The sequence below is a fragment of the Neophocaena asiaeorientalis genome, unplaced genomic scaffold (assembly GCF_003031525.2).
Source record: "Neophocaena asiaeorientalis asiaeorientalis breed wild unplaced genomic scaffold, Neophocaena_asiaeorientalis_V1.1 scaffold171, whole genome shotgun sequence".
NCBI classification, from domain to species: Eukaryota; Metazoa; Chordata; class Mammalia; order Artiodactyla; family Phocoenidae; genus Neophocaena; species Neophocaena asiaeorientalis.
Genome location: NW_020174013.1, coordinates 557839 through 612824, shown reverse-complemented (window position 1 = coordinate 612824; position 54986 = coordinate 557839). Strand labels below are relative to the sequence as shown.

The 54986-nt window shown below is 38.9% G+C and overlaps 2 pseudogenes; both read left to right on the top strand.

Annotated features, from left to right (window-relative positions):
• The first annotated feature begins 22628 nt into the window (after positions 1-22628).
• On the top strand, positions 22629-22722 carry LOC112405284 (uncharacterized; annotated as a pseudogene).
• Positions 22723-35028: 12306 nt separating this feature from the next.
• Positions 35029-35690, top strand: LOC112405223 (40S ribosomal protein S3 pseudogene; annotated as a pseudogene).
• The last annotated feature ends 19296 nt before the right edge of the window (positions 35691-54986 follow it).

Sequence of the window (54986 nt, the reverse complement as noted above, 5' to 3'; positions counted from 1 at the left end):
GGCAGGATATACTTAAAGTGATGAAAGAGAAGAAACTACAACCAAGATTACTCTACCCAGCAAGGATCTCATTCAGATTCAATGGAGAAGTCAAAAGCTCTTCAGACAAGCAAAAGCTAAGAGAATTCAGCACCACAAAACCAGGTTTACAACAAACGCTAAGGGAACTTCTCTAGGCAGAAAACACAAGAGAAGGAGAAGACCTACAATAACAAACACAAAACAATTAAGAAAATGGTAATAGGAACATACATATAGATAATTACCTTAAATGTAAATGGATTAAAGGCTCCAACCAAAAGACATAGACTGGCTGAATGGATACAAAAACAAGACCCGTATATACGCTGTCTACAAGAGACCCACTTCAGACCTAGGGACACATACAAACTGAAAGTGAGGCGATGGAAAAAGATATTCCATGCAAATGGAAATCAGAAGAAAGCTTGAGTAGCAGTTCTCATATCAGACACAATAGACTTTAAAGACTATTATAAGAGACAAACAAAGACACTATATATAATGATCAAGGGATCAATCCAAGAAGAAGATACAACAATTGTAAATATTTATGCACCCAACATAGGAGCACCTCAATACATAAGACAAATGCTAACAGCCATAAAAGGAGAAATTGGCAGTAACACAATCATAGTAGGGAACTTTAATACCTCACTTTCACCAATGGACAGATCATGCAAAATGAAAATAAATAAGGAAACACAAGCTTTAACTGATACCTTAAAAAAGATGGACTTAATTGATATTTAAAGAACATTTCATCCAAACCCAACAGAATAAACTTTCTTCTCAAGGGCTCATGGAACATTCTTCAGGATAGATCATATCTTGGGTCACAAGTCAAGCCTTGGCCAATTGAAGAAAATTGAAATTGTATCTAGTATCTTTTTTGTGTGGAGAAAAGGGAACCCTCTTGCACTGTTGGTGGGAATGTAAATTGATACAGCCACTATGGAGAAGAGTATGGAGGTTCATTAAAAAACTAAAAATAGAACTACCATATGACCTAGTAATCCCACTACTGGGCATATACCCTGAGAAAACCAGAACTAAAAAAGAGTCATGTACCACAATGTTCATTGCAGCTGTATTTACAATGGCCAGGACATGGAAGTAACCTAAGTGTCCATGGACAGATGAAAGGATAAAGAAGATTTGGCTCATATATACAATGGAATATTACTCAGCCATAAAAAGAAACGAAATTGAGGTGTTTGTAGTGAGTTGGATGGACCTAGAATCTGTCATACTAAGTGAAGTAACTCAAAAGAGAAAAACAGATACTATATGCTAACACATTTATATGGAATTAAAAAAATGGTTTTGATGAACCTAGGGGCAGGGCAGTAATAAAGACTCAGACATAGTGAATGGACTTAAGGATGGGGGAGGGGGAAGAGTAAGTTGGGTCAGCTCAGTGCTTTGTGACCACCTAGAGGGGTGGGATGGGGAGGGTGGGAGGGAGGGAGATGGGCGAGGGAGGGGATATGGGGATATAAGTATAGGTAGAGCTGATTCACTTTGTTATACAGCAGAAACTAACAACAATGTAAAGCGATTATACTCCAATAAAGATGTTTTAAAAAGCACATTTATTTTAGTCATTAAAAGTAATGTATCTCTGTTAGTAAAGAATACAGAATATTTCTCATTTTTTAAATCAGTTTCTTCCTGCGATTGCTCTGCCCTCAAGGTTTATTTCATTTAGGAATTGATTAAAACTGAGTTAGTGACCTTCATTTAGCTTATTGGCTTCTAGCCTTTCTCTAGACCACTCTTTAATGTGGTCTTCCCTCTCTGTATCTTCTTCCCTTGGAGACAATTACCTATTGGTAGAGAAATTCTAGAATTTGTGTTAATGTTCATTCCCACAGTGTTTGGCTACTGAGCCTCCTTACTGCAAACAGATTCCAAATAGATTGTCTTCAGTATTCTCCTGCAGCATATTCATTTTGTGTGTCAGTTGGTAAATATTATTATGGAATAAGCATGGCATTGCTAATTAAATGTAATTGATAGTTTGGTCATTTTCCCCTCAAAAGTTAGAAGGAAGAAAAATACATTCTTATATTTTTGTTGATCTGTTACAATAAGGCTAATCATATGGAAACCAAGCACTTAACATTTAATTTTAGAAACCACTAATTCTTGCCTTCCTATTATTGAGTTGTTTCATGAGGTTAAGTCAACAGTGCTACATGAAACAAAAGTGTTGCCTCCAAAAGGAAAGGGTTTTTGGATTCGCCTCATAGGCGGCTAGTAGTTGACCTTGAGCACTTTTTAAGATAGGGAAGAATTGAGCTCACGATGACCTCCATATTTTGAGTCAAATCCAGCAATATTTAACAAAAGTTTGAACTTAGTATGCACTCAATAAATGATAGCTATGTAAGAAAGGGGATGTTGCTTTTTTTGCTCATTCAAGAAAGATTATTTTTCGTCTCCACTGAGTAGAGAGTGAGGGGATGTGGTTAGGTTAAATGACAGAAAGAGTCTCCTTCTGGCTAGGATTTCTTTTGTGGTTATAAGCTCTCTTTTCCACAAGGGAAGTGGTTTTCAGAGTATAGAGCCACCAGCACTCTTTCTTTAGGTGACTGTTTTATCTATAATATGAAAATGTCTGTATTCTGGATTCTACTATGGATAAATAATTTACTTGCAATTTAAAAATTTTAGAACTGTGGTAAAATTTGGGGAACTAACAAGTGAGAACAGATCGGGTAGATGACCTATAAGTTCTTTGAGACCTTTGATGAGAATGATGACATGGTCCAACATATGAATAAAAATATTCTCTTAAAAGACTTCAATTTCTGTCTTAAAGTGAAGTTAGAAGATTTTAAAAGGCTGATTTATTTGTAAAAAATTCAGTAAACAATAAAACTATGCATAATATACTAAAGAATCAGAATCCTTTATATCAGATATCACATGGGGACCCAGGACTGGAGTTCACTGGAAACTCAGTTTCTTCAAGTACTATGTGTCCCCCTCTTGCTGGAAAAGACTGGTGGATGGGGACCTAAGTATTGTCCATATCTGCTTTGGCTATTATCACATGGCTTGGAACAAAAACACAAACCAATACAATTCTCTCACTTGTTTATTTGAATTAAGAAACATAAAGAGAAGTTGCCAGTTAGTGGTGGAATCTGAGGTCAAATGGTCATGATCCTGAGAATTGGAGCAAACTTATGAATCAGTATAAACCATGGGGGCTTCTCTTCAGTGAAGAGCCGAGAGTGGAACAAGCATCCATAGAGAAATTGAGATGCCCTAAGGGAGAGATTATAGGTCTTCTCTGCTTCTAGTTTCTAGAAACCTCTTAAAAATACACCATCAGTCCTGAGATTCAAGATACTTACTGTATTTTTAAAATACATTTCACTTTACTTGCAATTTTATTTCTTCTCTTTGCAGCTAAACTAACCATACTAGAGTAATCAGTTTTACTTAAACACAAATAGTTTTTGCAGGGATGTTTTCAAGAAGTGATGGTTTTTCACATTCTTTATTTCATTGCTTCATTTTACTTCTACAGCAAATACATTTTTTTCCCTGATATACAACATTTATTATTAGTGTGAATAATTTAAAAGAATATGTTAGTGACATAAAATTTTGGAAAACTGAATATAAAATACATTTGTATATTTTCATCCAAACCAATTTTCTATGATCAATTTTTATTTTTAGTAATTCCAATATATGCTATGTGCTCTTTTCTGAGTTACAAGTCGTATTCAGTGGTTAATGAGGATGGTAATGAACAATTTAATGAGGGGAAAAAATACCAGCTTTGTAAATGTATAGAAGTAACTAGATATTTGATGCAACTTTTAAGTTTCTATGTGTATAGATATTACCTCATTGACCTATACAAGAACTTGTTTTATTTTATTGAATAACGGCTTCCAGTTGGAGACTTATATGTGTCTACTTTAAAGCTTTTCTCTTACTCTTGATGGGATGTCATCTTCTCCCCAGCTGTGGCCATGGCAGCTGGATGTGGAGGAGGTGCAGGCTGACACCTGGCTCTGAGTCTTCCCTCCCCACCAAACCAATTTCTCTTGTGTTGTGGACAAGAAGGAAGCATATGGGAGGCATAAGTCTTTTGTCATGACTGCCCATGTATCAGAGGTGGATCAGTGTCTTCCCTTAGGCTTAGTCTGGTTTTAGCTGATGCTGGTAGTATCCGCTGGTATAAAGGTTTCTACCCAGATGGTGTACTTGGTTTTCTTTGAGTGGCATTTACCTTTACCTCAGCTCTCTCTGTCACCGAAGCATCCCTTAGAGGAGCAGATGTGTCTCCCCTGCTTTTCCCCAGCAGAACCTACTTCAACTCCTTTGGACTGCACATCCCATCAACTGGTCCAGCAACTGTCCAGACATTCTCAGCCCATCTCTGTGCTCTTTTCTGTGTAGCTGAGACATTTATCTTTATGCTCTGAGGGTTGTGGGGAGTTGGGACGAGGTGTCTAGGAACATCAAACCTTAAGCTCCACTGGCATGGGCTGCTTCAGTGGTCTCCATCGTTCAGAAATCTCTAAGCCAGAAAGAGGCATCATTCTTTATGTTCAAGATTGAGCTTTAAACTTTAAATCTGTGAAGCACTCACTTCCTTCCCTCCACAGTAGGGGAAATGGAACAAAAGTGATAGTATAACAAACCTTTAGAGTTCTCCAAAGAACTCTCTCCCAAGAATTCCTTAGCATACTCCTTCCCAGAGTATTGTCAGCAAAGGCCTGAGGGCTCTGCAGCTCAGCTTCCCTCCAGCCAGAGAACTAGATGTTTTTAACTTTTTCTTTCTGGAAACTTCAGTCCTCAGAAATGGTAACCTTGACTTTTCAGAGGGGAAACATCCCTGATTTCAATATCTTTTCTTCACAAACACTGTAGTACCCATCTCATATGGCTTCCTGGTCTTCTTTTTGGATGTGAGGATTAGTAGGGGATCAACCACTTGGTGAAAACTCTGCACTGTGCCTCTGAAGTCCTGCAGGGAGCTTGCTGGCTCCAGCTTCAGCTGAGGACAGCTCCTTGTCAGTGGGGATAACTTTGCTTTTTGTTCAGAATAACACAGAAAATCCCACTTTACCTATAAATTAGAGAAAATACTTGTCCCCATCTCAACATTTTATTCAGTGCTTTTCTTTCTTTTTCTTTTATTTTTTTTTTCAGTGCTTTTCAAATAATTGGAACTCAGTAAACATTTGTTAAAAATAAAGACAGAACAGTTTGGATAAGTTCAACTTTAATTTCAAGAAAAAAATTTAAGAAGCTTCTAAGAGAGATGGAAAATGTTTGATAGAATGAAAGGCTATATAGAGGTTAGAATGGATTTATGAGAAGATATCAGGTCCAAGTAATCTGACATAATTCCCTGCTGACATTCTCTGATGAAAATTAATGATTGGAAGATGATGTATTAAGATACTATATACAATTTAACTCAGGCAAAGTTGTGCATTTTATAAAATAGTAGTGAAAAGGGATTTGGGAATCAGTATTAAAACAAAAAGCCAACGAATAGAAATAAATATCAAGTTTTAGGCTATGCCTATACAGGATGAAGATATCAACTATTCCAGTTTGTGTCTTTTTTAAAAAACTCATTTGACCTTTATTTGACTGACTTGACCAAATTGACTTGCTGTTTTGGAGCCATGGAAACAGAGTTGTAATGTGCTATTGGATGAGACAGAATAAATGCAGATGGACTTGGCTATTTATGGAATTTAAAAAAATGTTTATATTGTTATTTGTGGGATTGACTTGTGTAATATGATTACTCGTTCACATTTCCTTTGAAGTTTCCCCATTTTTTTTTTTCAAATGGAGAATTATATTCAGAGTAGGGTAGATTTAAGGAAGATTTGGAAATAAGGAGTTGTCAGTTTCTGCTTATTGTAGGTACCCTGGCCTTTTGGAATTCTGTAAGGCCCTCATTCCTCTTCAGAAGCACCCCCTACTGAAATCATAGTGCGTTGGCTCTTCACTGTCTCTCCCACTAGCCATAGTAAACTACTTAGAGACTATACCCTATTTATGTTTGCATTACCAGCAATTATCACAGAACCTAGAAGATAGTAGGCACACAATAATGGCTTAATGTATGAATGAATAATTATTAGAAACCCCCATACTAGTCTTACAACCTAACCCAGTTGCCCAGCGTTCCTTGAAATGTTGGTTTCTCTCTAACCTCTGATATGGTTACTCAGTTCCTGATTCATGGATGAGTTCATGATTGGTATTAGGATTTTCTCCTGAAATTTATCTTGTTTGCTGGGACATTGCTAACTTCCCAGGCCTTGCCAGCCCACTAGTCAGCATGGAACCCCACCACCAGCCCTCAATTGCAGAGCTATTTCAAACTGATCATGTCTCTGGGAACCATTACAAAACCTTTTGTGTGGCCATGATCATTGTCTGAGGGAGGCTCCTGCTTCCATGTTTGTGACTGGAGTCTCAACCAGCTCAGAATTTTTGAATATTGATATCAGTAAAAAATGAGATCCAACTTCCCTGCTGCTTTGGATACTGGAATTTTTACTGCTGGGACCATTTCAGCTCATAGGAGGCTAGTTCTTAGTTTGAGTTTGTCCTGTGGCTCCAGAACAATTTGTCCCTGTGTGCTTCCCTTGTCCCACAAGCAGACAGGCAGATGAGATAACGTTCAAGCTGCTTCAAGCTAAGGTCATCCTGGAATGTAATAGCCTTTTGCATCCCTCTATTCTTATTTCAGCCACCCCTTCTGTCCACAAGAACTTGCTATCCATGCTGCTCTCAGAGACTGAGGGTCTTCCAATGTACACTAATGTTATTGCTCTATTGACTAGAGTTTTCCCCTTGGACCAGTCACTTGCCTCTATTTCATCCCCTCAGGACCATGGTCTCTACATCTACCTCTTGGATTGATCAGGGAAATTGGGCAATAAATATTTAATACATACTGAAAATTTTGTAGGTCTCATGTATTGTATTGAAACACCCCAAGATAAATAAAAGCATCCCCAGAAGTTATTGAACTATGTGGGGTTCTTCTGAATAAAATATGTAGGAACAAGAACAAATGAAAAAAAATGTTGGGCATTGTATAAGCTATTAAACCTATTGATGCATCTGAGTAACATGGTTGATGACTTGTGATAAAACACATTTTTGTGGAAAATATTTCAAAGAATAGAAGCAGCCCTTTTTCTCCACGGCATGTGGGATCTTCCCGGACCGAGGCACGAACCCACGTCCCCTGCATCGGCAGGCGGACTCTCAACCACTGCGCCACCAGGGAAGCCCCGAAAAAAAATTTTTTAATTAATTTATTTTTGGCTGCGTTGGGTCCTCGTTGTTGTGCGTGGGCTTTCTCTACTTGCAGCGAGTGGGTGCTACTCTTTGTTGTGGTACGCCGGCTTCTTATTGCGGAGCACCGGCTCTAGGTGCGCAGGCTTCAGTAGTTGTGGTGCATGGGCTTAGTTGCTTCGTGCCATGTGGGATCTTCCCGGACCAGGGCTCAAACCCGTGTCCCTTCCGTTGGCAGGTGGATTCTTAACCACTGCGCCACCAGGGAAGTCCCTTTTTTTTTTTTTTTTTTAATTGAGAAGCAGCCTTTTCATTTGAAAAGGAAAATATAATATTTGTGAGATTTGGGCAACTTTAAAAAAGATGTATTCATCACCTGTTGAGGACTTTCTGATAATTGATAATTTGAACTTTTTAAAGAAAGGCAATGCCAGTCAATTAAATTCACATTTATTGCATCCAAACTCTCTTATCCCTGTCCATTCATCTATGTGATACTCACCTTAAGATTTTGGAGGCTACCAAAAAAACCAACCTCTGATAATTTGTTTTCTTTTGTGATTGTGTTTCCAGTGACAGTTATCCCCAACTTGCCCCATTTCCTGCACTATCTCAAACACATTTTACTTCCTTTTCCGTTAGCAGATATCATTAAGCATTATATTACTTAAGCGATTAAAACCATCTGATAAACTATCTCTATTTAATATTTCTTCACATTTTGACCAAATTTTTCTATTTCTCTAAGATTTTGGAGGAAGAAATATCTCTTCTTGGCAAGGCTAATCCTCTGTTTTTGCATAGAATCTCATCCCCCAGCCTCCAATAAGACAGTGCTACAGAGTCAGGTGCTATATCATTGCATGTATCATCATGTCTCTTATAAAAAATAATCCTTCATTTTCTGTCTTTGTCACTTAATATTGTAGTTTTATATCTCTTCCCTTTTATTGCAAAACTCAGTAGACTAGCTTTTGAGTACTGCTTGCTGTTCCTTACAATTTTAACCTAGCCCTTCCTTAACGAAGTTCCATTAGCCTTGAATGCTCATCATTCTACTCAAACTGTTTTTTTTTTTAGGATTGACAATAATCTCTTAATTAGTTCTATGTATTCTTCTTAGGCTTCATCTTCCTCAACCTCCTTGCAATATATGATACAGTTAACCCCCTATCTCTTCTCAGATAGCTCTCTTTGCTTTCATAACACCATACTCTCTAAATTCTCTTTCTACATTAAAAAAAGAATAAGTTTTATTGATATATCATTCACATACCATATGAATGATTTTTAGCCAATGGAATGTGAATGAAAGTTATGCATGCCAAGACTCTCCCATAGCCACTTGTAAAGCTATTTTTCATGCTATTCCCATTTTTGGCTTGATTGTGAACTAATAAGCCACTATGTTGAAGGTGGTGGAGGCACCAGACGGAAGGAAAAAAGGAAGCAGACTGTCTCCGAATCACTGGAGAGGAGCCTACTGCCACTATGAAGCACTTTCTTGGACTTAGTGTGGGCAAGAGATACATGCATTTATGTTTAAGCTTTTGTTCACTTTCAGGTTTGTTGTAATAGCAGCTAGTGTAAACTCAACTAACATAAGAATGATAACAGCAACTTATAAATGCTCCAACATCATGTGAAAGTCAGCTGTGCCAACATTCAATATTTTTATATGCCAAATTCATTATTGAAAAACAATGTTTAATTTTCTTTATTACTGTAAGTAAATGTTTTAATATACTAATTTGCCATTTGTATTTATTTTTGTAAACTGCCCAGTTGTTTCTTTGTTAATATTTCTCTGAAGGTGTTTGTATGTCCTGATGGATTCTTCGCATTTTAAGAATATAGCATTTTATCTGTCATATTGATTACAAATTCTTTTTCACAATTTTTTATTTTGTCATAATTTTTATTTTGGTGTGCTTTGACTTTTAATAATTTTATATAGAAAAAATTCCTTATTAGTTTTCTTTTATATTATTCCTTTATTGTTTCTACCTTTGCTGTCATTTCCCAAAAGTTCTTCCTCATTCTGGAATTATATCCTAGTAGCTTCATAAAATTTTTAAAACATTTAAATCTTTAATCAATCTGGAATTTAATTTAGTATAAAATTCTTTTTGTCTTTAATGTTTGGTCCAAAATCTTACTCATAGTAGGTACTTAATAAATAATTGTTAAATTTAGTTGTCTCCTTTAAAAACTTAATGTTGGATTAGATCAGTGGTTCTTACAGTGTAATCCTTAGACCATTATAATCAGCATCACCTGGGAACTTGTTAGAAATGCAGATTATTCAGCCCCACCCTAGACTTTTGGAAGGCCCAGAAATCTGTGGTTTAGCAAGCATCCAGGTGATTCTGCGGCAGGTTAAAGTTCACAGTCCCTGGAATGGAAAATGCATAAGGCTTCTTCCAGCCAAAATTTCTGAGAATTCATGTTTTTCCCTGTTAATGAAGCCCACTGCTGTGGAAACATGATTCTCTTATTTTTAGCACAGTAGGAAATAGAGAAGAATATGTTCAAAGGCTAGCCCTTCTGGGGCCTCCATTCTCCATGCTTCTGTTTGCTTCAGATGCCAATTTCCCAGGAAGCTTTCTCCAGAACATCCCAGCAACTCTTTTCTTCTCATGCAGTACATTGCTCTGAATGTTTTCCAGTGCTCTTTCTCCTGCCTGCACATATTTCTCTTATATCAAAACTGATATTAACCATGTCAAAGATATGATGGTGAGATTAAGTGCATTTGTGTAGAGGGTCATGGTGAGCAAGGTTTAGGTAACAGGCATAGGGATTCAAGCAAGAGGAATAAGAGAATGTCACCCAGCCATAGACTAGGCCTAGTTATTTCTTTTGAGTGTGTGTGTGTGTGTGTGTGTGTGTGTGTGTGTGTGTGTGTGTGTGTATGTGTATTCCTACTTTAAAAAGTCCCAGGATGTGCTGTTGCTTTACTGGAAAACCGGAAATGCCAATCCCATTTCTTGAGGATAAGACATTGCTGCAGGGCTGCTGACCTCGGAGAATTTTGTGACCTGGCAGACAGCGAGGGGAATGCCTAGGGTGTTGCTTTCCCACTAGGCTCTCCTTTGGAGAGGAATGTTAGACCTGACAGCTTGATCACTGCTGCAATTTCCGGTGCTCTTAATACGAAGGAAAGTGTGTTTGGGGCTAGAGAGGGAGGGAGGTCCTTGGCAGGCTGAGCGTGCTGATCTTTTCACGCGCTCTACTGTCTCTTCCTCTCTGTTGCTGCAGTTGGGTTTGCTCGCTGTCTCTGACCCAGCGAGCTGATGGGCGCTGCCTGCTGCGCGTGTCAAAGCCGCCTGGTGCAGGCAGCTGCATTCCCTGACTTGACATCTCATCCCTCATCCTTCCTCAGATCTCGTCAACCTACACGGTCTGCTCTGCCAACAGCTGATAGGGAAATGACTGAGGGGAAGGCAGTGACAGCAATAGCTGTTCGGCATTCATTTTCCCTTTAGTTTTTGCTGCACAGAAAATTCCGGGACTGATGAGGCCTGAGCTGCAGAGGAGACGTAGAGGAGCATTGGGTTTGAGGAAGGTGGGACACTCAGACATCTGCCCTTTCTCCTCCTACAATACAATGAAAGTTGGGACAAGTGGTCTCTGGCAATGATTTAATGCCTCCTTTGTTCAGACATTTGTCCATTAACATAGTAGTGTTGACAGATGCATGGAGAGTTGTGTGTTGTCACCAAGACTCAGAGACTGTATATTTCTGTTTCCTGCATATCATTCAAAGGACCTTTTATAAATTCACAGGCAAAACAGGGAATTAGGCTCCTGCTATTATTGGTGTTCTTGCTTCTTCCTTGTTCTCATTACCAAAATGACTTCCCATAGCACCTACTTACACAGCTCAGGGCTGTACAAGGAGAAGAAGGTGGGAACAGATGCCACCCTGCCTGCAGGAGTTTGTGATCCAGGACAAATTGCCCAGATAGAGACAAACCTTATTTCTGTATCCTTTTCTTCTTTGTTACCTGCCATATAGCTTGTCCTTGTGGATGGGGTACACAAACTTTATTCTCAGGCCTACATCCCAGTCTTAGCTTGATCATTCACTAGCTGTGTGACCTTGGGCAACTCATTTAACTCTTCTGAGTCTCTACTTCCTCATTTATAAAATGGGTGCAACAATGAAGCCTGTTACAGGGATGTTGCAAGATTAGGGTTAGTGTTTATAAACTAAGCCTACAGTGAGTGTTCAATTCCTGGTAGTTGCTGATATTTTGGAAAGTGAATCTAATGATATGTGTGGATATCACATTTCTTGTGATGTGTATGGATGGATTCAGAGCCTTGGATGAGTACAAAGAAGTTAAGTTTTAGAAACCTATTACTACAGATTAGTAGTCCTCTCTTCCACTGCCCCATCTATATCCCTTCTCCACAGAATCAGGTTATGAAGCTAGCATAAAATGCTTAAGTTACCTGCATAGATATTGTCCACGTGATAGATTCATAACACATTTTATCTGGATAGGTTAGCCTGAAAATAACATTTCAGTTAACCAAATTCTGCTTCTGAGTGATTTAAAGATACTGGATTTTGATTAATTCCCCTCAACTAAAGTTAGAAATGGTTACAGTTATTGAGTAATGTAGCTTATGGAGAGGGTTCCATATGGTGGATACCTTTTTCTTTAATTAAAAATCATGACTTTAAATATTATGTTCTTTGCTGCATTTATGTAATAGTTTAACTTGATAATTTGTTCATGTATACTAGGATTCTCCACTATAATTAAATTGCAGAACACTGTTATAGATTAAATGATAATTATGTTTGATCCCTTTGCATGATCAGTTAATATTGGCTATGTTTATGTTGGATACAGCTCAAATAGGATGACTGATAGGTGAGGTGGGGTTTTTTCACATCGATGTTTCACTAATCCTGTAACTCCATGGGCCAATTTTCCATTACAGTCTCATCAGATAGGTGCTCCTTTGATTTCTTTTCTGAGTAGAAAAATGAGCCTTCTGATGTCTTCATGTTTTTGCCCTCAGCCAGTTATGTAACAGTTTCCTACAGTACTTGCATAGAATTCGTACTTCTCAAAGTCCTTTCACTTGAACTCTATGACACTGACCCCATTTCTAGTTTCCTCCTTGATTCCTCCATATATGAAGAAAAATGCCAACTGCCAAATGATGTGTAGGAAAAGTGGGGATAATTCTTTGGAATGTTAAGCATTTTTCCTTAAGGGTTTGAAGGTCCAGTATATTTTGAAAGCATAGGGCCATTTTTGGAAGAAGAGAAGGAAGATGGAATTCACAGTCTTGGCATTCTTTCACATTCCAGAAGCTGGAGCATGTGTGTGTAGGGGGATTTCTTGGTTATATCAATCATATTCTACCTCCTTTGTTGTTTGACCAATTGATGTATGAATTACCACAACAAGATTATAAGCAACTTGAAGTCAAAGAATCTTTTTTAGAAGTTTATTTGCCTCAAGATGCTTAGCATAGTGTAGGGAAATTAAGTACTCAGTGGTTTCTTGCTGAATGGAATTTAGAGAGACTTTCTGCTTCTCACTGCCTACCTAACATCAGGTTGCTTGAAGTTGGCTTATGGGAACTTGTTCATTATGCCTGCTCCATGGATAGTAAGGCAAATGCGTATAAGAAGGGTCAATGAGGGCTTCCCTGGTGGCGCAGTGGTTGGGAGTCTGCTTGCCGATGCCGGGGACGCGGGTTCGTGCCCCGGTCCGGGAGGATCCCACATGCCGCGGAGCGGCTGGGCCCGTGAGCCATGACCGCAAAGCCTGCGCGTCGGGAGCCTGTGCTCCGCAACGGGAGAGGCCACAGCAGTGAGAGGCCCGTGTACCACAAAAAAAAAAAAAAAAAAAAAAAAAAGAAGGGTCAATGAGATACAAACAGAGTCAGATTGGGATAAATGGACCATGCCCTTTTTTGGTACTTTGTGACTCCAAATTACTTTTAGTAATAGAAGCTCATTAAATTTTCACAAAGTGGTGATGTGAAATCCGCCCCAAAATATGTGAATTGCTTAAAAATAATGTCTCATAGACGTTAAACTGAAAACAAGAAAAATTCCTGAGGCAGAGCTGATGTCTGTTGCATGGTAACATGGGGCCAGTGGAGATCTGTTTCAGGAATGAACATCTTCCTAACCAGAGCTAGAGTCACAGATAAGTAAAACTGACAGCCACATACATGCCCAAGAAACATACTTTGATACTGAGATTTGAGAATATTGCTGCAGCCCTACCACTGTTAATGTTATCACTTGGTGGCTAAAGAGTGTTGAAAAGCAAGGGATTGTGGGAAAAGAGGTAGACCAAGTATTTTAAAATGAACACAATATCTCATTATTAAGTACATTATATCCCTACTTATTGAGATAAATCCTCCTTTTTGAGCCGGGGATGGTCATGGAAATGGTAATTTCTCTTGTCAAATCCTCCTCTTTGAGCCAGGGATGGTCATGGAAATGGTAATTTCTCTTGTCCAAGTGATTTATTTATTTTGTCCTTCTCCGCTTTCTCTAAGGTAGTCTGGGATAAGCCTGATCACCTGGTAGAAATTGCTTGAAGCGGTTGTTGTGATACGTCAGGGAGTGAAAGAGGGATGTGCTGACTTCTTGAGTGTTTCGGTGGGCTTGGTAGAAAATGGCAACATCTTTGACATGTGATCCTTGGTTTCACCTCTCCTGATGCTTTGTTCATGACTGAAGCTTGGGGTACTTGTTTTCCTGACACAGTTTACCACTGCCTAACTATAGTAGACCTCTCAGGGACATTTCCAAGAAAGGGAAGGCAGACAAATTCTGTCCTTGCATGAAAAAAAGGGTGGTTATGGACATTTGTGTGAAAAGTGACATGTTTATGACTAAAAGTACAGGCTGGCAATGCCATCTCCAGGGTGGGAAAGTTTTATTTTGTAATTTCTTTTCTTTTTTTTTTTTTTGGCTGTGTTTGGTCTTTGTTGCTGCATGTGGGCTTTATCTAGTTGCAACGAGTGGGGGCTACTCTTCGTTGTGGTGTGCTGGCTTCTCATTACGGTGGCTTCTCTTGTTGCGGAGCATGGGCTCTAGGCGCATGGTCTCAGTAGTTGTGGCACACGGGCTTAGTTGCTCCGCGACATGTGGCATCTTCCTGGACCAGGGCTCAAACCCGCGTCCCCTGCATTGGCAGGTGGATTCTTAACCACTGTGCCACCAGGGAAGTCCCTATTTTGTAATTTCTATAACTTGAAAGACTTGGTGTTTTTGTCCTCTAAGTTTTAATTTATTGGTGTTCGATATCTGCTTGTAAAATATGGACTTTCGGGGAAGTAGTATTTTGATGCCAACCAACAGATTAAAAACCAGAATTCATAATTTTCTAACTAGAGTCTTAAAAACCCTATAGTTATAGTAACTTGCAGGAACAATGAGGTAACCAAGACTTTTGTGACTTCATAAATGGGGGCTATAAATGATGGTTTAGGAACCCTATAATATCAGACCCTCTTATTGGGGTTCCCTTTGGTTTGCTGGTACATCTGTGTGGTACATTTCAGGCATTTGGCAAAACTTAGCTCTTAATCTTAAATATTATCATAATGTACATTAAAAAAATGTTCCTGACTTTGGAACTTGATTATAAGTTCTAAATTTTGATTATAAAATATCATTCACTAAAAAATATAACGTTTTTAAAGTTATTCAATTTAAAACATTGTCTCTCACATCTTACGGATTTTTCAAAAAATTAAACTGTTTAACAAAAAAGTATACCTAAAAATCCTGTTTAGAAGATCACCAATCTCTTATCATTTCACTGAGATTATTTCCCACTATTTCTTGTTAAAATTTATTTTGAGTGCCAGATTTCATCAGATTTTCACCATTTCATAAGCCTCTACCACACAAAAGTAATGAACTGATTAATAAATGTTAAACAGTAAATTCATACATGAAAATATAAACCCTTATTGCTAAAGTTAAACAATATTAATACAGTTAGCCTCAAGAAATTCATGTTTCTGCAAGGACTCTATGGGTAATAGGTGTTAAACCATTCACGAGTATATGGCTGTAAAGATCCCCACCAGAGGGGCACAGCAGGTTTTTGAGACTCTCATGTACCTGCTCTGTGGTTGGTTTGATTCTCCAATTTTACCTCCTTCTTTCTGAGGCTAGACCTGGAGTTTTCCCTTAATTCCTTGGCTTTACTTCTGATTTAGGCTTCGTGACATGTGTCAGACTTCTAGGATTCCTGTACTGGTCTTTGAGTTGCTGCATCAGCAACCCCTCAGATTGCTAAGTCTAGATTTCTAAAGTCAGCAGGTGTCTGTACCTGAATTCTTTTTTGTCACTGCTTGACTTGACTAATCTTGGAGTTGGCTGTGCTTTGTGTCCTAGTTTCAGTAAAACTCCATGAGAACAGGGACTGACCACTTTACAGTAACAGTCTAGCAATTTCAGAAATGAGCTATGGAAAGCAGAAGAGGGAGGTTCCAAAGGTATCCTAGAGTGAAAATTTTGGTATAGTCAATAACACCTACACGTTTTCTTAGTCTTTAGTTTAAATATTAGCTGCTGGGTTTACTTAAAGAAAATTGCAACTTCTTTCCTAATTTTCTTCTAGGCTTTATTTTTATATTTTTAAAATTTATTTTTGTCTGTGCTGGTCTTTGTTGCTGCACGTGGGCTTTCTCTAGTTGTGGAGAGCGGGGGCTACTCTTCATTGCGGTGCATGGGCTTCTCATTGCCGTGGCTTCTCTTGTTGCGGAGCCCGGGCTCTAGACACGCGGGCTTCAGTGGTTGTGGCTCGCGGGCTCTAGAGCGAAAGCTCAATAGTTGTGGTGCACAGGCTTGGTTGCTCCACAGCATGTGGGATCTTCCTGGACCAGGGCTTGAACCCGTGTCCCCTGAATTGGCAGGCGGATTCTTAACCATTCTGCCACCAGGGAAGTCCTTCTTCTAGGCTTTAATTTGCAGAACGGAATGACATTCTTGCTTTTCACATTTTTGGGGAAGAATGGAATAGAGTGGTTGAATTAAGAAAAAGAACTAACATTTTGAAGTAACCCAGTGATTTGAAGCTATGTGGCTTTGATTGGAGCCTCATTTAAAAGAGGATGGCTCAGTAAGTAACACAGGCAAATCAAATCAGTGGACATTTTATTAATTTGTCTCTTAAAAAATGAGTCAATCAGTATCATACCTACGGGAATATTCACATAGAATCAGATTCAAATATGATTAATTAAAAGGAATTTCCAAGAGTAGCTCAGCATAATGCCAAATTAAAGAGTGAATGCACCTGAGGAACTAGAAGCACTAAGGGAATTCAGAAAGAAGCTGTGGTTAGTACCAGCAAGAGTCTTGGGGAATGAGACTCAAGGTCAGAGATTAGAATCAAGAAAAGTTGGATAAATTTTACTAGTTCCAAAGAACAATGCTCAAAGAAGACAGAGGCAAAAATTAAGAAAAATCAGAAGATGTATTAAGTTTGTTCTAAGGCTCTGGGGCCTGCTTGCATTGATGACCTGGTGGGAACTACCTAGGGTAGCATATGAGACAGAAAGACCTGGAAGCCACAGAGGGCCAGGAAACTGGGAGAGAGGTGAAAATGTAGCCAGGAAAGGACTCCAGATTGAAAGCTGGCAGGAATTGAATTAGGTAATAATCTGGCAGGACCAGAAGAAGATGGAAATTTTGGTTGGGTATCAATGTTAGTATGTTGAAAAATGTAGGCTGAGGTTTGGGTGAACTCTGGGGTGAATCTTGAAGTAATCATGCAGAATAGACACTGAGCATTCACTCTGAGTGAATTTACTAGTTCTGTTCACACGTGTTTTGTGCATCTGTTGTGTAAGCCACACTAGAGTTGACATTATGGGAAAAAATGGAAGCAAATGAGACATGTCTCTTGTCCTTGTTTTAGTCAGTATGGTCAGGATGTAGCCTGGTACCTCACAGGCACTTACATATTTTTTGACTGTCTTTTTTTGTGTCCTGGTCACAGTTGGGATACTGGAACCAACTCATATGGCACAAGAGCTGTTTGTTAGCATCTCTTCCCAACTCTGTGTGATGACATGTTAGAAGCTTGAAATTGACCATGATGGTAGTATTTTCATCACAGGTGGAATTTTTGGATTAGTGATTATCTAGAGGATATGAATGGCTCTTTATTATTTTTCCTATGAAAAGTGGAAGCATTGTTTTTCTTTCTATTCTTAGAAAGGGTTCCTTTCATAAGTGCATGCAAACTGGGTCGTGGCCCACCACCTCTTAGGTTAGACATTCAGGGTCATTTTATATCTGCAATTTCAGATACACTAATTTGCTAACTTTGAGATTAGAGCAGGAATAACCTCAGTGCTCTGTTAATGCCAATTACCTCTGAAACAGCCAGACTAAAGACAGATAAGAGTCCCCTGATGACTGATTAAAATATGGTATCCTGAAAATTAAATGTCTAGTTTGAGCACAGATGTAGCACAAACATTTGTTATCTGAATTGACTCAGATTGAATGCTAACATTGGGAAAACTCACAAGGAATAATATAATTGTTATACTCCCCCAGTAGGAATAAAAAAGAAAGAACTTCATACTTCTGGGACATGTTAAAGTCAAGAAAATTGGGATTGAAATCTTGTGATGAGCTTTTAAGTCATAAAACTTACTAATAAGAGGGCAGAAGTCAAAATAGTAGAACTAAGGATGTAATTAAAATTTCTGTGATGATACCCCCTTAGTCTAATGTTACCATTTGATTTGTGCTTTTCAAATAGTGTTATTTATAACTCAATTTTCATAAGAGAGCAAAAGAACTTTCTGTGGTGGGCTCATTTTGTTTTGGTCAATGCTTCTGTCTCCTGGTGCCATCTAGAATTTGGATAAGGACCTATTTTTAAGGCATAAAATTGGAAAAGATTTCAAGAGATTAGAAAATGATTGATCTAATGGAATTGATATCAGACTTGGCAGCAGGCTTTAAACATCCAGTTTCTGTTTTAATTAATGAAATATCAACATATGGATAATGTTGAGGAATGGAATAAAGAATCAGGAAAGGAATATTTGAATTGTCACTTGTTTAAGCTATATCATAAATGCTAAAATGTAGGAAATAGCTGTATTCCTCGAAGGTTATAAAAATATCAAATGAATTTATTTTTTAAATTAACATTGTATTTTAAATTATTTATTTGTTTATTTTTATTGAAGTATAGTTGATTTACAATATTTACAGTATTATATTAGTTTCAGGTGTACAACATGATTCAAAATTTTTATAGATTTACTCCATTTAAAGTAACTATAAAATATTGGCTATATTCCCTGTGCTGTACAATATATCCTTGTAGCTTATTTATTTTACACATAGGAGTTTGTACCTGTTAGTTCCTTACCCCTATCTTGCCCCTCCTTCCTACCCTCTCCCCACTGATAACCACTAGTTTGCTCTTTATATCAGGGAGTCTGTTTCAGAGTATAGTTTTCTCCTGTTCATTACCTAGAGGTCAAATCTGTCTCCTTTAGATCACAGGTTTACTTAAATTATAGCCCCAGGTAGTTTTCACCTACAGGTTTTTTTTTTTTTTTCAGGCTCCTCTCACAGTTATTGGACCCTCATTCCAGTCTCAGCTTTAAGCAGTGAGGCTTAGTTTGGTCTATCACTCATGAGGCACTTCTGTTCTTTTATTCACCAGAATCTAAGACAACTGGCTACTTCTGCTAATTTCTACTCCTGAACTCTGAAGCACCACAAATTCTTTAATATATTATATTTATATAATATGCAAAATTTTGTGTATTATATGGAATCATATATATATGAATCTGTAGCACTTAGCTTCTAGCAGAGTGCATGACATTAAGTAGCCACATATTAAATACTTATAAGGTTGAAGTTGATTGACTATATTATGAACTTGGTTACTAAGTTATCATAGTAAAATTTAAAAAATTTTACCAATGAGGTTTTTCCAAATGAGGTTTTCTTTGTTAAGCATTGTAATTCTGTGTTTAGCTAAAATTATACTGAAGCGAGTTTATTTTCATGAAAATAAATGTACTTTTATGTTGGCAATCCAAACTCCATTCTTTGGCTTTAAATGAATCAAAATGATTGTACTAGATTTTCAAGATCTTAAACAAGGTCTGAAAGAATCAACAAAGATACTAAATAGCACACTTACAGGATAAAATTTCCTTTTGGGAAAATAAAATAAAAAATATTCTTTTAAGGAAGTCATCTGATAATTTTACACTAATGTGTTCATAGTTGGTGATCAAACTTGTGGAAATGTTCTGGAAACCTCAAAAATATGGTAAACAACATACTATTTATCTGAAAGTTAAGGGAGGTCATGTCAGAAAAAGAAAATACTTGTGAAGCCATAAGCTTTGCATTGCACATAGAGTTGCTCTTAATGGTCTAATATTAATTTAAAGCAAATTTAATTTAAACTTTGAACATATGTACTGTTATTTAATAAATTTTAGAAAAAATAGATTAAAAGAATTGAAGAAAGGAAGGTAGTGGGAGATAAGGAAGCTCATAATAGCCTTTGACTCTCAAAAATAATTTGTGGTGCATGTTTTTATGTTAAATGAATTAAACAATGGAAACAACATGTTTATATTGATACTATCAGAAAAAGAGCAAGTGCTTCCAATATAATCACAAATACAGAATAGTCAATTAGAAACTCCATATGCTGAGAGTCATGAGAACATCACTGTATTAAAACCAAGTGTGCTATCATATTTGTTTTCTGAGACCGCCATAACAATTAAACACAAATTTGGTGACTTAAAAGGGCAGTTTATTTTCTCACAGTTCTGGAGGCCGGAAGTTGGGCAGGGCTGAACTCCCTTTAGAGCCGCTAGGAGAGATTCTGTTCCTTGCCTCTTTCAGCTTCTAGTGCCTGTTGGCATTCCTTGGGTTGTGGCTGCATCATTTCACATCACCTCCTTCTCTGTGTGTCTCTAAACTCCATCTGTCTCTCTCATAAGAATACTTGTGATGGCACCCAGATAATACAGGATAATCTCCTTTTTCCAAGATTCTTAATTTAGTCACACCTTTTGCCCTATAAAGTAATATTCACTCTTTTGCCATGTAAGGTACTATTCACAGATTCTAGGGATTAGGATGTTGTATTGATTTTCTAGTGCTGCCATTACAAAACACCACAGATTTCGTAACTTAAACAATAAAAGTTTATTGTTTCACAGTCCTGGAGACTAGCAGCCTGAGATCAAGGTGTTGGCAGGTTTGATGTCTCCCAAGGCTCCCTCCTTGGCTTGTAGACTACCCCCTTCTCATTGTATCCTCATGTGTTCTTTCCTCTCTGCACATGTGCCCCTGGTGCCTCTTTGTGTGTCCAAATTTCTTTTTCTTATAAGGACACTAGTCAGTTTGGCTCACCCTAAAGGCCTCATTTTAACTTAATTTCCTCCTTAAAGACCTTTTCTCCACATACAGTCACATTCTGACATACTGGGAGTTAAGGCTTCAACGTGTTAATGTGGGAGGCACAATTCAGCCCATGCCATACATGAACATATATTTTTTGGGCCACCATTCAGCCCATTACAAATATGTAACTTTTGATTGAAATCATAAGGGAAGAAAGCTAAATATAATTTATTTTGCTCCATTCACCAATGCAGACAAATGTAATACATTTATGAGGTAGTCTCATTAATATAGTTAAAATTTCATGGATAAATAACTCTATCAGGAGTTTCTGACAATTAACTAGAAAAATCACTTACACGGAACAGTCATTTCTCAATGAGGCAAGATTAAATGTTAGCATATTGCAAAATCTCACACTGATATTTATTTGGGAATATAAAGAAAGTTTCCCCTTTCATTTATGGATTTATAGATACACTTGTGAAGATTACAATAGAAAAGAATTCTCCCTTGGCTAAAGGAAAACATGTAATTTAAGTTGATGTGTAATTTGTACTATATGCTGCAATTGCTTGAATTCAATGAGAAAATGAAGTAAATTCCAATACACTTTCCTGGGAATCATTCCAGCTCTCAATAATCTGTTGCATTGGATGCCAGGAAGTGGCTGTTCATAGAAAGATGGCCCAAAGTCCACATCTACACACACAAGTAGGTTGCTTTCATAGTAGCATTATCTTTGATTACAAAGAAAGTGAACTAATTTTATTATATATATTTGCAGAGATATATCATGCATGTACCATGTACATGCAACCAGGACACCTAAGAACATAAAAATTACAAATATAAAAAAATCATACCAATATAGCAGAAGGAGTAACACTCCCAAACTCATTCTGTGAGACCACCATCACCCTGATACCAAAACCAGACAAAGATGTCACAAAGACAGAAAACTACAGGCCAATATCACTGATGAACATAGATGCAAAAATCATCAACAAAATACTAGCAAACAGAATCCAACAGCACAGATCCAACAGATCCAATCCAAAAGGATCATATACCATGATCAAGTGGGGTTTATCCCAGGAATGCAGGGATTCTTCAATATATGCAAATCATCAATGTGATACACCATATTAACAAATTGAAGGAGAAAAACCATATGATCATCTCAATAGATGCAGAAAAAGCTTTCGACAAAATTCAACACCAATTTATGATAAAAACCTTCCAGAAAGTATGCATAGAGGGAACTTACCTCAACATAATAAAAGCCATATATGACAAACCCACAGCCAACATCGTCCTCAATGGTGAAAAACTGAAACCATTTTCACTAAGATCAGGAACAAGACAAGGTTGCCCACTCTCACCACTCCTATTCAACATAGTTTTGGAAGTTTTAACCACAGCAGTAAGAGAAGAAAAAGAAATAAAAGGAATCCAAATCAGAAAAGAAGAAGTAAAGCTGTCACTGTTTGCAGATGACATGATACTATACATAGAGAATCCTAAAGACTGTACCAGAAAACTCCTAGTCAATGAATTTGGTAAAGTGGCGCTATGAGATATCATCTCACACCGGTCAGAATGGCCATCATCAAAAAATCCAGAAACAATAAATACTGGAGAGGGTGTGGAGAAAAGGGAAACCTCTTGCTCTGTTGGTGGGAATGTAAATTGATACAACCACTATGTAGAACAGTATGGAGGTTCCTTAAAAAACTAAAAATAGAACTGTCCGGAGCATTTTAAAACCACATATAGTGCCATTGCAGTTTTGTTACTAAATTCAAGATTTTGATACTGAATTCAAGACATTTAAAAATGTCATCTTTTTATGTTTTTATATTGTGTCAATCAATACCAGTTAGTGCTTGCTTTGGCAGCATATATACTAAAAGAGAAGATTAGCGTGACCCTTGTGCAAGGATGGCACACAAATTCGTGAAGCGTTCCATGTTTTTTTAACAATAGCCAGGTCATGGAAGCAACCTAAATGTCCATCAACAGAGGAATGGATAAAGAAGATGTAGTACATATATACAATGGAATATTACTCAGTCATAAAAAGGAATGAAATTGGGTCATTTGTAGAGACATGGATGGACCTAGAGACTGTCATACAGACTGAAGTAAGTCAGAGAAAAACAAATATCATATATTAACACATATATGTGGAATCTGAAAAAATTGGTATAGATGATCTTATTTACAAAGTAGAAACAGAGACACAGATGTAGAGAACAAATCTATGGATACCAAGGGGGAAGGAGGAATGGGATGAACTGGGAGATTGGGATTGACATATATACACTATTGATACTATGTATAAAATGGGTAACTAATGAGAACCTGTGTAGCACAGGGAACTCTACTCAGTGCTCTGTGGTGACCTAAATGAGAAGGAAATCCAAAAAAGAGGCGATATATGTGTATGAATAGCTGATTCACTTTGCTGTACAGTATGAACTAACACAATATTTCAAAGCAACTATACTCCAATTAAAAAAATCAATACCATTTAAAATTTTAACTTGTATGTCTAACATATTGGTTATCTTTTTCAGTTTTGTGCTTGTCAAATTTGAAAAGCACACTTTCCTACTCTTTGCATAGGTCACTGCAAAAAATATTGACCAGAATTAGACCAAGGGTAGTTACCCTGTTAGAGATTTACTTTAGGTAGTACTGCATCATTCATCAATATTATTAACATGCAATTATTTAAACAGTGGCTAATCTGGGTACCATACAGTTAGTTGTATCAGCTCCGGTTTTGAGATAATGTGATTTTATGTTCTGGCCTCTGGTCTGAGGCTAGTACAGAAAGAGGTCTATTTGTGTTATTCTTTCTCAAAATAGAAGACCTGGAACCAAAAAACACAACCACTTTAATGCCACAGCAAATTGTGAAAAGTCTAGTTAGTTTCACAAATCTTTACCTGTGACTTTCTAAAGTCAAATTAGGAAGAAGGCAAGGGCAAATGTAGTACAATTTTAGTTTATAAAAAATGGTTAAAAATTTGAAAAAGCAGGCATATTTTCTCTACCATAATAATTATGGGAAAATCTCTCTAACTAGTAATGTCTCAAAATTTTCTTCTTAAACCATTCAAGAAGATTATTTTTATACCTGCCTTCTGGAGTGATTTATTTTTGAAGGGTGGTAAATTGTATATTTATGTGTTTGTTACCCAAACAATGAACAGTTTCTCCACATTGTGTTTTGCTGCCAAATTAATTTATTTAGTAATAGATAAACTTTCTGTGTCAATTAGGAATCCTGGTTGAAGGATCAGACCCTGACTGGGGAATTTACTGGAATGATACTAGTGGGGAGGGAAATATTCATGAGAAGGGGGCAGGTGGTAGGTAGGTAGGGGTGCTGTCTAAAGAGTCAGGGGCATAGCAAGCTGTCCACAGCCAGAGTGACCAGAAGCAGCCATGAATGACCGCCAGCTGCACCTCTGTCTTCTCACCCTCCTCGGGATGGGATTCAGTGTCTTGAGAGTTGGCTTCTGATTGGCCAAGCTTACATCATGAGCTTTCTCCCAGCTATATCCTGGAGAAGAATCTGTTCCTCTTTTCTTTCATAGTGGGAAACAGAAGCCTGATTGTATTAATTTTCCAGGGCTGCAGTAACAAAATACCACAGACTGCGTGGCTTAAGCAACTGAAATTTATTTTCTTGCAGTTCTAGAGGCTAGAAATCCAACATTGAGGTGTCAGGAGGGTTGGTTCCTTCTGAGGGCTGTGACGGAAGAATCTTTTCCAGGCCTCTTTTCTTGGTTTGTAGATGGCCAGCTTCTCCATGTATCTTCACTTAGTCTCCCCTCTCTATGTGTCTGTGTCTAAATGTTCTCTTACAAAGACAGCATTCATATTGGATTAGGGCTCACTCTAATGATGCTATTTTAATTTATATCTTTAAAGACCCTATCTCCAAATATAGTTACATTCTAAAGTACTAGAAATTAAGACATCAACACATGAATTTGTGTGGGTGTGTGTCGGAGGGGCACAATTCAGCTTATAACACTGGCATTGCTCTTCCATTGACACAGTACAATGTGCAACTTACCCCGAACAAAAACTGGGTTGCTCTTACAAAGAGGGATGGCTTCGGAGCAGCTAAAAAATGGTAAACATCATTCTACGTTTTTTTTTGTGACCATATTTATGGAAATTAATTTTTATTCTTTTAAATTGCAAGAAAATACTATGTACAGAAAACTTGAAAATCTAAAAAAAATCAACCACATACAATATTCAAGGTTGGTAAGGGTACAAGAAAATGAACATGTCCTCTCTGTTGGTGGGAATGCAGGCTTTTATATGCCTTGCTATCATTCTACTTTTATACACTGCTGAAGTGGAGTTGTGTCACTTAAACCTCTCTTCAAGAAAAAATTTGCTATTCAGGTGCAATAAGTGCAGTTAGCAGACAATTTCCTGCTGTTATTTGCTTCAGCTTTCAAGCTATGACTCTGCTCTTTTCGGGCAGCCACCAGCCAATGAGTGAGCATGGCAGGGGGTACTAGGGCCTGGCCATTTCTGTCCAATCCTGACCTCCTCTAATAGGCACTCTTTGCTTCGGAGCTGCCTTTTAGTTTGTCTAAGACTTGGTCAAATCTACATAGTGATCTGAGCTTTGTTTTCTTGCTGTCTTTATTTTTCATAATTCTTTGTTACTCTGTTCATGGGTTTGCAAATCTTTGTGCTTTTCAGTGATGTAAACCTTGTGGTTTTAATGTAATATTTGTTTTCTTTCACTATCTTATCCTTAATGACATCATGGAAATTTTGTTGTATATTTTTCTGAAATCGGTTAAGTTATATTGTTGGCAGTTCACTATCTTCAAGCCTAATTTGGGACTCCTTAAATTAGTGACTCATTTAAGGCCCAGATAGAAAGTAGGGGAGAGAGATAGAGACAGAAAACAGGGAGATGTCTCCCTCTGAGTATTTGTATGGTAGAATATAAAACTGAGGGACTATTGGTGACCGTGGTCTGTGCTATGAACTTACGAGCAGAAGAAGGACTGAAGTTAGAAAGAAGAGTCAAGCAGATAGAGAAAAGTAGACTGAGAGAGGGAGAGTCTGTTCTGGCTCCTTACAGAAGGACTAAAGGACTCTTTGGTCCGGTCAGGGATAGGGCATCCGGTCCCAGCTCCATTTCTGAGTCTAGGCTGATCTTCACTCTGGCTTTGATGCAACCCTCTAGAAGTCTTTTAATGAATTCCCTTGACTTTGCATCTATTAGTTTAAATTGGGTTGCCATGTTTTGCAACTCAGAAAGTTCTCTCTATCACAGAGCGTCAGCACTTTGCATAACAAAATAGGCACTCAGAAAATTTTAGTAAAATCTACGCCTTGTTGCATTTTTTAGGTCTTTCAACTATGTCTTCTTGGTGGTCGCAAAACTTCTTTTATTGTTTGAATTTATACAGTCTGAAGCTATAGATATGTGATAATGCTAAGCGCAGTGTTCTGCAATCTGTTGTCACTTATGAAATATTACTTAGCAAAAATAATAACAGGGATGGGGGAGAGAGACTATTGGACTAAAGGAAAAAATTTCCTCCTCATTAAAGAATCAGATTTTAGGTAAAGAATTTTTGTTTATCTGAAGAGTTCATTTTCCAGTTATTCTTTGGTAGGGCAAGGTTTTAGGTTTACAGTGGGGCAGGGGAACTAGACAGAAACAGCTTCCCTAACTGAGCTCTGAATCTGTACATAGACCAGCAGAGAAATTGTCAATGGAGTTGACAATTGTCAATGGAGTTCAAAGTATCTGAGAAGGAGGGTGGCATTCTTTTATTTGGATGAGGTCCCTAGGTCACCTGAGAACATGGGTTTCTTCATGTAGTCCCAAAATGGGATGTAATATTCCACAGAGAACGCTAGAGGCAAAAATTCAGAGGGATTAAAATTGGTAGACGTGGATGAGTCTGTTCTTACAATGATCTAATGGTCCAAATATACTGAAACCTAGGTCTCTGAGGATAAAAGTGCTTAGTTTGACCTCAGACACCATGAGAGCATCTTCTGTCCTAGGTAGCAATCCAGGGTATCTTTCCTTCCCTAGCCAATATCAGGCTAGATTTCCTCTTCACTAAGAGATGAGCTTTGATTTTCGCCCTACTTTTTCCAGGTGTTTCACACTCATATGCTGATCTGGAGCCTTCATGTTGATCCCTGAGGGCAGGCCTCATCTTCAATATGATTTAGGGGATTGACTGGAAGTCCATGCTCTGACCATAGGTCTTGGAGTCACTTTCCAAGTTCTCTGAGATGGCTCCTCAGCATCTTGGCAGCAACACCTTATCCTTTTTAATCTTGTCACTCTATGCAACAAGGCATAGGGGTCCTGAACTTGTTCTCCTGATCATTTTGTTGCCATTAGGAAATGAGTGATCTCTGCCTTTCTGCCTTTTTTCAGCTGTTGTTTTTAATGATTCCCAACTTCTTCTCTGATCGTGGAACCTGTGAGTGGAAAATGTAAGACTGTGAAGAATAGAAGCTGGTGGTGTTTTCCAAGTGCATGTGCAGGCTGTATTTCATCTATTAATTCATGATGATGGTGCCCACAAGGGCCAGAGGGATCTTCACATCATCTCCAAGCCCTTTTAACAGCTGACGAAAACCAGATCTTATAATTAACAAAGAAGATAGGGTTTTCCATATATAGCCCATGCAGCTCATACCCAGGGCCTGTGAGATTTCTGATGGAATTCTCTCTGAATTATTATTATGAAGCTACATGGTTAATGCTGTCACTTGGACATTGATAGAAAAAAATGTGTGCTTGACTAGACTCTTAAGTGTAATGTCTAAGACAAGATAATTGCAAGCACATCTTACTAATTCTTGATTACTTGTTAATGGAAGAGAACAAGTAGATGGTTTATTTTGGAAAAAAGTGAGTAACACATCATTCTGCAGTGCCAATAGCTCATACAAGCAATGGGAAAGAGTGGTGGACACAGGGCTTTGGAGATCCTTTCCTCTGACTTTCAGTGCCAGTTCTGACCCTTTCTGATGGTGTGACTCAACCCCTCTAAACTGGTAATAGTCTTACCTATCTCATAAGTTTTTTTTGCTAGAATTACATATGATAATACCTATAATTTAAAAATATTTATAGTATTACATTATAAATCCAAATATTTGTAAAAACATCTTGCATATTGTTTGGTGCCTGAAAGAGGGTAATTTATTCATAAAAAGTTCTTGAGCACCTACACTATATACAGGCAGTTTGCTAGTGCAGGGGATGAGAGGACAGATAAGTCACAGTTCTTGCTTCCAGAAGGTTACAGTCTAATCAGAGAGAAAGATATATAAATAGACACTTTTAGTGCAATGTGGTGAGGGCAATCACAGAGAAAGACATAAGGAAGTTAGAAGCACAGATGAGAGACGTGTAACAAGGCTGGAGGTGGAGGTGGGATCAGGGAAGGCTCTGGGAATAAATGCCTGAGCTGATAGTGAGCCAGAAAATAATGAATAAAGATGAGATATATACATTTTCAAGATGATATCACATTCAATATTATATGAGTTTACTTTTTATTTTCTTTAATTCACATTGAATCACCAACATTTTTCATATTTTTGGTCAATTATTGGTGGTTCCAGGACTCAATTTGTTGGTGTTAGGGAAGGAGGAACCAAATTTATGGACCATTGTGGGTTTATAATTGCATATTAAAATTCTTCACATTGGTCTTTAAAAGACCAGCCAAAAGACTAAGAAGAAAAAAATAAGACTAGAAAGACATTAAAAGTGGGAAATATCAGGTGTTATGAAATTAGACTCTGGGAAGTATAAACCAGAGGGAAAATTAAGGCAGTAAATATTACTGGTATGTCCACATACCAGTAATCTTGCTTTCTTGAGGTGGAAGCTGCCTAGCAACAGAGGCACCACTAGGCCCACTCTCCACAACTGGTCAGCCCTTTAAGGCTGGAGTTGTTGAGATCAGGGGCTACAGTTTAGGCCCTCCCTGGTTTAGAGCAGTTTACGGATTATTTATAACTAAGTACTTTAAAGTCCTGGGACACGCAGGACCCAGAAGACTCAAGGCAGAGCTCTGGGAGTTGGTTAATAATATGCAGCTTTGTTGCCAGTTAAATAGATTTTTGTGGACTAACCTTGGAACTTTACCATCTTTATAACTTTTGACAATGGGTAAATTAATTCTAACTACCAACAGGCATTCAGAACACAATCCAGACGTAAGATAGAGTAACTTAACCATGTCTTTTTCAGGCCTTGAGGTAAGTCTATGGAAGTCTGGAGTTTGTACCTAAAATTCATAAATGCCATTTAGTGATTGTTTCTTCATTTTTGTGCTCTGTTGTTAATACATTTCCTGAGTATTGCATCTCTAGAATCCTCTCAATGTCTTTTCAATTAACAATTTGGTTGAATAAAAAATCAAGTAGCATTTATGGGATTAAGTGTATAGGGCATTTTGCTGAGTAGGTTTATAAAATAGCGTTCTGAATTTCAAGATGCTTGCACCATAATATCATTCCAAGAACAAACCAACCCTTGGGCCAGGCCTTCAGGAAATTCAAACATCTGGATTAAAAAATATGTCAGGAACAGTCAATCATCCAGTTTTGTCAACATGATGCCAAAGACCTAGATTATTGAAAAGATTTCCAACCAGATGTTATGTAGTCTGTGGATGTACCTAGAATCAAAACTAAAAACACACACCAAGGAATAACACGCATCAACAGTTTTCCATTTGAGCCCATTGCATACATTTTTGCTTTTTGAGCTGGAACAAGGAGAAAGTTAAGTTCAGAATTTATGCAGATGATGGAGGTTTTTTCCTTACAGTGACCTGGAAGATAGTCATGAAAGAATAACTAAAGAATATTTAAATAGTATGTTGAAAACATACTAGGTGTTAGCAGAAAGCAATATAGAATTTTGGTGGACTCTATGTAGACTGTTTATTTGGGATTGTACAAACTGAGAAACATTTAGTCTTTTACAGGAAACAAATGGAATTTTTTGGTTTTGTTTTAGTTTAAAAAAGCTCTATTTTTGAAATGTTTTAAAATGTATTTATTTTATAATAAAGCAAAAATACTTCTAAGTGCTAACAGCTACCATTTATTGAGCACTTACTAAGTGGCTTGCTCTGTACTAAGTACATTTCCTGAAATAAACTCAGGAAATATGTACTGTTGTTATCCTTCTCTTCCAGATTAGAAAACTGAGGCACTGAGAAGTTCAATAATTACTCAAGACTTCACAACTCTTAGATAGTAGAGTTGGGATTTGAAGTCAGGCAGTTCATCTCCAGAGTCTGCCTTATCCACTCAAGTAGACTGTATTCTAGCAGCCCTGCCCTGGGAATCTGGGGCAAATCTGAAGTAGGTTAACAAGGTCTTCAATAGAACAACAACTGGCAACAACAACAATGGCAATAATAATGGTAAATATATATTGAGGACTTAATATGTTATAGTGATTTTATCTTTATCTCTAATTTTTAATACTCCTCTTACATTAATACATTGTACAGATAAGGACGCTGCAATGTGGAGAGGTTGGGTAATGACCAATATCACCAGGTTCTTACGTGGTGGAGCCAGGAGTGATTCCTGGTCTGGGGTCAGATTATTAAAACACTAGGCTCGTGTCTTCACTCCCTGCAGTTCCTCTGCGATGCAGGTACCCAAGAGATGTTCTGGGTATCTCCTTTGGTCACTCTTCTCAGTCCTCCTACATCCCTTTTAGGCAGCTCTTTCTCTTGGTCCCGTTCATGGTCTAATTCTTAGGAGTGTCTTATTCCATTTCCTTAGGGCTCTGTTCTCAAGAACACTGTGGTTGCGTGGGCTTGGATTTTCCTTCAAGATAGAACTTGATGTTCAGCTATGGGGAGTGTGGTCACTTGACAGCCTCCAGCTGCTAATGCCTACAGGACCCACTTCAGTTTTCCAGATGAAGCTGTGCTCTTCCTGGGCAGTGACTAGCCAGCTACTGAGCACAGAGGTGCTAGGACCCGGCCGTTTCTACCTGATAAAGCGTTGTTCCACTGCTCCTCATTGTGTTGGCAAGACTTAGTCAGATCTGTGTGGTGATCTGATCTTTTCCCCATCCCATCCTGCTTCCTCTCCCTTTTTATTTCTCACAAGCATTAACCCACCCTTTCTCCAGTCACAACACATAAACCTCTTGCACTCCTAACATCATCTCAGTGCCCACTTCCCAAGGGACCCATTGGTACTACAACTGAGTGGGTGATCTATCCAAGGCAGAAGATGAGTTTAAGTGGGGGTAGTGTGCTACCCATCTGTGGTAACACATTATTCACTGACAGGAGGTATCTGTCATTAAGCATAGAGTTGGAAATATGAATGGGAACCTTAGGAGTGTGATAGGGAGAGAGAGAGAGAGAATGAGAGAGAGAACGAGAGACAGAGAATAAACGCATGTGGGTGGTGAGCTCAAAGGAAGACTTTTAGATAGATATTTAGTCTATTCTATTTATCCATAGGTCTGTCATTTAGCCCTTCTTTATTTACTCTTAAGCTATAGTGTTGAAGAACATTGTAATTCATAGGTTGAAATAAGCACAAAAACCCCACCAAAAGCACTAATTTTGGTTTTATTTTATTATCAATCTATAGTCAATTTTCAAGTACTCACAAAGTGCCTAGAACAATACCTGATGCACAGTAGTGAGTTCTCAATAAATATTTATTGAATAAATGAAAGAATGAATAAAAGTTTAAAAAATTCAACACATATACTTTTGAGCCAGTAAAAAGAGTTCTTCAGGATGGCTAATCATGACAGTTGTCAATAGATAGAAAATTTTCAGGCTGAATAAAAGGAAAACTTCATTTTGTATACAAAACCATTTGCCCTAGCCAGACAGTATCCCACAGCATAGTTAACATCTGAAAGCCTGTATAAGGAAGTGGACTTAACTCCCACCCTCTGGGACTTGGATTGTAATAGGACTTCCTGGTCAAATGAAAAGTCAAGTCACTATTGTGGCTGAGAAACCAAGGGATGGCTTATGACGAGGGGAACCCCCAAAACAATCTGAATGTTCATACAATCTAAGAAAAGTAGCAAGTTTTCTATGTATCTGGCTTCAAGTTATATAACTACTTCTTCAAATCAGAGAGCTGCCCAGAAGCCCTTCCTATTCAGAAAATCTGGAGATGCCCCTGCATTCTTCTAAAAAGTGTATATGACCTGAATGGGTTAGAGGTTGTGTTGGCAGATTAGAGAACTCTCAGGGAAGCACCTTGAATTCTCAAAGGGAGGCAGTTATGGGATTGCAATTGAAGGTGGGAAGGGCTATGATTGGCTCACTTGGGAGACTCAGCTGACATTGGATTGAAGTTCTGAGACACAGCTGATACTAATGCTCCTTGTAAATTGTAATTGGTGTAGGAGTACTGCTATGCAAAATTCCTCATATAATCTCACTTTGTTTTAGTGTTTTGTGGTGTAACTTGGTGATGCAGTAGAAGACATAAGTATATCTTATCCTATTTGAGAAAGAATTTGGACAGCAATACAATTTCGTTAAAAATTGGAGCAAATTGCAGTTTGAGGAGGCCAATATAAAATGGTAGAGAGGATAAAAGAAAATGGTGAGGGATTTCCCTGGTGGCGCAGTGGTTAAGAATCCGCCTGCCAAAGCTAGGGGACACAGGTTTGAGCCCTGGTCAGGGAAGATCCCACATGCTGCGGAGCAACTAAGCCCGTGCGCCACAACTACTGAGCCTGCGCTCTAGAGCCCACGAGCCACAACTACTGCAGCCCATGCACCTAGAGCCCACGCACAGCAACGAACACCCAACGCAGCCAAAAATAAATAAATTAAAAATAAGATAGTGGTGAGTAAAATAAATTGGAACAAGTGTGTTTTCATTGTATCAGACTGAAAAATCACTAACGTAATACTAGTTCTCCTTATGCATAATTAAATAAAATGTTCTTATATTAATTTATCAAATTGTAAGATTATTTTATGCAGTTTGAATGACAGTGAAGGGTCTCACTGGTGAGGAAAAATGGAATATTTCAAAAGAAAAAACATTGGATAAAGAATATTAAAAAAGGATATGTGAAAAATAATGAGGGATAGTCAACTATGGCAAATACTTCATTCCGATGTAATACAGCAAAGTTGATTTAAAGGAAATTGATAAGAATAAAATAAATTTAAATCTGAGATGTCAATCTCTAAACACTGTAACTTTTAAGGTAATGCCAACTAAATCATTTGTTACTGATGTCAGAACATTCAGGTATTTGGGGAAAATGTCATTTTAAAAATTATGCTTCTACTACGTACTGGTTATGAATTATTCAGTAAATGTGTGGGGGTGATATTATTTACAGCTCATTTCCTGCCAACTTCTGCTTTTCACTAAATTTTTCTTTTTTAAACTTGAGGCAGCTTCACAATGTAATTGGTAATAGAAGCAGATGGCGCATCTTTGACCCTTCTAGGCAATCAGTTATTTTCAAGATATGGGGACAGACAGTATGCACTAAAATCAGCCCTATCTTTTTTAGCTGTCAAAGAGTAGACTTGGTCATAAAATTTGAGTAAAGAACCTGAGAGAGCTTCTAGTACAATCCTTGTATTTTACAGGTGAGAAAATGCTTGGTTAGAGAGGTAGTAAATTGATCAGCTCAAGGTCATGTAGGAAGTAAATAGGACCAGATCTCAGCCACTTGACTTAGTGTTAGAGTTTCCTTGCCCCCACTTCTAGTATCAAGGCTGTCTTTTCTATTTGGGGAGATTAGAATATTTATATATTATATAAAATTATAAAACATTTTAAGCATCCTGAAAATTAGCAAAAATAATATAACTCTGGAGTACTTTCTCGCTCAGTTCTGTCAAAACTTAAAACACTGCCATATTTTCATCAGCTTTTAAAAAATATAGCTTGATAGCCTTTGTCTTCTTTTATAGATCAGAACAGCTACATTCAATTTACACTGAAATGATAGCCATGGACTGTTTTGGTAACTTTAAAAATCAATTACGTAAACACTCTCAATTCCCTAAAAATAATAAATAATGAAAATGAAATATTATTACCGATATTAGTAATAAGTAGACATCATTGTTATGCTTACTGTACGACAGGCACTTATTTACATGTATTGTATTATTTTATATAAAGTCACATTTTGTTATTCTCTGAGGGTTCAACTCATTTTCTTCTAGACAAAATTATCTATCTTTTGTTATTATTCTTTCTGGCTGAAATAGTAATGTGTTACATAGGCCTGTTTTTTCTGTTGGGCCAAAAGGCCGCTAATAGCCTAAGCAGTTTATTTGTATGGGAAAAAAACAAGTGCTTTATTTTTGGGGTGATGCCACCTCCTGTTGAGCTCTTCAACTGCAGGAGCAGAATTGGTGCTAGATTTCTGTGTCTACTAGTCCCCTTAGTTGGCCATTCTTGTTTAGGGCCAACCCATACACTTTATGGTGGTGACTCTGATGGCCAGAAAGAGCACTCTCAAGGCTGGTGAGAAGTATTGTGAAAACATTTGAACCTGCTTTTGGATGGGTTTATTGAAATTATGTTTGAATATTGATTACACCCAATGATATTCTGAAAATTCACATCAAAGAGAACGAGGAAAGCATGCTGTGAATGAAGGCCGGGCAGAGGAGAAGCTGGGAACCCATCCAGATTTTTCTCACAGAAATCAAGCCTTCCTTGAAACAGATCCTGAATCAAAATGTTTGGTTGTCAAAGCACATTCCTCCTGAGAATGAGATGGACTGAGAGCTAAAGCGACTGAGATGAAAGAAGTGTAATGTAAGGTAACAAAAAGTCTTGTCTGCCTCCAATAATTTCTACATCTTCTCCCTCCTGAAGTTTCCCCCACAGAGTACAATAAAGATGGTGACTTTGTCATCCTCACCCACCATGTCCATCACCTTATATTTCACCCATCTTATACTTCTCACCTTTCCCCAAATCAGGTAAAGACTTTCACACTTCCTGTCATTTATTCATGCCACTTATTTCCTGGCCTGAATTTCCTTTCTTTCCTTTACCTGGAAAACTTCTACTACAGTCAAGTTTCAGGAACGCAACTCAGGAATAGGGTAGTTAAATAGAGATAAAACTACATATTTAGACTACTCTAATTTGGATCTCAAAAGTCTAAACTCAAAAAAGTGTCTCCTACATAGTATGAACTCAAGATGTGTTAGTAGTTTTTCCTTATGGCAGCACACGGCGGCAAGATGGTGGTGCAAATTTCCAAGGAGAGGAAGTTTGTCACCGATAATATCTTCAAAGCTGAACTGAATGGGTTTCTCACTCAGGAGCTGGCTGAAGATGGATACTATGGAGTTCTGAGTTACACCAGCCATGACAGAAATCTGACTGCTGTGGTTCAGAAAAGATCTAGCTTCCCTGAGGGCAGTGTAGAGCCTTATACTGAAAAGGTGGCCACAAGAGGTCTGTGTGCTATTGCCCAGGCAGAGTCTCTGTATTACAGATTCCTAGGAGGACTTGCTGTGTGGAGGAGGGCCTGCTGTGGTATGCTGCCGTTCGTCATGGAATGTGGGGCTAAAGCCTGCATAGTCATGGTACTGGGAAACTCTGAGGATATAGCACTAAATCCATGAAGTTTGTGGATGGCCTGATGATCTGGGACTCTGTTAACCACTATGTTGACACTGCCATGCGCCACGTGCTACACAGTCAGGGTGTGCTGGGCATCAAAGTGAAGGTCATGCTGCCTTGGGACCCAAGTGGTAAGATTGGCCTTAAGAAGCCCCTTCCTGACCTCGTGAGCATTGTGGAACCCCCAAATGAGATAACACCCACCACTCCCATCTCTGAAGAGAAGGGTGGGAAGCTGGAGCTACTTACCATGCCCCAGCCAGTACTCCTAGCATAATAGGGTGTCCTTGGCAGCTGGATCTGGATGTTACTCTGTAAAGACCTTTAATAAAATAAAATATTTTTTAAAGACCTGTGGACTGACTAGACTGTACACTCAGTGTTCAGACTGAGGGTCATGTTGCTCCATGGGAGCGTTACTTTTTTTTTTTTTTTGCATCAGCTTTTATTTTTTTATTTTATTTTATTTTTTTAACATCTTTATTGGAGTATAATTGCTTTACAATGGCATGGGAGCATTACTTGATTGATTCTTAGAGCTGTCTGGCTCACAATGTTTCTTTGCTTTCCCTGAAATCCTCTTGGTTTCAATTGTATCTGTGAGGCAAGGGCCAGAACAGGAGGACCCAAGCAGAGGTAACCAGAGAAGTATCCTGTTGAGGGGTAAATCTGGTGATGGTGTAAGCTGATTGCTAACAGGAAAGCACCTTGATTAACTCATCTGTAGTTCAGGGTTGTAGGTTTAGAAGAGGGATATGTTTAAGATGATTTTCTGTATTGCACATAGAAAATGAATACAGCAACCATTTTGTTTGGGGGTTATTCAGAAAAAGAGAAATATTAGTAGAATGAAGGAAGTAGATAATGTTTTTTATGTTTAAGAGTCTTGATAATTTTTGTTGGACTATGAGGTCTCCTTCCGCAATATTTTGTCTGCAGTTAGGTCCCTGTGTACAGTTTCATCCAAAAGCTTTAGAGATGCCATGAGCAGCACTTTACCTGAAGTGAGACTCATTGACCTGTGGATCACAGATTATATGTTTACCAGGCTCTGGTATACTTAGCTAGGCCTGGGCGCACTTGGTTGTGTCCTACTCTTACCTCAGGGTGTAGATCATGGCCCTTTTCTGTCTAGCCATGAGCCAAAGGTCCTGCTTCTACAGACTGGCACTGGAAATTGAGATACTCCTGCCTTCTCTGACGTGGAATGCTCCTGTCCTGTACCATAGTTCAGTGGTGAAGGACATGGGCCCTGGAGTCAGATATACTTGGGTGAGATTCTAGTTCCTTTATATCTAAGCTTAGTGAAGGTTTTCAACATCTCATTTGTAAATTAGAGCTAACAGTAAATTCCCGTATTGTGAGCATTAAATAATAATATAGAAACCACTCAATATGGTGCACAAGGAAGTGATTAATACTTCTTTGACTTCTAAGATTCCCAATAGCCAATGTCCAAAGCCAGCTGAACATTGGCTGTTGGGATGCCCTACTAGGATTCTGGTTATTGACCTTTACATGTCAGACCTACTGTTGAGTAAGCAGTTCTCCTTGCAGTCTATCTTCCTTTTGTTTCTCTGTTCTCCTCTAGCAAGATCCTAACAAGGAAGGGATGGGAGGAGCACAGAAGCATCTCTCTGTCTCATAATTTGTCTTGGTTTTGGCCTTGGTAAGACAAAAGACATTGATTATTTTAGAACGCAGTAATTAAGTAGGTAGGGTACAGACTGCCAATAATATCAAGAAAGCAATTCATTAAGCAGAGTAGGTGCTGTTGGTTAATAAACTGGCTTTAAACAAAAATTTGCCATGAGTGAGCCAAAATCTTGTATAATTTGTCTAAAGATAAGGGGGAGTTGACCTCATTTCTCAAGTGTTTCCAGATATTATCCATAAATGAGCATAAAATAAATATTCTTGAAAATGAATCTAGGATTTTTTTTAAAAAATAAACTGTGATCCTTAAAATGATGCTCAAATCTTGAGGAAATAGCACTTGTGTTTAGCATATTTCATTGTCTCGCTCCAGTGATGGGGTAAAATGACCATAAATTTTACAGTCAGACAGGCATGGTGTTTAATTCTGCTCTGGTATTAACTTATTATCACTGAACCTTTGTTTTCTCTTAGGTGAAATAGCTTTAGTTTTCTCTATTTTACAAGATGGCTGTACAGATTAAATGTGGTAATGCCTGTCAAGTTCCTTGTGTCATGCCATGCCCAATTTCTATCTTTATCTTTGTCTTCCAGACCTATATGGAGAGCATACTTATGTTAAATGAACTTAGTGAAAACACACAACTTCTTATCTGAAAACTACTCTGCATTCATCCCCTCATACAAGAAACATCAATGTGATATAATGTTCTAAGATAGGACTTGCTGACTATCTGATCTTTTTTTACTTTGGGCAATGCAACTCAAGTTATGAATAGGAAGGAGGGAAGTGAAGTGATTGAATTCATTGACTTGGATAAATGGGAAAAGGAGTGTTACTGAGCATATGCTATCATGAGTGAAGTTGTTACCATGTACTATTCATGGCACAAATAATTATTGAATGGCTAGGGCAAGGAAGGCACTGTCCTAGGTGCTGGGGGCATAACAGTGAATGAAACAGGTCAAGTTCCTGGCCTTATGAAACTTAAGTGCTAGTGAAGGGATACAGAAAATAAATAACTCAGTAAAAGCGCTATAGAGAGTGATCATGATGTTAAGAAAAATAAAGCAAAATAAGAGGGGCAAGAAGTGCTGGGGTAGGTGTGGGATTTCTATCTTATATAGGGTGGCCAGAGAAGGACTTTTTGATAAGGTGACATTTGGGCAGGGGTATGAAGGGAGTGAAGGAGAGTTTGGAGATGTTAAGCCTCAGAGTGTTCATCCCAGAGAAATAAGTTGCAGAGACTCTTGAGGAAGGAGGAAACATGGACTGTTAAAAGAATATCAAGAAGATTGGTGTCATTGGTGCAAGAATGAGAGCTTAAAAGATGAGATCAGAGAAATGAAACATGAATGCACTGTTGTTCCACAGGAGCAGTTTGTAAGTTTGTGGAGTGTTTTGTGTTGTCAGAATGATTGAGGTGTGCTACTGTTATAGAATGGGTAGAGGCCACAGATGCTAGATAGATGGGATGGTTCCGCACAGTGAAGAATTGTCCTACATCTCACCCACTTTTCACATATCTGAATGGGTATTTGTAGAGTGTAAGGCTGCCACATACAGTTGTGTGAGTTGTGTACTGCAGAATTTTTGGAAGCACCATTGACATGGACCTGTTGGCATGGTGTCCCCATAGGACTGTGTTGTGCACAATCTGTACAGCTGTAAGTGACATCCCTGCACATAGTAAAACACTGTTTATAGTTTTTGGAGTCTAAAACCTAACTCCGTTTAACGTGTAGACATTAACCTGGAATGGAAGTTGTAGAGCAGATTTAAGTTTTGGGTGTGTGGTTGACCCTATGATCGTCCTGGAATGATGCTATGCTCTGCAAGTGAAGGTGTTTAAAATCATGACTACCTTGCTCAGTATTGGCATTTGCTGCTGGTTCAGCTGAAGTGGAAAGGAGTTGAAGCTGAGAGCGGGGGAGGTGTGGAGAGGGAAAAGTTAGGAGGAAGAAAAGCAAGAAGGAATTCATGTTTCTGCACATGTGGGGTTGTGTTTTACTCATTTAAAACATAATTAAGTGACAGGACCAAGTTCTTTTATTAGGGATACCTTTGGAGTTGGGGCCGCCTGCCCTCCCAGGTCAGTGGGTTTGAGTGGTGGCCATGAAATTCACACTCATCATGTACCAACACTACAGCTTTGCAACAATGCTTCCTGTCATCTAACTTTGCCCATTCCAAACTCTGTCTGAGGACTTTCCTCTTATATCACATTTTCTGGGACATTGTATTAGTTTCCTCTTGCTACTGGACATATTACCACAGATTTAGTGGTAATCTAAACAACACAATTTTATTCTCTTACTGTTCTGGAGTTCAGAAGTCTGAGACACACTAACTGTGCTAAAATCAAGGTGTAGGTAGGGCCATGTTCTCTCTGGAAGCTCTAGTAGAGACTCTATTTCTTTCCCCTTTCCAGCTTCTAGAGACTGCCTGCTTTCCTTGGCTTGTGGCCTCGTCCTCTGTCTTCAAACCCAGCAGTGTAACATCCTCAAATCTCTTTTTTTTCTTTAACGTACACTCCCCTCTCCCTCTTATAGGGGCCCCTGTGATTCCATTGGGTCCACCTGGATAATCCATGATCATCTCCGCATCCCAGGATCCTTAACTTAATCACATCTGCAAAGTTACTTTTGCCATATAAAGTAACATATTCATAGATTCTAGGGATTAGGGCATGTGTGTTTTTGGGGCACCATTAATTCACCTATTACAGAAATTGACACCTAAAATATCCAGGTCAAGGAGAGGACTGAGGTGGGGGTTGGGTGGTGATGGTGGCAGTGCTGAGCTAGCGTCACATATCCAGCAAACTGTGAACTGTTCAGACACACCATCATTTCAGACCAACCCCCTCCCTTCTCATGGTCATGATACCATCTTAGTGATGTGGACATTTTGGTAATCATTAGTGCTGATCATGAAATATTTTTAGTCCTCCCTTTGGGCACATGGACAACTTGCACTTCTCTTCCCTCTTAGGGTTAGGTGTGACCACGTGACTTGCTGTAATCAATGAAATGAGAACAGAAATGACAAATGTGAACTGTGGGCTGAGTTTTAAGGGCTGGTGCATGATTTGCTGTGTTCTCATTTTCCTGCCAGAGCAAACATGGCAGCACACAGATTAAATCTCCCTTGGTGTGGGTTCCTGAGTGAAAGTAAATGGAGTAGGGCCCCCAGCAGATCCCTAAGGGACAAACACCCTGAATGATAAATGAAATTTCTTCTTTTAAGCCATTCAGATTTGGGGGTAACTTTTACTGCAGCATAACCTAGCCTGCCCTGACTGATATAGGCATCCTCCATAAGAAACCAATTTAGGGCTTACTCCCTATCCTGATCCTTCCCACCAGGGCACAATTCCCTGATACCCTCCCTATTTATCAAGGAAGTCTTTTAGGGCCTAATATAACCCGACCACTTAAATCCCAGTTTGGAGGAGGCTGTTCATCTATAGCTCCATTCACCTTTCCAAAATTTATAGACCAATGGTCAGAGTGAGCATGTCAGTCTGGTCTGAGAGAAGTACACTCATAATTGTATCTTTTAAAGACCACACAACTGTTCTACTCAGTAGCCACTGTGGATTTCCCATATAAAACTCCACTGCTTTCCTCCACCTAAAACACTGAGTCACTTCTTTCTGCACCTCCTGGTACCACCATTATTCTAGTAGTTGGTAGAATTTCAGCTTGCCCTCTGACCTCTTTCTTCTGACCTATGGATACCAGCTGCCTGGGAGGAGAACAATGGGATGAACTTGTGGCAGCCGACTCCATCAGTCTTCCTCATGTGTGTCCACACCAGCCCTGGCCTCTCTGCTGAAATTCCACCACTACACTAGAACCTAATAATTAGTGTTGATTTCCCTGAAACAGCCCAAATATGCTTGAAAGAGTTCCTCAGCACCATTGGCCCCATTTCATGCATCAGCAGTAAAGGGTAGAGCCTGAAGAACAGTCATGAGGATGTACCTCTGACTTAGGAGTGCACCAGCCTTGGAAAAGTCAGACCCAGCCCTGCTAGGGGAGGCATTCTCATGTGGTGAGGTCAGCTCCATCCACGGACTTTTAAATAAATCCTGCCCATCCACCCAATGCATTACTGAGGATGTATAAAAACCTGTCTATGCAATTTCTCCGAACACCCTCCTGCTTACCTTGCTCTCTTTTCAATCCAGGCTCTGCTTCCTACCTCAGGATCTCCTTACATCAATGATCTATTCAGATGCATCTCTTTAGTTTTAACCTGAGTCATTTTACTTAGGATAGGAGCTTAGACTACTTCTGGCTCATGCACCTGCAGCTTCAGTAGAGAGGGGCTTTTGTCTCTAACCATCAGCCTGGGCGACCAGCTTGTGTGGACTCCTTCCCAGTGCATGGTTACCAGCTAGTGCCAGTCTCTGAAATTAAAAACTCTCCTCAGTGGTGTCAGACCTAATCAGGGCTCACAAATAGGACAAGATTGAATTTCTTATTTTTTTAGGTTAGCTTGACCTGAAGTCAAGAGTTCAGACATGTACTCAAGCTTATACTCAGAACTATTAGCTTTTAGATGCATCCACTCTTTCTAAGAAAGTAACTTAGGACTTCCCTGAAAGAGAGGCAGGGAGACTAATACCTTCTGAGAATATCGAGGTCATGATGCTCATGTTTTAAATCATGTCGGGGCAGGGGGATTCTTACAAACTAATGGGTAAGAAATTGCTCTGCTTCTCAGTGACTCTCCAGTGCCTTCCTAAAGCAAGCGCATAGAGGGAATCATGAGCAGATGTAACTACCCAGCACAGTTGTGCGTTCCTCATTTATTACAGAGCTTCCGTGCAAGGAGAGGGGGACAAGCAGGCAGGGATAAAAAGGGCAGCTTTTGTGTCCTTGAGCAACTCCTGGGAGTCGCTACCAACAAATTGGATAAAATTACAATTAAGACACTTGGGAAATTGAACCAGGAAAGTTCATCCTCCCATATTGAATTTTAAGGTGATTTCCAGTCATGGGGCAGGATAAAAGGAGGTCATTTTGAAACTGATCACGTGGGAATATTAGTGTGAGGTTTGGGAACTTCTAAGAAACAGCAGGATGCCTTGAAGAATTGTATTAGCTTCTCCAATATTTGTTTTCTGTGAAATTTATTCCATTGAACCTTTGAAACAAAAATAAAGGGAAATAATATTTTTGCTTCATTTTCAGTCAGTTATTGAGACAGAAAAATTCAGATTTCAATAATTCTAGACTCTTAACATCCAGAAATTCAGGAGTAATTTTGCTAGCCTCTGAATATAGAGAAACAAAATAAAATAAACTAAATCGCTAACTTGGCAATACACTGACTTCTGTTTTATCTTGCAATTTGCCTGGACTCCAATAAACTACTTCTTTCCCCCAATTTTGTGTGTGTTGATCCAGAATCATTTTTTGATTATTGTTAGATTGACCGAAGCCGTGTGAAACATTTTCATTTAAAACACAAGAAAAAGAAAAGATGTGAGGATGCAGCAGGGGTGAGAATAGAAAGCACTGGTACGGTGGTGCATTTTGTTTCAATTTAAAATAAAAAATTGAAAACAGTTTAATTCTAGTTTATATCTCTTGTCTTAACTACATGGACTGTAACTGAACAAATAGAGATGAGATGCTTTATTCATTATTAAATGACACTTTGGCTAAATTAAACTCTTTATAAATAACTGGTGTGTGTGTGTGTGTGTGTGTGTACAGAATTCAGTGACTTTGTACCATATGACCATGATGACATCATCTCTCCCCCCCCCCAGCAAATTACTCAACAAGATGGATTTTCTGTTGATAACAGTTTCAGCTCTAATGGAAAGAAATATTTATCTGACAAACCACAGCACGTTAGGATTGCTAAAGGAGTAACAAGGATTTGTAAAGAGCCCTAAAACAGACTCGAGATCAGGATTTGTGGGTTCAAGTCCCAGCCCTGACATTAACTGCTGCTAACCTTGCCCAAATCACTGAGACCATTGAACCTCAGTTTCTTTTTTTTTCTTTTAACATCTTTATTGGAGTATAATTGCTTTACAATGGTGTGTTAGTTTCTGCTTTATAACAAAGTGAATCAGTTGTACATATACATATATCCCCATATCTCTTCCGTCTTGCATCTCCCTCCCTCTCACCCTCCCTATCCCACCGCTCTAGGTGGTCACAAAGCACCGAGCTGATCTCCCTGTGCTATGTGGCTGCTTCCCACTAGCTATCTATTTTACATTTGGTAGTGTATATATGTCAGTGCTACTCTCTTACTTTGTCCCAGCTTACCCTTCCCCCTCCCCGTGTCCTCAAGTCCATTCTCTACGTCTACGTCTTTATTCCTGTCCTGCACCTAGGTTCATCAGAACCATTTTTTTTTTAGATTCCATATATATGTGTTAGATTACAGTATTTGTTTTTCTCTTTCTGACTTACTTCACTCTGTGTGACAGACTCTAGGTCCATCCATCTCACTACAAATAACTCAATTTCATTTCTTTTTATGGCTGAGTAATATTCCATTGTATATATGTGCCACATCTTCTTTATCCATTCATCTGTCGATGGACACTTAGGTTGCTTCCATGTCCTGGTTATTGTAAATACAGCTGCAGTGAACATTGTGGTACATGACTGTTTTTGAATTATGGTTTTCTCAGAGTATATGCCCAGTAGTGGGATTGCTGGGTCGTATGGTAGTTCTAATTTTAGTTTTTTAAGGAACCTCCATACTGTTCTCCATAGTGGATGTATCAATTTAAATTCCTACCAACGTGCAAGAGGGTTCCCTTTTCTCCTGTCTTATAATTTTCTGCATACAGGTCTTTAATCTCCTTAGGTCGGTTTATTCCTAGATATATATATATATTATATATATATATATTTTATTCCTAGATATTTTATTCGTTTCATTGCAGTGGTAAATGTTTTCTTAATTTCACTTTCAGATTTTTCATCATTAGTGTATAGGGATGCTAGAGATTTCTGTGCATTAATTTTGTATTCTGCTCCTTTAGCAAATTCATTGATTAGCACTAGCAGTTTTCTGGTAGAGTCTTTAGGATTCTCTATGTCTAGTATCATGTCACCTGCAAACAGTGACAGCTTTACTTCTTCTTTTCTGATTTGGATTCCTTTTATTTCTTTTTCTTCTCTGACTGCTGTGGCTAAAACTTCCAAAACTGTTGAATAATAGTGGTGAGAGTGGGGAACCTTGTCTTTTTCATAATCTTAGTGGATATGGTTTCAGTTTTTCACCATTGAGGACGATGTTGGCTGTAGGTTTGTCATATATGGCGTTTTTTATGTTGAGGTAAGTTCCCTCTATGCCTGCTTTCTGGAAGGTTTTTATCATAAATGGGTGTTAAATTTTGTCAGAAGCTTTTTCTGCCTCTGTTGAGACGATCATGTGGTTTTTCTCCTTCATTTTGTTAATATGGTTTATCACATTGATCGATTTGCATATATTGAAGAATCCTTGGATTCCTGGGGTAAACCCCACTTGATCATGTTATATGATCCTTTTAATGTGGTGCTGGATTCTGCGTGCTAGTTTTTTATTGAGGATTTTTGCATGTTTGTTCATCAATGATATTGGCCTGTAGTTTTTCTTTGCGTGTGTGGCATCTTTGTCTGGTTTTGGTATCAGGGTGATGCTGGCCTCGTAGAATGAGTTTGGGAGTGTTCCTCCCTCTGCCATATTTTGGAAGAGTTTGAGAAGCATACGTGTTAGCTCTTCTCTAAATGTTTGATAGAATTCGCCTGTGAAGCTGTCTGGTCCTGGGCTTTTATTTGTTGGAAGATTTTTAATCACAGTTTCAATTTCAGTACTTGTGATTGGTCTGTTCATGTTTTCTCTTTCTTCCTGGTTCAGTCTCGGGAGGTTGTGCATTTCTAAAAATTGTCCATTTCTTCCGTATTGTCCCTTTTATTGACATATAGTTGCTTGTAGTAATCTCTCTTGATCCTTTGTATTTCTGCAGTGTCAGTTGTTACTTCTCCTTTTTCATTTTTAATTCTAGTGATTTGAGTCTTCTCCCTTTTTGTCTTGATGAGTCTGGCTAATGGTTTATCAATTTTGTTTACCTTCTCAAAGAACCAGCTTTTAGTTTTATTGATCTTTGCTATCGTTTCCTTCATTTCTTTTTCATTTATTTCTGATCTGATCTTTATGATTTCTTTCCTTCTGCTAACTTTGTTCTTCTTTCTCTAAGTGCTTTTTTTTGTTCTTCTTTCTCTAAGTGCTTTAGGTGTAAGGTTAGGTTGTTTATTTGAGATGTTTCTTGTTTCTTAAGGTAGGATTGTATTGCTATAATCTTCCCTCTTAGAACTGCTTTTACTGCATCCCATAGTTTTTGCGTCATCATGTATTCATTGTCATTTGTTTCTAGGAATTTTTTGATTTCCTCTTTGATTTCTTCAGTGACCTTTTGGTTGTTAACTAGTGTATTGTTTAGCCACCATGCGTTTGTATTTTTTCCTGTAATTGATATCTAGTCTCATAGCATTGTGGTCAGAAAAGATACTTGATACGATTTTAATTTTCTTAAATTTACCAAGGCTTGATTTGTGACCCAAGATAAGATCTATCCTGGAGAATGTTCCATGAGCACTTGAGAAGAAAGTGTCTTCTGTTGGTTTTGGGTGGAATGTCCTATAAATATCAGTTAAGTCCATCTTGTTTAATGTATCAGTTAAAGCTTGTGTTTCCTGATTTATTTTCATTTTGCATGATCTGTCCTTTGGTGAAAGTGGGGTGTTAACGTTACCCACTATGACTGTGTTACTGTGGATTTCCCCTTTTATGGCTGTTAGTATTTGCCTTGTGTATTGAGGTGCTCCTGTGTTGGGTGCATAAATATTTACAATTGTTATATCTTCTTCTTGGATTGATCCCTTGATCATTATGGAGTGTCCTTCTTTGTGTCTTGTAATAGTCTTTGTTTTAAAGTCTATTTTGTGTGATATGAGAATTGTTCCTCCAGCTTTCTTTTGATTTCCATTTGCATGGAATATCTTTTTCCATCCCCTCACTTTCAGTTTGTATGTGTCCCTAGGTCTGAAGTGGGTCTCTTATAGACAGCATATATATGGGTCCTGTTTTTGTATCCATTCAGCCAATCAATGTCTTTTGGTCACAGCATTTAATTCATTTACATTTAAGGTAATTATCGATATGTATGCTTCTATTACCATTTTCTTAATTGTTTTGGGTTTGTTATTGTAGGTCTTTTCCTTGTCTTGTGTTTCCTGCCTAGAGAAATTCCTTTAGCATTTGTTGTAAAGCTGGTTTGGTGGTGCTGAATTCTCTTAGCTTTTGCTTGTGTGTAAAGGTTTTAATTTCTCTGTCACATCTGAATGAGATCCTTGCTGGGTAGAGTAATCTTGGTTGTAGGTTTTTCTCCTTCATCTCTTTAAATATGTCCTGCCACTCCCTTCTGGCTTGCAGAGTTTCTGCTGGAAGATCAGCTGTTACCCTTATGGGGATTCCCTTGTGTGTTATTTTTCCCTTGCTGCCTTTAAATTTTTTTTCTTTGTATTTAAGTTTTGATAGTTTGATTAATATGTGTCTTTGCATGTTTCTCCTTGGATTTATCGTGTATGGGACTCTCTGTGCTTCCTGGACTTGATTGACTCTTTTCTTCCCCATATTAGGGAAGTTTTCAACTATAATGTCTTCAAATATTTTTTCAGTCCCTTTCTTTTTTGCTTCTTCTTCTGGGACCCCTATCATTTGAATGTTGGTGCATTTAATGTTGTCCCAGTGGTCTCTGAGACTGTCCTGAATTCTTTTCATTCTTTTTTCTTTATTCTGCTCTGCAGTAGTTATTTCCACTATTTTGTCTTCCAGGTCACTTATCCGTTCTTCTGCCTCAATTATTCTCCTATTGATCCCATCTAGGGAATTTTTAATTTCATTTATTGTTTTGTTCATCACTGTTTGTTTGCTCTTTAGTTTTTCTAGGTCCTTGTAAAACGTTTCTCGTATTTTGTCCATTCTATTTCCAAGATTTGAATCATCTTTACTATTATTATTCTGAGTTCTTTTTCAGGTAGACTGCCTATTTCGTTTTCATTTGTTAGGTCTGGTGGGTTTTTGCCTTGCTCCTTCATCTGCTGTGTGTTTCTCTTCTTCTGATTTTGCTTAATTTACTGTGTTTGGGGTCTCCTTTTTTCAGGCTGCAGGTTCGTAGTTCCTGTTGCTTTTGGTGTCTGCCCCCAGTAGCTAAGTTTGGTTCAGTTGGTTGTGTAGGCTTCCTGGTGGAGGGGACTAGTGCCTTTGTTCTGGTGGATGAGGCTGGATCTTGTCTTTCTGGTGGGCAGGTCCATGTTTGGTGGTGTCTGTGGCCTTATTATGATTTTAGCCAACCTCTCTGCTAATGGGTGGGCTTGTGTTCCTGTCTTGTTAGTTGTTTGGCATAGGGTGTCCAGTGCTGTAGCTTGCTGGTCATTGAGTGGAGCTGGGTCTTGGCGTTGAGATGGAGATCTCAGGGAGATTTTCACGGTTTGATATTACATGGAGCTGGGAGGTCTCTTGTGGACCAATGTCCTGAACTTGGCCCTCCCACCTCAGAGGCACAGCCCTGATGCCTGGCTGGAGCACCAAGAGCCTATCATCCACACGGCTCAGAATAAAAGGGGGAAAAAGAAAGAAAGAAAGAAGAAGATACAGTACAATACAATAAAGTTATTAAAATAAAAAAAAAATTGAAAAAAAAATTTTTAAAGTAATAAAAATAAAAGAATTAAAGGAGGAAGAGAGCAACCAAACCAAAAACAAATCCACCAATGATAACAAGTGCCAAAAACTATACAAAAGAACAATCAAACAAAAAAATGGACAGAGAGAACCCTAGGACAGATGGTAAAAGGAAAGCAATACAGACAAAATCACACACAGAAGCATAAACATACATACTCACAAAAAGAGGAAAAGGGAAAACAGTATATATATCCTTGTTCCCAAAGTCCACCTCCTCAATTTGGGATGATTCGTTGTCTATTCATGTATTCCACAGATGCAGGGTACATCAAGTTGATTGTGGAGATTTTATCCGCTGCTCCTGAGGCTGCTGGGAGAGATTTCCATTTCTCTTCTTTGTTCGCACAGCTCCTGGGGTTCAGCTTTGGATCTGGCCCTCTGTGTGTAGGTCACCTGAGGGTGTCTGTTCTTCGCTCAGACAGGATGGTGTTAAAGGAGCAGCTGATTCGGGGGCTCTGGCCCACTCAGGCCGTGGGGAGGGAGGGATACGGATGCGGGGCGAGCCTGCGGCAGCAGAGGCCAGCATGACCTTGCACCAGCCTGAGGTGCACTGTGTATTCTCCTGGGGAAGTTGTCTCTGGATCATGAGACCCTGGCAGTGGCGGGCTGCACAGGCTCCCAGGAGGGGAGGTGTGGATAGTGACCTGTGCTCGCACACAGGCTTCTTGGTGGCTGCATCAGCAGCCTTAGTGTCTCATGCACATCTCTGGGGTCCGCGCCGATAGCTGCGGCTCACCCCTGTCTCTGGAGCTCCTTTACGCGGCGCTCTGAATCCCCTCTCCTCGGGCACCAGGAAACAGAGACAAGACAAAATCTCTTGCCTCTTCGGCAGGTCCAGACTTTTTCCCTCCCTCCCTCCCGGCTAGCTGTGGCGCAGTAGCCCCCTTCAGGCTGTGCTCACGCAGCCAACCCCAGTCCTCTCCCTGGGATCCAACTGAAGCCCGAGCCTCAGATCCCAGCCCCCGCCCACCCCGTCGGGTGAGCAGACAAGTCTCTCGGGCTGGCGAGTGCTGGTCGGCACCGATCCTCTGTGCGGGAATCTCTCCGCTTTGCCCTCCGCAGCCCTGTGGCTGCGCTCTGCTCCATGGCTCTGAAGCTTCACCCCTCCACCACCCACAGTCTCTGCCCATGAAGGGGCTTCTTAGTGTGTGGAAACCTTTCCTTCTTCACAGCTCCCTTCCACTGGTGCAGGTCCTGTCCCTATTCTTTTGTCTCTGTTTTTTCTTTTTTGTTTTGCCCTACCGAGGTACTTGCGGAATTTCTTGCCTTTGGGGAGGTCTGAGGTCTTCTGCCAGCGTTCAGCAGGTGTTCTGTAGGAGTTTTTCCACATGTAGATGTATTTCTGATGTATTTGTGGGGAGGAAGGTGATCTCCACATCTTACTCCTGCGCCATCTTGAAGTTCCTCCAAACCTCAGTTTCTTCATCTGCGAGTTGGATGTGATGACTTTTACAGCCTTCCTAACTGGTTCAGGCTGTCATGTGTCTAGCCTGGATTTCCTTTGTTTCCTCTTCTGTTCACACAGAGCGGCCTTACTGCCCTCCTGCGTACTTCTGCCCACAGACTTATTTGCAGCAGTAAGACCCTGATAAAGAAGCTCCTTTTTTACCCCAGCTTCCCAAGTAAACTTGCTTGTGCCTTTCTTAGAGGCGGTAGGGGCTTTCCATATTGTTTGATAGAGATTTCCTGACATCCTGCGGCTCTCTTTACAACCGCACTCCCGAGGTTAAGGATCATGCCCTGCCCTACTCCTTTCTCTCCACAATGCCCAGCAAGGCACCTGGCCCACAGTGGCACTTGCTACATTTTTGAGGGTTGAATCGGTGCGTACCCTGCTTGTCCCAGGCCTGCTGTTGTTGTTTTGAAAACCACAAGCAAAGAGAGTTTGATATTTACAGAAATAATACTAATACTTTGAATATTTCTTTGCTGTTTCTGATTTCTGCTTGCAGGGCTGTATGGATGGGTGATGGCAAATCTCACCGTCTCTCAGTTTCAGATACAAGAATCTGGTGCAGTCATGTAGCTTTTTCTTTCAGGTTAAATAAGCTCAAATTCTTGTAGTCATGATTTATAGGCCCCATTTTCCATCTTTTTAATCATTTTCATTGCTTTTCTCTGGAACTACTCCAAGTTCTCCATTCACTTAAGTTTCAGGCTCCAAACTGGACATGGTATTGAAATACTGAGTGAAACAATTATCCGCATGTTCCTATAGTCAATATTCTTATTTATACATAAATACTTTTTTCCCCTAATCAGTCTGCAAATATTAACTAGGCACTTATGCTGTTCCTGGCATTGGGCTTCAAAGCTTTGGGCAATTTCCAACGATGTGATTCTTCTCTGTGAGATAGGCTTTCTTTGGTGGTATTACATGAAAAACATTATACTTATAAGCATCTGTATGGTAGTTATTTATATAACAGGAAGTGGCTTTCCATGTCAGTATACTTGCTGCCTCTTATCTGGTTTGTTTACATGAAATTAATTTAATAGTTCACCTGTTCCATGAGTATAACAAGTTTACTCCTCATCCCACATTACACTGTAAATTAAAGAAGCAGAAAATGATCTAGTGATTTTTATTTGCAGTATACACTTTTTTTCTTTTTTTTTTTGTGGTATGCTGGCCTCTCACTGTTGTGGCCTCTCCCGTTGTGGAGCGCAGGCTCAGCGGCCATGGCTCATGGCCTAGCCGCTCTGCGGCATGTGGGATCTTCCTGGACCGGGGCACGAACCCGTGTCCCCTGCATCGGCAGGTTCTCAACCACTGCGCCACTAGGGAAGCCCAGTATACACTTTTAATATGCTCAAATTTTATTCTAACTTGTCTATATTATTCTAATTCAGCTGTCCATTATGGTTTTCTCTCTATTGTCATTAGAGAGATTTCAATTAATACTAAAATATTAATAACATTCAACAAAAACACTGTAAAATTTTATCATTACTGTATATTGCCTTATTTTTGAAAACATTTTTCATACCTCTTATCTCACTTGATCCTCATAAGAATCTTATTAATAAGGAAAGTTAGGATTTATCACCATCTTTGTCCATTTGGTTACTCTGAGACACAAGAGTCAAGGTTCAACCAGGATCATACAAGTTAATGGGGAGATACGTGTTCTGACATATGCAGGTGTTTCCATCAGAGTTTCTCAAAGCTTGAGAAAAAATCAAACCATTGCTATTGCATAAGACCCCTATAGATTAAAACTTCTAGGGAAGGCAAAGTAAGGTTACAGACATTGTAGTATATAATTTGTAAGGATTGTGGTCTGACAGAACAGCACAAAATTAAAGATGTGTATTAGTCAGGAATATCTATCTATCTAGTATCTCTCTCTCTCTCTCTCTCTCTCTCTCTCTCTCTCTCTCTCTATCATCTATGATTTATTATAAGGAATAGGCTCACATGATTATGGAGACAGAAGTGCCAAGACCTGCAGCTGGTAAGATGGAGACCCAGGGAGCCAATGGTTTAGCTCCAGTCTGAGTCCAAAGGCCTTAGAACCGGGAGAGCTGATGGTGGTATATGTTCCAGTCTAAAAGCCAGCAGGCTAGAGACCCACAAAAAGCCAATGTTTCAGATGGAGTCCGAAGGCTGGAAAAGACCAATGTCCCAGCTAAAAGAATCAGACGGGAGGAAGTTCCTCTTATTCAGCCTTTTTGTTCTTTTCTCATCAATTGATTGGATGAGGCTAATCATAACCTTAATTGATTAAGGGAGGGAAATCTGCTTTACTCAGTCCCCTGATTCAAATGGTAATCTCCTCCAGAAACACCCTCACAGACTCACCCACAATAATATTTGGCCAAATGTCTGGGCACCCTATGGCCCAGTCAAGCTGACACATAAAATTAACGGTCACAAAATACACAATGAACATTTTTTTAAACCCTAACAGTATGCCTGTGTACCTCTGTGACTGGGTTATAAGCTCACCTGGAAGTAATGTCAAAATTCTCACTTTGAAGCCCTCTAAGAACATTAATCATGGGCCAACTGGTCTTTCTGATCTTGTACTCTGAAAGGCCCTGCTTTTCACTATACTATCTGGGGCCAAGTGATTCATTTCTCAAGATGGAGGTATAAGGAAGCTACAAGAAGTTTGACATAAACCGGGCATTGTTGATAGCCTGCTATTTGCTGGTGTCAGTGTGGGATCAGTTTTCTTTGAATTATGTAACTCCTTCCATGCACTGAATCAAATATGCTTAAATATTTAAGAAATAAAAACTAAAGTTTTATTTTTGTAGTCAGTTTGCAAAAGATAAAGCCAATATATATTCCTTTCTTTGGTCTTCTGCAAAATTACTACAAATTTTGTTCATGTTTTTGAACAAGTATTTTTAAGTTGTGTAAAAAATTTACATCCTCAGGTTTAAAAATTTTTTTAATATCCCAGATTTTAAAAAATAGCTTTATTGTGATGTAATTCACATACTATAAAGTTCACCAAAGTATACAATTTAATGATTTTTAATATATCCACAGAGTTTTGTAGCCATCATCATGATCAATTTTAAAACGTTGTCATCACTCCAAAAGGAAACCCCATATCCATTATCAGTTCACTCCTCATTTCTCCCCATCCCACCCACGAATCTATTCTATTTCTCTATCTCTCTATAAAGAGCGCCTATTCTGGAAATTTCATATAAACGTAATCATAAAATATGTGGTCTTTTCTAACTGGGTTGTTTCACTTAGCATAATGTTTTCAAGATTCATCCATGTTATACCATGTATCAATACTTAATTATTTTTTACTGCTGATTCCACTGTATGGATATACCACATTTCATTCAACCATTCATCAGTTGATAGACATTGGGTTGTTTCCAGTTTGGGGATATTATGAGTAATGGTATTATGAACATTTGTGTGCAAGTATTTGAATGCATGTATGTTTTAATTTCCGTTGGGTACATACCTAGGACTGAATTGCTGCTTCATGTTAACTCCATGTTTGACATTTTGAGGAACTACCATACTGTACCATTTCCACATTCCACCAGCAGTGTATGAGGGTTCCAATTTCTGATGTCCTTGTCAACGCTTCTAATTATCTCTCTTTTTGATGATAGCCATCTTAGTGAGTGTGAAGTGGTTCCTCGTGGTTTTCAATTGAATTTCATTACGGCTAACAATGTTGAGCATGTCTTCATGTGCTATTGGTTATTTGTATATATTTTTTTGAGAAACGTCTGTTCAAATACTCTCTCCCTTTTCATTTGGGTTATGAGTCTTTTTACTGTTAAGTTATAAGAGTTCTTTATAGATTCTGGATATATACTTTATCATACACTGTATGTGATTTACCATTCTGTGGGTTGGCTTTGAAGTATTCAAGGTTGATCTCAATCCTGCCAGGTCAAGCCAGCTGGGGATATCTGTGTGCTGTCTGCAGGGGTTTGTACTTGCCCTCTGCAGAGGCTCCCAAACGCTGTCTGTGGAGGCTCACATCCACCATCTTGGGCGTTCACAAGTAGAGTGCTGGGGGCACGTGCCATCCAGTTGGGGGGGCGCTACCAGTGAGGTGTCCCATGGGATTTGGGGGCAGGCCTCTTGGTGAAGTCTGCAAGCCAGTTAGTAGGATCTGAAGCCAGTTTTTGAGTTCTGCACAGTGGTTGCTGTGACCCCTGCCCTTTTGCCCTGCTCCTACTCCCCCCTCCAGATTATTCAGCCGTGCTGATCCCCCCACTGCTCTGGATATGGTAAGGCTGAAGCAGGCTTCTGGGGGCAATGTCCTACCAGGCTGGGGAAGTTGAGCACTCACTTGGTTCTCACTTTCCCTTGTGGGAAAAATTGTGGGCTCAGGGGGTCTCTCCTGGCATTGAGCTGTGCTGCTGTGGAGGAGGGGTGACACAGGTAAAGTGAGACTCATATTCTTCAATGCATCTATTCTTTTTTTAAAATTTTTTATTGGAGTATAGTTGTTTTAAAATGTTGTGTTAGTTTTTGCTGTACAGCAAAGTGAATCAGTTACATATATACATATATCCACTCTTTTTTAGATTCTTTTCCCATATAGGTCATTACAGAGTAGTGAAAAGAGTTCCCTGTGCTATATAGTAGGTCCTTATTAGTTATCTATTTTATATATAGTAGTGTGTATAATGCATCTATTCTTGTTTGTTTGTTTGTTTGTCTTCTGAAATGAAGTGCTGTAAACTCTCTACTCAACTTCCAGGTTCCCACAGGGGTATTCCTGCCCGTGGATAGTTGTTAAAATTGATGTTTTGGTGGGGGTATGAGAGCTTGAACCTCCTATTCTGTCATCTTGCTTACATCCTGCATCTGTATTTCCCCAGAGCAAATTTGATACGCTTCTCCTCTCCCAAACTGGTTGAGAATTGCTGGCTTTATCAAAGGCCTGTTAGTTCTTCCCACATGCCTGTGGGCTCAGGGTGGGAAATTGTGGCCCTTTCTTCTTTCTAAGAGATGTGGCTGTAGTGAGATCAAGATTCTCTGGTGAACCCAGAGAGAAAAGGGGCCCCTCCCTCTGTGATGACACAAAGTGTAGAACTCTCTGGACATAAGAAGGAATGATGCAGACTTGCAGAGCTGTCCAACAGAACTTTCTGTGATGATAGAAATGTTTTATACCTATGGCATAGGATACTGTAGCTTCTAGCCATCCATGGTATTGAGCTCTTGAAATGTAGCCAGTATGAGTGCAGAACTGAATTCTTAATTATGTTTGAATTATTTAAATTTAGATAGCCATAGGTGGATAGTGGCTACTGTACTGGACAGTGCTAATCTAGAGAATCTTTTTCTTTGTGTGTATGTTGTAAGCAGTGGGTAACAGTTTGTATTGTTGAGTAAATATCTAGGTAAAATATTCTCTCAGGCAATTTAGTCCTCAGTGTCTTAAAAAAAGTTCTGGTGGTTGATCTAAAAAAAAAAAGAGTATTTTAAAAGATGTTCAAAAGAATTTTAAAAGCACAGATCCTTATAAATCTATAAGCCTGATTTAATCTAATCATCAGTTCTCAAAATAAGTGAGCATAGCATTAAACTTATTTGATTATACCGTCTTGAGTTTCAGGTGTGTTGTCTTTGAGAGAAGGATGAAAGTCTGGAAATTTTGTCCTCTTTTTAACATTTAGAGGAGGTAGTCTCCAATA